General features: G+C 33.5%; 2 protein-coding genes across 3 annotated transcripts; one reads left to right on the forward strand and one right to left on the reverse strand.

Annotated features, from left to right (window-relative positions):
* The first annotated feature begins 21,913 nt into the window (after positions 1-21,913).
* Positions 21,914-30,581, forward strand: LOC139868428 (uncharacterized). The gene is made up of 11 exons (XM_071856760.1): positions 21,914-22,088; positions 22,721-22,821; positions 22,982-23,068; positions 23,166-23,304; positions 23,420-23,683; positions 23,784-24,061; positions 24,137-24,224; positions 24,297-24,357; positions 24,508-24,618; positions 24,703-24,805; positions 30,279-30,581. Exons 1-11 carry the CDS (start codon positions 21,942-21,944, stop codon positions 30,307-30,309), a joined length of 1,410 nt encoding a protein of 469 aa, XP_071712861.1. The 5' UTR covers positions 21,914-21,941; the 3' UTR covers positions 30,310-30,581.
* Positions 30,582-31,020: 439 nt separating this feature from the next.
* LOC139866349 (uncharacterized) lies at positions 31,021-34,190 on the reverse strand. Of its 2 annotated transcripts, XM_071854570.1 has the most exons (10): positions 34,162-34,190; positions 33,795-34,073; positions 33,070-33,116; positions 32,853-32,955; positions 32,667-32,753; positions 32,072-32,155; positions 31,667-31,720; positions 31,430-31,510; positions 31,308-31,353; positions 31,021-31,212 (listed from the first exon to the last, which is right to left on the reverse strand). In XM_071854570.1, the coding sequence occupies exons 2-10, from the start codon at positions 34,062-34,064 to the stop codon at positions 31,154-31,156; spliced, it is 831 nt and encodes a 276-aa protein (XP_071710671.1). In that variant the 5' UTR covers positions 34,065-34,073; positions 34,162-34,190; the 3' UTR covers positions 31,021-31,153. The 2 variants fall into 2 exon arrangements, with proteins under 2 accessions (XP_071710671.1, XP_071710670.1); XM_071854569.1 differs by lacking the exon at positions 34,162-34,190 and having other exon boundaries at positions 33,795-34,146.
* Positions 34,191-72,089: the final 37,899 nt, after the last annotated feature.

Genomic DNA, 72,089 nt, shown 5'->3' on the forward strand with positions numbered 1-72,089 from the left:
ATATTATTATTATTATTATTATTATTATTATTATTATTATTATTATTATTATTATTAAGATTAATATTATTATTAATCTTATTATTATTAATATTATTAATTAGTATTATACATAAAATACTACGACGAGGTTATGAGCGTGTCACTTTCAAAATGGTTTTCAAGCGAGATAGAGCTAAGGAAATTATGGGTTATTGCCAAGGAGGTTATGGGTAATGTTCGGGGGTATATTTGTGAATCAAACCTAGTGTTTATCATCTCCGTTACGTCTACGTACTTTCCTACAATATTGAATCTCAATACTGATACATAAGCACTCATATTTTATATTTTATATATTAATTGTGTATCCATGTCTAGTGCTCGAGTATATATATTTATACATGTTTGTATGCTAAATTTCATCGCTAAACAGTTTATAATGAATCACGAATTAAATACATATATTACTGGTAAAAAGTATATGATATACATGTTTTTGGAAAGCTGGCGAAAAATCAATGACTTTTCATTTAGACATCGAATAGTTTCGATGAACGGATTAAAAGATATGATCAACTGAATTATAATTGACGTTAATTGGAATTGCTTATGAATTTGCAATTAAGATTTAAATAACTTGTTTACAAGATTGATAAAATGGATTTTTAAATATTACCAGCCGAGTAAATGAATCCTTATATAAGGTACGTCTCGTTTGTTGAATTATTGTCAAAATTGACTTTTTGAAACAACATTGGATAACTTTTGTATGTCGATATCGAGCATTAGGATTGTGATACACTATGACCTGACCTAGCTTGATAGACATTTATTGACCAACATATGTTCTTTAGGTTGAGATCTACGATTATTTGATATTCTGAGTTTCGGTCACATTATGATGAACAACTTTATGTGCTGCTAAGGTGAGTTTCATTTGCTCCATTTTTAATTGCTTTTGCAATCTATATTTTTGGGCTGAGAATACATGCACTTTATTTTAAACGCAATGGACACAAGTACATACTAAATTCTACACCGAGTTTGAACCAAAAATCCCTTAGCTTTGGTAACTAGTAACTGCCGGTTATAAGAACTGGTGGGCGCGAGTAGTTATATATGGATCCATAGGGCTTGATATCCCCGTCCGAGCTAGAGCACTAGCCTTTTAACGGACGTATGCTATTTGAGAAGCGTACACGTTGGTTTGCGTGTATTATTAAAATGATTATACAAAGGGTACAAATTATATATACGTTAAGTTTAGTTACCAGGGTGCTCAATTTCGTAGAATATTTTGATAAACGTTTCTGGATGAAACAACTGAAATCTCGTGATCCACCTTTATGTATAGATTATGCAAAACATTAAAACTATGAACTCACCAACCTTTGTGTTGACACTTGTTAGCATGTTTATTCTCAGGTTCCCTAGAAGTCTTCTGCTGTTTGCTTATGTGTTAGACAAACTATGTGCATGGAGTCTTACATGACATATTTTTCAAGGAAACATTGCATTCACCAAATCATCACCATGTATCTTATTTTGACTGCATTGTCAACGGAAGTATTATTGTAAACTATTATTTACGGTGATTGTCTATATGTAGAAATCATCAGATGTCGAAAACCTTTGATTTAAATATTCATTTATGGTGTGCCTTTTTAAAAGAATGCAATGTTTACAAAACGTATCATATAGAGGTCAAATACCTCGCAATGAAATCGATGAATGACGTGTTCATCCATATGGATTTGGAGCGATCGTCACAATTTGTGTTGATTTAAAGTTTGGCTCGACACTTAGGAATTTCCAGCAATTCAGCAGGTCAGCTAATCTGGACGCTGTCCAAACCCTTGGACGCCGTCCTGCCCTTCACATCTGGACGCCGTCCAGGCCTTTTGGACGACGTCCAGATGAACTACAGATTTCTGTTTTGTTTGATCGTTTACCGTTTAATTCTAACTAAGCTACGCACCTCCAATTAACATGTAACTTATTCTAACATGCTTATATATCAATAATTAGCTCAGAAAAATAGTTCGGGACCCGACCCGAACGTGTTGACTTTGACTTGACCAAAGTTGAATTTTGTCCAAACTTAACCAATACTTGTTTAAACTGTTCTAATCTTCTTGCATACTTGATTCTTGCATGAAACTTTACAATTTGATTCACATGCTATATTAATCGAGTTGTAACGAGCCATATGACTAATTGAACAACTTTGACCAACCGTGTTTACCGTTATTGATACAACCTACTTGTTTAGGTCAAGACTAGCAATTGTCCTTGCACACGTTTACTTGTGAGGTACTTTATTACTCGTGCACTCAAGGTGAGATCATAGTCCCACTTTTACTCTTTTAAACTTACATTTGGGATGAGAAAAACATAAACGTTTCGATTAACAAAGTGAACACAAGTACGAAAACAAACATTCTACGTACGAGTTAGAACAAAAATGCCTCAATTCGTTTATCATTAGTTACACTTGTCAGGTGTAAGCGAGAACTTATGTTGTATGGCCATATGGGTTTGACAAACCCTCATTCGGACGGTTCGCTACCGTTATGCGGATGAAATATATTTTAGAGAAACAGTGTATGTTCTAACACTATTTATGATGGGGTAACGTTAGTTAAGCATTGATAATTGGGTGCTCGTGATAACAACTTTTAGAATGTTCTTACTATTACTTCAACGTTATAAATCTTGTGGTTCAACTTACTTACGTACTCACTTACGTACTCACTTACTAAACCTATGATTTAACCAACGTTTTTGTTGACAGAATTTCTATGTTTTTCTCAGGTCCTTGAACGATACGTGTTATATGTTTCCGCTCACTATTTTGATACTTGATTGGATGTCGAGTATACATGCATACATGGAGAATCTTTTAACTTTACATTTAAACTGTGTCGCATAGATTTCATTTGTACGTAAAACGTTGTAACGTCACTAGTTGTTGAACTACTTTTGTAAACTTGAAACATCTTTACAATTGAAATGAATGCGACATATTTTGGTCAAACGTCATTTTAAAGACTTATGATCACGTAATGGGACCTAAGTAGACGGCGCCGTCAATGACGATTTTGTCGGGTCGCTACAATTAGCGCTGGTTGGTTGTTGCTTGCCTATGTAGTTCATGCCTTTCCTGTAGTCATGTCTATTCGGGTGGACTCGATGTTGTTGCCGACGTGTGTCAACTTAGTTGACCTCAGAAAATTGATGTTTGCTGAAGTGTTCTCTAGGGGTCTTTTTTTCGCTCGAACGGGGTTTAGATCTGATTCGACAGGTTTGTGTCGGGTACGAGAGGTTATTTTGGTTTGCAGGCCTCGGGTTAGGTGCTGCTGGAGTGCCCGGTGTTCTATTTAGTTGTGCGGCTTTTGATTAGCTGCGATTACGGTGTTAGATACGAGTTAGGTTTTATGTATATTTTAGATTTAGGTTTGGTGGTTCGTTCGTTTGTACTGTATCATTTTAGATTTCATTTTCAATGTGTTTACTCTCATCCAATGATATCGTCAATAGTTTGTAAGACGATCAGAGCGAGACCTTTCAATTAATATTAATATGAATACTTATATACTAAATGTGGTGAGAATGTGTGTAGTTTCAGTTATATCGGATTGTAGTTTTGAGTTTGCGTTCACATTACAACCGGTCCCTCAACTCCGGCTATATTTACACAACGACCCCTCAAGTTTACATTTTTTCAGGGGTTAAAAGTGTGAATATATAATTTTATTAAAATAAAAGAAACTAATTCTACCCGAATTTATAACGGGCCCTATCTTCTCGCTCGGTGCGAGTTAAATTTTTTCGAGACCACCGTTCAATTCGGAAAAATCTTACGAACCCAACGAGACTAACTATACGCGAAACGGACAATTTAAAAAAAAACACTAAATACAATGACAACCCGCATCTTCCCGCTCACCACGAGTTAAATTTTTTCGATGGAAGCGTCAGACTCGAAATAATTTTATGACCAAAATGAAACTAACCACGATAAAGTATGCAAGCTTCTAAAATCCATTTATGGATTAAAGCAAGCATCCAGGAGCTAGAATCTTAAGTTTAATGAGAAAATCAAAGTGTTTAATTTTTCTCAAAACCAAGATAAGCCCTGAGTTTACATTAGAGCAAGTGGGAGCAAAGTAGTCTTCTTGATCTTATATGTTGATGACATATTACTTATTAGAAATAACATTCCAACTTGCAAGATGTCAAGTTTTGGCTTGGAGAATGTATTTCCATAAAGGATCTTGATGAAGCTACTTATATTATTGGAATGAGGATCTATACAATAGATCCAATTGGCTTATTGGTTTGAATCAAAGTACATACATTATCTTGCAGAGATTTAGCATGCAAAACTCCAAGCATGGAGCTTTGCCAATGCAAAAGGGCATAACCGTGAGAAAGTCTCAAAAGTCCCATCACAGCAGATGAGATGAGACAAATGAAATGTATCACATATGCTTCGGCTATATGATCCATTATGTATGCCATGATATGTACTATACTCGATGTTTCATTAGTTTTGAGTTTGACGAGTCATTGTCAACATAATCCAGGTGAAGTACATTGGATTGTTGTTATGAATATTCTTTAGTATTTGCAGAGTACTAATGATATGTTCTTGGTTTACGGTGGTTTAGAAGAAGAGTTAAGTATTAAGTTTTATACTGATTCTAGTTTCCAAACTGATCAAGATGATTCTCGATCCAGTCACGTTGTTTCTTTGTCATGATGGGCAAGACAGTTGATTGGAAGAGCTCTAGGCAGAGCACTATTGAACAATCTACAACAAAAGCAGAATACATTATTGACTGAGAAGCTGCTCAGAAAGTTTTCTGGATAAGGAAGTTTGTTGTTATACTCAGAGTATTACACAACATTTAATCTTCTATAATATGTACTGTGATAGTTCGAGTGTTAATATACTTTTGAAAGAATCACATGTACATAAAAGTATCTGGCACATTCTTCAAAAGTTTGACTACATTCACTAAGTCATTAAGAGGAATGATATTAGTATTCTTAAAGGTTCATACAAATGATAATGTGGCTGACCCGTGTAGCGACCCCGACAAATCGTCAAGTGACGGCGTCGACTACGTGGGTCCCATTACCTGGTCATAAGTCTTTATGACAATGTTTGGCCAAAATATGTCACCCTCATTTCAAAATAAAGATTGTTTTCAGAGTTTATAAGAATTGTTCAACCAAAAGTTAAGTTACAAGGTTATAAGTACATTTGAAATCTAGGCGACACGGTTTAAAGTAAAGTCAAAAGACGCTCCAAGTAATGCATGTATACTCGACATCCAATGCAAGTATCAAATAATGAGCGGAAGCATTTTTCACATAACGTGCAAAACCTGAGAAAAACATAGAAATCTGTCAACGAAAACGTTGGTGAAATCATAGGTTTAAGTAAGTATGTGAGTAAAAGTAAAGTAAGTCGAACCACAAGGTTTGCAAAGTTGAAATAATAGTAATACATTCTAAAAGTTAATATTCACGAGCACCCAATTATCAAAGCTTAACATTCCAATTGTATACCCCATCCATAGTGCTAGAACAAACACTGATTCTCGAAAATATATTTCATCCGTAGACGGTAGCGAACCGTCAAAGATGAGGGTTGTCAAACCCATATGGCCATATAACATAAGTTCTCGCTTACACCCGTCAAGTGTAACTAATGATAATCGAATTGAGGCTTTTTGTTCTAAACTCGTATGTAGAATGTTTGTTTTCCCGTTCTTGTGTTCACTTAGTTCAAAAGAATCGTTTATGTTTTCTCATCCCAAAAGTAAGTTCAAAAGAGTAGAAACTGGGACTATGATCTCACCTTGAGTGCAAGAGTTAATAAAGTACTTCAACAAGTAGACGCGTGCAAAGACAAAGCTAGTCTTGACCTAAACATATAGGTTGTATCAATAACGGTAAACACAAACGGTCAAAGATGTTCAATTAGTCCTATGGCTCGTTACGACTCGATTAATATAGCATGTGAATCAATTTGTCAAGTTTCATGCACGATACAAGTAGTTAAGTATGTTAGAACGATTGTATAATCGTTTGGTTAAGTTTGACTAAAAGTCAAACTTGGTCAAAGTCAAAGTCAACGGGGTCGGGTCGGGTATCCGACAATTTTCCCATGATGAGAAATCATTTATGAGCAGAATGGCCAAGTTTCATGTTAATCGGAGTTACGGTTAAGCGGGAAACATTTTGTGAAAAGAAAAATAAAAACAAAAATGAGCTGGGCATATGCGCGGCGCGCTATGGGTTGCGCGACGCGCACCCTAGTGTAAATCCGGGTCAGAACTCAACTAAAGGGGGCAAATATCTGGGATTTCTGTTTTGCGCGGCGCGCGGGTATATGCGCGGCGCGCAATACCTGGGAAACATGCAGTTTGCAGAAAAATGGTCCAAGTCACGAACCAAAATACAATATAACACATTTCATGCACCGAAAACACTTAAAACGCATAACCTATATCATTAGAAAGGTAATTTGACAAGGAAAACAACTAAGCACATTTCATCAAGCAATTCATCAATTTCAATAACCGATTTTCCGTCAAGTGATCATTAAGAATCCATTTTCAAAGTTTCAAGCTCATCAAATGCATTTTAAGTTTCGGGAATCCAATTCACACATGTGATATGCCGTTTTGAAGGTAATCAAACACACATTGCAACTAAACACTTATCAACAACAATTCATAGCATTTGATGCACCAAAAGTTCATATAAAGCTTATCAAACCCTAATCCAAAATCACCAAAATCACTAATCAAGTTTATGAAGTTTTACAAATCAACCTACACATCAAATTGAAGCTAGTGACACTAGGAACACATCTAATACTTGCACTTTAACATATTAACAACATTTAAGCATCCAAATCATAAATCAAACACACCAAACTTTCAAGTTCATGCTAGTTATCAAAAATAACGAAATCGAACATATAAATCATATATTCATGTTAGACTTGAGCCATAGACACTAATTAACAACTTTATAAGTTAAAAACATCAAGAACACAAAAATCTAGTGATTTTAGAAAGTTACCCAAACGAGATGAGGTTGGTATGAAATCGAAGAGGAAGATGCAAGGATTCCAAATATGTAATTTGTTTGGATTGAAGCTTGATCGATTTAAAATGGATGATGATTTCTTGTTTGAAGATTTGAGAGAATTCTTGAAAGTGTTAAAAGAAAATGAAAATGAAAATGGAAGGGAATGGGGAGGTGGGTGTTGACTAGTCAAAAGCTAGTCACATCTTTGCTCCCTTGGCGAAACTAGTCCCTCGAGTTTGTTGTCGGGTGCGGGAATTAACCAAACGAATTATTTTAAATTACACGGAAGTACGGGAGATATTAAAAATCCGATAACGAGAATATTTAAAATGTTACTTAACAAAGGATACGAATCTAGATATGAAGGGTATTATTTAAAAAGAAGAAGACGGGCGTTAAAATAATTTAACGGAAAAATGCGGGATGTTACATTATCCACACCTCAAAAGAAATTTCGTCCCGAAATTTAGTTGGAAATAATAATCGATGCCTCTCACTCAAGACCGGAGATGTCAATGCTATGAATAAGTGAAGGTACGTCCTTGAGTGTTCTCATGAATTTGGATTTTTTTACGATCCCCGGTTTCAACTGGTTTTCCTATGAAGAGAAGTTTGTCTTCAATAGTTGGTGCATTTAGAAGAAATTGCACGTTCCTGTTCCGCAGGACACGTTTCTATGTTTGTTACACGAAATGTAAGGTAAACGGAAACTTAATTGAGTCGGAAGTTCTAAACGGTAGGAAGCGGTTCCAATACGCCCCAAGGTTTCAAGAGGGTTAACGTGTCGCGAGTTTAACTTTCCCTGATTCCCGAAACGGATTACACCTTTCCAAGGTGCGGGTTCTCAATATTACACTGTTACAGGGATTTTGTGAGGTTTTCATCTAAGTTTGGTATAACTCTTTTGGTGACTATGGGTTGTCTCGAGCCCTTCTCGGACTTGAATGATCTCAATTGTTGTTTCTTGATTGAGTTCGGATTCTGTGTTTTGTTTGCCACATGCGTTGGTTAAATGAACAGGGGTACGACATTAGCGGTCATATAGGGTTTCGGAAAGTGCGGGTGAACACACGAGTGGTAACTACTGTTGTACGAGTGATCTACTAAAGGTGACAATACGAGTTTGTGACATGTCTTTCCAAGACGTAAATCGTTCGTTTGCTCGGTTCATCGGTTTGTGGGTGGTACGTGGTACTCATGTCTAAGCGGGTCTCCAGGGTTTCTTGTAAAACTAGAAGTGAAACGAGTATTTCGATACGGGATAATTGACAAGGATACACCGTGTTGGAATAGAATCTCTTAAGATATGTTTGAACAAGTTAGTTAGGGTTCAAAAAAAAAAAATGTTCGTTAGGACTATTCACCCTCGTGGCGAATACTAATGTAATGTGAGGAGTTTCTCTATCCATGGAGAAATGTTACAAAGAGTTTCCTTAAACGGAAATGCGAGCGATAAAGATAGGAGTGAAATGAGGACTTAGAATAGGATGAGCTTACATCTCGAGGTTGCCATAACGTGCCTCTAGTTGTCAAAAAAAAAATGAAGTCTGAAAGAGAAACGAGATAGTACACGTAATTGTATAGTTCGGGGTTGAATAATGGTTGGACGATTATCAGCAACGCAAGGGCGTTAAGTCAAAGAAGAGTGAAGTATCGTTGGATTGTGTGTTATCTTAAATTACAGTAATATCAGACGGTAACGGTGAAATAACATAGGTATGTAGTGTGGTACGTGATGACGAGAAAGTTGATCGGATCTACAGTTTAGTATTCGAATTCTTCGTGCAAAATAACGAATTTTAGTTACGTTAATTTTGAGTGGAGAGAGTATGCCTTTCGGCGTTCATATAGAAATATTTCCATGTTTGAGTTCCATCTGTTGCTATACGATTTTAACTAGAAATGTTGGTGTGAAGAATCACGCTCAAGGTTCGAACACGGAGAGGTTTAAAGTTTTCCCTTAGTGAGTTAACGAGTTTAAAAGTCGGGTAACACGAGAAAAGTCAGAAATGAATCTTCGGTGATAACAGGCGAGATCTAAGATTTTACGAATACAAGTCTGAGTTGAGAGAGTTTCATGATTACGTGTGGCTTGATTTCGAGATTGATTGTAATGCCTTGACCATTAACATCATGGTCTAGAAAATTTGACTTCGTTTAACAGAAATTCTCACTTGGAGAATTTGGTATAGAGTTGCTCTTTTCTCAAAAGTTCGAGCTTAAGATGGTGATGTTGTTCGTTTTCCTTCTTTACTTGAATAAGTTAAGATGTCATCTATAAATACGATAACAGAATAGTCTATATGAATTTGCATACGCGGTTCAAGAGGTTTATGGATACGGGCGAGCCCTCAATAAATCAAACGGTACTAAGAGAGATTTACAACTAACGTTGCGAGTTCGGAAAGTGGCTTAGGAGACATCGTCTCACTTAACCCCCAATTGATGATAACCGGAACGGAGGTCGATTTGGAACATACGAGATTCGTGCAAATAATCATGAGGTCATGGATGCGAGGGAGAGGGTATCGGTTTCCAACCGAAAATTTCTTAGTTCACAATAATCTATACATAAATGTAGGGCAACAATTTCTCCTTAATGTATAGGTTTTGAGTTCCTTAGTTCTATTGGTGTCGAGTTCAATTTCTTAACGTATATCCTCCGATAATATTTATAGGCACACAATATTTTTCCGTTGGTCGCTTAAATCGCCTAAATAGTATCTAGGGGAAAAGATGGAAGGTAATGAGTACAAGTCAAGGTCTTGGTTGTAAAACGTCTAGCGGTAATCGAATAGAACAAGTATGAAATATACGGTTTGTTGTGAAGAAACGTACCCGTGACTAGTCCATCATCGTCTCCGGCATCCTAGGTGTCGATGGCGCACGTTGGTTTTTGCTTTATTCTTTGGGCATTCATTCCTAAAATGACCCGATTGGCCACATTTGTAGCAAATACTCGGCTTTGGTGTGTCGGGCCCCTTTTGAGTGACGGGGGCGGTACTTCCACAATACTTGGCAATATGACCACTACCTTGGCACCGATGGCAAATTAGCTTGCCACATTCCCCAAAATGATGCTTGTGGCATTTGTTGCAAAAAGGTCGTGTCCCGGCATAACTTTTCTTGCCGACGGGGGTGAGAGGTTCCTTTGCAAAGTTGTTGTTGTAGTTGCTCGATTGGGGGGCTTCCCATTTTCTTTTGTTGTTACCCGGTTGGTTCTCGACCATTCGTACCGGTGCTTCCATTTCATTCACCGTTTCTAAAGTTTGGTGGGCCTTTGTTAAAGCCTCTTGTAGGTTAGTGGGTTGGGATGCCATTACCCCGTGTTGAATGCTCTTAGGGAGGCCATCCATGTAAAGTTCGAATCTTAGGGATTTGGGAGTCATGACATTTGGACACATTGAGACTAGTTCGGTAAACCGTTGATTATAAGCTCCGAGGTCATTCCCGACCGTTCTTAAATTCCTTAGCCCTTGCTCGAGCCTTCGAGTCTCATCGCGCGGGAAGTATTCGGTGATCATTCTTTCTCTTAATTCGGTCCAAGAGAGTGTAAGGGCTTCATCGATACCCACTGATTGTACATACGTGTTCCACCATGAGAGAGCGATACCGGTAAGAGTGAGGGTGGAAAACTTGACCTTATCTTGGTCCTGACAACCGCTTATGCTAAAAACGGATTCTGTTTGTTCAAACCATCGGGTGAGAGTAACCGGTCCCCCGGTTCCATCGAAAGTGGGAGGATTGTACTTCATGAAGTTCTTGTAGGAGCAACCTTCGCTTGAATTACCGGCTCCACGATTGTTGTTGTTAGAAAAGTGATTGGCCACGGCCGTACCCACGGCGGTGGTTATCATTCGTTGAAGAGCTTGTTCTAGAGTTTCGAGAGGAGTGTTGTGTTGACCTTGGTGAGCCATTGTTCCTTCATGAGACAAGAATATCGTTGGTTAGTATTTTCAACAATACTAACCGGAGTATGGAAATAGGATAGAGAGGAAATTTTTCCTTGACTCGCCTTAAATTCTTTTCGTCATAATGTCGGAACGTCCATGTGAATCACCGTAATATAATCCCGGAAATTATATTACCCTGATTCTCATGTGCATTTAACATTACTTCATAAAGTCAAGGTGGCGCATCAACAAAATTTATCAACGTAAGATCAAGATCGAATACGAGTTAGATATGATAGAAGAGTTCGAGTATAAATGCACAATTAGTCATATAATTCCTACTTCAGTCTATATGCCGGTTGTAGTCTAGATTCACCTATGTACCCTATGACTCGGGGTGGACACAAATGAACTCTAAATCCCTACAACCAATGCTCTGATACCACTTGTAGCGACCCCTACAAATCGTCAAGTGACGGCGTCGACTACGTGGGTCCCATTACCTGGTCATAAGTCTTTATGACAATGTTTGGCCAAAATATGTCACCCTCATTTCAAAATAAAGATTGTTTTCAGAGTTTATAAGAATTGTTCAACCAAAAGTTAAGTTACAAGGTTATAAGTACATTTGAAATCTAGGCGACACGGTTTAAAGTAAAGTCAAAAGACGCTCCAAGTAATGCATGTATACTCGACATCCAATGCAAGTATCAAATAATGAGCGGAAGCATTTTTCACATAACGTGCAAAACCTGAGAAAAACATAGAAATCTGTCAACGAAAACGTTGGTGAAATCATAGGTTTAAGTAAGTATGTGAGTAAAAGTAAAGTAAGTCGAACCACAAGGTTTGCAAAGTTGAAATAATAGTAATACATTCTAAAAGTTAATATTCACGAGCACCCAATTATCAAAGCTTAACATTCCAATTGTATACCCCATCCATAGTGCTAGAACAAACACTGATTCTCGAAAATATATTTCATCCGTAGACGGTAGCGAACCGTCAAAGATGAGGGTTGTCAAACCCATATGGCCATATAACATAAGTTCTCGCTTACACCCGTCAAGTGTAACTAATGATAATCGAATTGAGGCTTTTTGTTCTAAACTCGTATGTAGAATGTTTGTTTTCCCGTTCTTGTGTTCACTTAGTTCAAAAGAATCGTTTATGTTTTCTCATCCCAAAAGTAAGTTCAAAAGAGTAGAAAGTGGGACTATGATCTCACCTTGAGTGCAAGAGTTAATAAAGTACTTCAACAAGTAGACGCGTGCAAAGACAAAGCTAGTCTTGACCTAAACATATAGGTTGTATCAATAACGGTAAACACAAACGGTCAAAGATGTTCAATTAGTCCTATGGCTCGTTACGACTCGATTAATATAGCATGTGAATCAATTTGTCAAGTTTCATGCACGATACAAGTAGTTAAGTATGTTAGAACGATTGTATAATCGTTTGGTTAAGTTTGACTAAAAGTCAAACTTGGTCAAAGTCAAAGTCAACGGGGTCGGGTCGGGTATCCGACAATTTTCCCATGATGATAAATCATTTATGAGCAGAATGGCCAAGTTTCATGTTAATCGGAGTTACGGTTAAGCGGGAAACATTTTGTGAAAAGAAAAATAAAAACAAAAATGAGCTGGGCATATGCGCGGCGCGCTATGGGTTGCGCGGCGCGCACCCTAGTGTAAATCCGGGTCAGAACTCAACTAAAGGGGGCAAATATCTGGGATTTCTGTTTTGCGCGGCGCGCGGGTATATGCGCGGCGCGCAATACCTGGGAAACATGCAGTTTGCAGAAAAATGGTCCAAGTCACGAACCAAAATACAATATAACACATTTCATGCACCGAAAACACTTAAAACGCATAACCTATATCATTAGAAAGGTAATTTGACAAGGAAAACAACTAAGCACATTTCATCAAGCAATTCATCAATTTCAATAACCGATTTTCCGTCAAGTGATCATTAAGAATCCATTTTCAAAGTTTCAAGCTCATCAAATGCATTTTAAGTTTCGGGAATCCAATTCACACATGTGATATGCCGTTTTGAAGGTAATCAAACACACATTGCAACTAAACACTTATCAACAACAATTCATAGCATTTGATGCACCAAAAGTTCATATAAAGCTTATCAAACCCTAATCCAAAATCACCAAAATCACTAATCAAGTTTATGAAGTTTTACAAATCAACCTACACATCAAATTGAAGCTAGTGACACTAGGAACACATCTAATACTTGCACTTTAACATATTAACAACATTTAAGCATCCAAATCATAAATCAAACACACCAAACTTTCAAGTTCATGCTAGTTATCAAAAATAACGAAATCGAACATATAAATCATATATTCATGTTAGACTTGAGCCATAGACACTAATTAACAACTTTATAAGTTAAAAACATCAAGAACACAAAAATCTAGTGATTTTAGAAAGTTACCCAAACGAGATGAGGTTGGTATGAAATCGAAGAGGAAGATGCAAGGATTCCAAATATGTAATTTGTTTGGATTGAAGCTTGATCGATTTAAAATGGATGATGATTTCTTGTTTGAAGATTTGAGAGAATTCTTGAAAGTGTTAAAAGAAAATGAAAATGAAAATGGAAGGGAATGGGGAGGTGGGTGTTGACTAGTCAAAAGCTAGTCACATCTTTGCTCCCTTGGCGAAACTAGTCCCTCGAGTTTGTTGTCGGGTGCGGGAATTAACCAAACGAATTATTTTAAATTACACGGAAGTACGGGAGATATTAAAAATCCGATAACGAGAATATTTAAAATGTTACTTAATAAAGGATACGAATCTAGATATGAAGGGTATTATTTAAAAAGAAGAAGACGGGCGTTAAAATAATTTAACGGAAAAATGCGGGATGTTACATTATCCACACCTCAAAAGAAATTTCGTCCCGAAATTTAGTTGGAAATAATAATCGATGCCTCTCACTCAAGACCGGAGATGTCAATGCTATGAATAAGTGAAGGTACGTCCTTGAGTGTTCTCATGAATTTGGATTTTTTTACGATCCCCGGTTTCAACTGGTTTTCCTATGAAGAGAAGTTTGTCTTCAATAGTTGGTGCATTTAGAAGAAATTGCACGTTCCTGTTCCGCAGGACACGTTTCTATGTTTGTTACACGAAATGTAAGGTAAACGGAAACTTAATTGAGTCGGAAGTTCTAAACGGTAGGAAGCGGTTCCAATACGCCCCAAGGTTTCAAGAGGGTTAACGTGTCGCGAGTTTAACTTTCCCTGATTCCCGAAACGGATTACACCTTTCCAAGGTGCGGGTTCTCAATATTACACTGTTACAGGGATTTTGTGAGGTTTTCATCTAAGTTTGGTATAACTCTTTTGGTGACTATGGGTTGTCTCGAGCCCTTCTCGGACTTGAATGATCTCAATTGTTGTTTCTTGATTGAGTTCGGATTCTGTGTTTTGTTTGCCACATGCGTTGGTTAAATGAACAGGGGTACGACATTAGCGGTCATATAGGGTTTCGGAAAGTGCGGGTGAACACACGAGTGGTAACTACTGTTGTACGAGTGATCTACTAAAGGTGACAATACGAGTTTGTGACATGTCTTTCCAAGACGTAAATCGTTCGTTTGCTCGGTTCATCGGTTTGTGGGTGGTACGTGGTACTCATGTCTAAGCGGGTCTCCAGGGTTTCTTGTAAAACTAGAAGTGAAACGAGTATTTCGATACGGGATAATTGACAAGGATACACCGTGTTGGAATAGAATCTCTTAAGATATGTTTGAACAAGTTAGTTAGGGTTCAAAAAAAAAAAAATGTTCGTTAGGACTATTCACCCTCGTGGCGAATACTAATGTAATGTGAGGAGTTTCTCTATCCATGGAGAAATGTTACAAAGAGTTTCCTTAAACGGAAATGCGAGCGATAAAGATAGGAGTGAAATGAGGACTTAGAATAGGATGAGCTTACATCTCGAGGTTGCCATAACGTGCCTCTAGTTGTCAAAAAAAAAATGAAGTCTGAAAGAGAAACGAGATAGTACACGTAATTGTATAGTTCGGGGTTGAATAATGGTTGGACGATTATCAGCAACGCAAGGGCGTTAAGTCAAAGAAGAGTGAAGTATCGTTGGATTGTGTGTTATCTTAAATTCCAGTAATATCAGACGGTAACGGTGAAATAACATAGGTATGTAGTGTGGTACGTGATGACGAGAAAGTTGATCGGATCTACAGTTTAGTATTCGAATTCTTCGTGCAAAATAACGAATTTTAGTTACGTTAATTTTGAGTCGAGAGAGTATGCCTTTCGGCGTTCATGTAGAAATATTTCCATGTTTGAGTTCCATCTGTTGCTATACGATTTTAACTAGAAATGTTGGTGTGAAGAATCACGCTCAAGGTTCGAACACGGAGAGGTTTAAAGTTTTCCCTTAGTGAGTTAACGAGTTTAAAAGTCGGGTAACACGAGAAAAGTCAGAAATGAATCTTCGGTGATAACAGGCGAGATCTAAGATTTTACGAATACAAGTCTGAGTTGAGAGAGTTTCATGATTACGTGTGGCTTGATTTCGAGATTGATTGTAATGCCTTGACCATTAACATCATGGTCTAGAAAATTTGACTTCGTTTAACAGAAATTCTCACTTGGAGAATTTGGTATAGAGTTGCTCTTTTCTCAAAAGTTCGAGCTTAAGATGGTGATGTTGTTCGAGAAACTACCCTCACGTGAATTTGGGGACAATGACGTGTTGCTAGACGCTTACCATTATTTGTATAGTTATTTGGTGTTGTGCCATGCACAAGTGGGAGTCTGTAGGATTAATGTGCAATGTACAACATATAACTATATGACCAACTTCATTTGAGCCTTCGGGGTCACACACATATACACCGAGACGTCAAATAAAAAATATATATGATGTATATATATTACTCAAGTAAACAAAATAGTAAATCGAAATTAATTTATTTACTATTCATATGTTTCTTAGTTTTTGACAGACAAAAACACAAAGCAATCTCAATTGCTTTGATTCCCTTTTTGCAAATTAAAAACCATATACGGAGTAATATATATTCAAAAGGAAGGAGTATTATTGGTTGTATTAATATAATTCGGTTATATTAATACGTTACTTGAGTCTGGACTATAGCATCCATTGACGGTTGTTTGAAGTGTAGTGTGGACTATCATAAGAGACGGTCATATTTTTGATCGTAGGTTTCTCTCCTTCAATTAGTTTCTTCAAGAAAGGTATATCGTTTACTCACTTTGTGAATTACATATTTTGACAATTATTAGTGGTGTAACTGGATCTTTGGGATCGTTAATCATGTGCATGTTTTATTAAATTTAAATATATGAATATTTAATTTTGTAAATGGTTTATAAAATAATAATTGACTATTATTTTAACTATCCGCTGCGTTAATCTGATTTAAAAGTACACACGATTTTCCAACATAAAATGATAATGCTCCGTATGTGATTTTGATCCTTTTAAAGAACCAAATATAAATGTGTGGTTACTTTGGTATAAGTGTAGAAACAAAAGGCACTAGTTTTTTTTCTATATTTTCTTATTTAACCACGACCAAAAATCCCTTTACATACTGGCATGTTTTATTTTTTTCAACAAACCATAAATGTCTTTGTCTAAACAAAGTTGAAAGTTGAAATAATATATCTAACTTTCAAAACTTAACTAACTTTCAAAGTTGAAATATTACAATTAATTATAGTTAATTCATTTCTCAATTAATTAATTAATTAATTCATTCATAATTAACTAATTAACTAGGTTCGTTACTTGAGTAATATATATACATCATATAGATATTTCATTTGGCGTCTAAGTGTATATATGTGTGACCCCGAAAACTCAGATGAATTTAGCCATATAGTTATATATTGTACCTTGCACATTAATCCTACACTTTCTTCATCTAGGTACAAATTAGTCTAGTGATCTAAAGGCGTGCTCATAAATCATGTTCTCCATTAGTGAAATAAAATGAGGGTCAGCAATTGAGAAAAAACTAGTTTATTTAAATATTTTTAGAGTTGAACACTTTCGCATAGTTGTCTATTTAGTTACATCAAATTTTTGCTATAAAGTAATCAGGGCTGTAAACGAGCCCAGCCGAGCCCGAGTTTGATAGTTTTCGAGCTCAGCTCGTTTAGATTTTGGAAAGCTCGAGCTCGGCTCGTTGATTGGTAGTTTTCGAGCTCAGCTCGTTTAGATTTTGGAAAGCTCGAGCTCGGCTCGTTGATTGGTAGTTTTCGAGCTCAGCTCGTTTAGATTTTGGAAAGCTCGAGCTCGACTTGATTCGAGCCTTAACTTTTTAGCTCGAGCTCGGCTCGTTGATTATGTAAAAAGCTCGAGCTTGGGTCGAGAAAATCACGTTTTCATTTTCTTGAAAGACTTCAAATAAACTAGCAAAGAATCGAACTCGAGAGCACTAGAATCCCTTCAACACTCTTTTACCACCAATCCACAAGATATTTTTATTTTTGTTTGGGTATCTTTTAAATTTATCAAGATCAATCATCCTATTTTGAGAACAACAGTAACTTCAATGTTTTTTAAATGATACGAGTATACAATATATAATTGATATATATAATATATATAGGGCTAATATTTTTTGCTCTAACGACGTTTTAAATCAAATATCGTTCATATAGTTGACAATTAGAAACCAACTTCAAATGTTTGTGATAGTGATCTTTGAGAAGATGAACAAAGTAGAAGATAATAATTATAGATATCTTGAAACTTAAAATGGATTTCTTGGAAATTAGTGGACGCAAATTTCGAAAAGTGAAATACATATGAATGTTTCATCCGGTATTAAATGGAATACGGTCACTATTTCGTATATCTTATTAATAATTTGTAATTAATTTAAATTTATATATATATATATATATATATATATATATATATATATATATATATATATATATATATATATATATATATATATATATATATATATATATAGTGGTAGGATCAAGAGGGAAGTAACCATTCGGGGGGAAGCGGGGGGAAGCAAAAACTTTTTTTTTTGTTTTTTGAAAAAACTTTGTTCACGAACATTATATATGAGATGAAAATATGAACATTTAGTAGAGACACTTTGTGATAAATGTTTTTATTTTGTCGGGAAAATGCTCGAAAAGTAATATATAACAATTATCGTATTTTTCGAGCGTATTTTGAGGTTTTAGCTATTGGGGTTTAGATATTAGGGTTTAGATATTAGGGTTTATAGGGTTTAGATATTAGGGTTTAGAAATTTAGGGTTTAGGGTTTAGATTTTGGGTTAAGATTTAGAATTTAGATTGAGTTTTTAACACGAACGGTTTAGAGTTTAGGGTTTAGGTTTTAGGGTTTGGTGTTTTGGGTTTATGGAATAAACCCTAAACCCCAAACCCTAAACCCTAAACCCTAAACTCTAAATCGGGCTAAATTTTACTTCACAAAACATGAAGAAAAAAAACGTTCATATTCTTCACGAACAATATTATATTGAATGTTATTTTTGTCGATCGTTTTTCCGCCTAAATAATAACATTCATCACGAAGTGTCTCTTCTAAATGTTCATATTTTCGTGTGATCTTGATGCCGGAAAAAAAATTCCAAAAAAACGAAAAAAAATAAAATAATTTTGTTTCCCCCCGCTTCCCCCGATTGGTTACTTCCCCATTGATCCTGCCCCTATATATATATATATATATATATATATATATATATATATATATATATATATATATATATATATATATGGAGAGGATCTAGTGAAAAAATTTTTAGTGTGAGAACTCTAGGAATTCAAAAATACACTGAAATTCGAGCAAAAAAGGTGGCGGACGAGCAAAAAAAGGGGAATTCGAGCAAAAATACAAAACACGGACGAACAAAAATTTCATAGTCGAGCAAATTTTTTTATTTTTCGAAAAAAAATGTAGAACACATTTTTGTTCGAATATCAAAATTTTTGTTCGACTACCTGTGTTCTACATTTTTGCGTTCGAATTTCAAAAATGTAGAACACATTTTTGTTCGAATATCACAATTTTTGTTCGAATATCAAATTTTTGTTCGACTTTCTCCATTTTTGCTCGACTATCATGTTTTTTGCTCGTCCGTGTCCTATTTTTGCTCGAATATGGAGTTTTTTGCTCGAATTTCCCATTTTTGCTCGAATTTCAGTGTATTTTTGAGTTCTCAGGGTTCTCACACCAAAAAAATTCTCATTTGATCCCTCTAATAATATATATATATATATATATATATATATATATATATATATATATATATATATATATATATATATATATATATATATATATATATATAAAAGCTCGTTTAGGCTAGCGAGCTTAAACGAACTCGATATCTAAAGCTCGAGCTCGAGCTCGTTTATTAAACGAGCTTTAACTTAAGCTCGAGCTCGGGCTCGAGCATGTTTAAGCTCGGCTCAAATCGAGTTTTTATCGATCATTGGAAGATAGAAGAGAATTTTATGACTATGTTAAAGGACTTGCAATTTCAAGGGTTGATGCAACATAATCCATTTGAACACCTCGAATCTTTCAACCATATTTGTGATTTGTATAAGCATAAGTGAAGACGCATACAAGTTAAGGGCATTCCCCTTTTCACTTTTTGGAGACGCCAAGATTTGGTTGAAGAATTTGCCTTCAATGTCAATCAATACATTCCAAGATTTAAGTAAGGTGTTTCTCAATCACCTGTTTCCACCATTGAAGGCGGAAAATTTTAAGATGGAGATCAATACGTTTAGTCAAAGGCATGATGAGTCATTACATGAAGCATGGTCTCGTTTTAAGAAATTTGAAGCTTTCTTGTTGAATCACCAAAAATCGCCACACCGTCAAACACACCCCTTTTTCTAATTTTTCAACTTTTGAGAAAAATGGAGTTGCTATCCCAAATTTATTAAAAAGGTATTTAACCCATATTTACACCTTTAACCCTGCCTAACATACGGTCTTGTACCCAATGTCCTTTCAACACAAGTCCTTTTTCTAACAAATTAACATTAACCAACAACATCAATAATAAAATAACACCTTCTAAAAAAATGTAGAATGGTACAAAGTGATAGATAAAAAGTAAGGGGTAAACTAGAAAGTGAATAAAAAAATTGCGCAAAATATACAATGATATATTTTAAACGGTGTATTTTATATTTGATTTGTTATTTTAGTTTTCATTTGATTTTGTTTGATGTTGAAGTTGATGAAAATGAGATGTGAAGATGAAACTGATGAAAACGGGAGGTGAAAGGGAGGGAATAGTGGCGACTTTAGGTGAAGCGAAGCGGGGTCCCGTGACACTACTAGTTTTTCGAAATTTATCATAAATTTTTTATTTTTTTACGTTTAGGACACCACTAAATATAATAATAGGACCCCATAAATTTTTAGAGATTATAGTTTAATAGTTTGAACTACTAAAGTGTTTGAAATTAACCCACTTATGATATGATTTTTATAGTATGGGCCATTGAATATATTAGATATAAAAATAAACAAACTTTTGTCCAATTCCAATTCTAATTCTTTTTGACTTCTTTCTACATCACATTTTTTACGGTTATATCTTTAATCATTCATCCTAGGTATGTCAATGGATAGGATATGGATCGGGTGAGGGCGTGAAGCCATATTCATATCCATTTAGTTTTTGTTTATCCATATCTATATCCATTTAAATTTAGTTCATCAATATATATCCATATTTAGTGGATTAAGCGGATTAATGGATATTCATTAGATATTTAAGAAATCTTACAATATTTTCAAATATATAATGAAAATAAAAGTGTAATATAACATGACATAATTTATAATTCTTCCACCAGAATGTGTAATGTTTGTTTAAGAATGAACAATATTTGTTAAATTTACTATCAAACATATATTATGACATATTACGTGTAATATTTATGTTGAGATATACATGTTTTATTGTGAATACTCATGGTGAATGCATTATATGGTTGCAACTAAGATATATGTGTAACGGTATATATATTTGTAATAGTTATTGTATATTAGTCCTTCAATCTCATCACTCATAACTACCTAACTTATTCTTTTTAAAAAAGTAAGGAGAAACTGCAATTTTAGAGCTAATGTAAATGTTATGCGATTCATATTGATAATAGGTTATAAAATTGCAATTTAAAATTCCTACTGTATAGGTCATTGCCTAAAATAATATTTTAAAATTGCTACTCTATAGGCCATTATTACTTTAAAATTGATACTGCATGTGCCATTAATTGCTAAACAACCTTATATTTTGCGAGTATTATTCAATTTTATGTGTGTGTTTTGGGCGCGACCCGACCCGGCCCGATTTGAATTGACACATTCAATATTTTGTGCAAGAAATTTATCAAATAAAATTTTGGAACCCCATTGAGTTTTGATCCTAGAATCGTTATTGGGAGGGAATGATAATAAATGAAAATACCCTCATATGTTACACACATGATCGTACTTAAGGCACACATCCCAAAAACCCAATAAAGTGTAGGGAAATCCCTACACTCTATAGGTCCAGGGGAGGGGACATATGCACCACAAAAAAATGGGACCCTTTAGTAGCAAGTTTGAGTAATAACTTGCCCAATCATTACTCTATTGAGTTTTTATTGAGTTTTTGGGATGCGTGACTTAAGTACTTTTTTTAACCATTGTTATAGTCGGGTGCCATTCGCGCAAAATATTAGAGTCTTCAGTATCAAAAAATGAACTTCAAGTTCATTCCTGAAATTTTGAACCAATTTTAGCCACAAACAACGTACAGTAATTTTTTCAATTTTAATAGTTGCCGCCTGCCCCCAAATTCTAAAAACGTCTCAAAATTTTCCATTAAAGAATATCACATCAAAATCAATCCATCCAAACCATGACAATTGCTACAAGTCCTAATTCCGCTGCTGGCGTATCTATAGACAACAAGATGAACAAAATGATCAATAATAATGATGAGATCGAGCCGGAGATGAAACCGGATTTGCAACCGCAGAAACTGAGTGGAACTACTTGCCATCATGTATGTTTGATCTATGATATTTACTTATATTATACTGTATTTATTATTAAGGTGTTAGGTTTTTATGGTTGATGTTAGGATTTGGTATGTTTGATACCATAATATTAGGTTACTGATTCTAATGGTAATGGTTATTGACGTATGAGGCCAATATCACAAAATGCGGTTTAGGTCAAAGTTTATTTTTTTTTTTTTGGGCAAAGGAAGAATATATTAATTACACAAAAATAGAACATACATGGCAGGGCATACCCATAACCAACCAAGAACAATACATCAAGAAAACCACCAAAAAACCCACTGTTAGTAGGGTCAAAGTTTAGGTCAAACCTAAAATGTCAAAGCTTCTATCTCTTTCAGTTGATTTTAAGAAAGGGAGTACTTTTATTCATAGCTGTTAAGATTAATTATTGTTAGTAGGGTGTTAGTGTAGTCTTATATTGGGTTCAAGTTTGTAGTATAAGTTTAGCTTCATGTTTACATTTGTAGTTTTCTTTTAGAAAACCGAGTTACAATTGTGACCTTTCTTCCATTGTTAGTTAATATTGATGGTTTGTTTCATTTTACATTCTGTTTGATCTGTCATACTAGCATAGATCTGCCCACTGCTAATAAGTTATTTTTTTTAAAAGTGCCGGCAACATAAGGCGTCTGTCATGTACGCGAGCTGCAAGAATCACGCAAGGAGTAAGCCATGTCCCCTCAAGTATTGCAGCATATGCCTCTTAAACAGGTTAGCTTTGGCATGTTGTGTTTTATGTTCCTGTAGAAGTATACACTGGTTAACGTGATTTAAACTTATTTAAAAAAAAAAAAAAAAAAAAAAAATGCTTAAAGAGGTCAAATTGTTCCTAAATGAGAACTCTATTTTCATATGCTATATTTGGAGTTAGGTATGGGGAAAACACAGAAGATGTGATGTTGTTAAATGAATGGAGCTGTCCTAGGTGTAGAGGTGTTTGTAATTGCAGCATCTGTATGTAAGTTTTTCAAGTGTTAATCTTTTTATTAATTTCTTTTTATTTTTGTTGAAATTAAATCTGACAATCTGTGAGCCTATTTTTTAATAAAATATAGGAAAAAGCGAGGTCAAAAGCCCACTGGTAATGTTGTGAAAATGGCAAAGGCAGGTGGATTTAACTCTGTATCAGACTTGATTGATGCTGAAGGTGCTCACAACTTAAGTAATTACAAGAGATCGAAAGAAACAACTGAGGTGTAATTGCGTTCTTCTCTCCTTTGATTCTTTATTTATTTATATGTATGTAAATATATAATCTGTAATATAATATATAGAGGTGAAACAGTACTTATGAATTAATGATGATCAGAATCAGGAAATGAAACAACATCTGGAGAAACCAAAGCGAAAAAGAGTTGAAGTTATAGCAGACACCACTGGGTTTAATGACAAAAAACAAAAGAAGGTCAAGTCAAATGGGTCAAAAGAAATTAGTGTTACACATAATAATCAAAATGCAAGCCAGCATTTGCTGACTGGACGTGAGTTGGTGACCGTAGCTGGAGTTGACCTTCCAAAAGAGGACGCTGGTAATGCATTACAATTCTTAGAATTCTGTTCTACCTTCCGAAAGGTAACCTTTTTCATTTTCACCTCATTTCATATTCATATATAAATAAATAAAAACGACCATATTTATATTTATATAATTCTTTTATCCAATGATGATGCAGATTCTAGGTGTGAAAAAAGGGCAGGCAGAAACGGTTCTGAGAGACGTAATGAATAGGCGAAGTGCACGTTGCGGGAAAATTACGTCAGTAATACGGTTTCATGTTCAGTTGCTGTCTGTTATACTTAAGGAATCAGAATCTGAATCTGAATCGGAATATGAATCAGAGTTGAAGGACAAAGAACGTATAGATGCAACAGCTAGGGTATATAGTGATTTAGACTCATCAATGAAACTTAGGCTCTTGATTTATCTATGTGATGAAGTTCTTGGAGTGGAGTAAGTTTGTTGTTGTACACAAGTTGTGAATTTAAAGTTTGATAATTATATTAATGTGAATCGTTTATTTGACAGGAAAATAAGAAACTGGATGGATGATCAAAATGGCAAGTTTGAAAAGAGAAAGGAAGCAAGGGATAAACTATGTGCTGCAAAAGATAAGGTATTGTGTGCGGTTGTTTATTCAGAAAATATTGGTTCTCTTTTTTATTTTTATTTTCTTATGAATTTGCAGGAGAAAACTTTGAAGCAGGAACCTGCTGAGATGCTTGATTGTAAATCAATGGTCTCTGCAGGTACATGTTTTTATTTATGTGATTTATAGATAAAAAAAGTTAGAATCAATATTTTGTCCTATATTTTTCTTTTAAACTTTGCTCTACATAGACTTTTATAACTGTACCAAGTTGCCAACAGGTTTTTTTTTTCAAATTAATTTCTTGTAGATAAAGAATGGCCTAATGCTGTGAGAACTGACCCAATTTTCAAAGACGACAAAGGACATCTATACTGGAGATTGAAAGGCTGTTCTGACAAACCTGGAATTCTTCTTCAAGGTCTGGCTTTTTTTTTTTTTTTTCTTTTTTTTTTTTTTTTTTTAATATGTGATGTCATTGCTTACCACAAATAGTCACATACAGATGTAGGAACTGGGGATGATGATAGAGTTGAAATGGTTGACAAATGGTTTGAATATGATGATGAACAGAAGGATTTGATTGAGACGCACATAAATGTCTTAAGGTAAACACAAGATACTTTGGTTTAAATGTTAGCAGCTACTAAGTTAAGGTTAAATTCATGTTCAGTAATTGTTGAAAGTTTCCAGCCTACAATCCAATCTAGAAGCTCACCTTCTAGATGTTCAAAGTAGCCTTTTTTGAACACCATGTAGAAGAAGCAAAGATGAACACGATGACGGTCGCCTACCATCTCCGTTCACACGACACCTTCCTCGTTTACACCATTCCACCGCCACCAAAGTTTTAGTATAAATAGAGGTTGAAACCTCAATTGTAAATCATCCCAAATCACTCAGAGAAGTGTAATCACAACCTTGAGAGTGTGTGTGAGTTTGAGATTTTTTTTAGAGTTTTGTAATACTCTGTAAATCTATTCTTGTGAGTAATAGAGTTATTTTTCTCTCAAATTTGTATCTCTCAACGTCCAGGCGATCCTCTCTTCCTAACAAGTGGTATCAAGAGCTTGGTTAGAGACGTTGGTTGAGTTTTTGGGTCTTCTGAAGTTTTCTCAAAATTCAATTTTGAGTGTACCATTGGATTCGTCTCGTCGAACCGAGTCCAACGCAAAATACGGCGACATAAACGGAGTTATAACGAGCCCAGAAAACGCGGTCAAAGTTTGGTCAACTTGACGGAATCTCGCCGGAGAAGACGACCGGTGCCAGAATTTTCGCCGGAGAAGGCGATCATTGTAGCAGTCATGTAGCAGCTGGCGGCAATGTAGCAAGTTCCTGTAGCAGTACTGTAGCAGTATTGTATCAATTCTGAAATTTTACAATTTGGTCCCTGAAATTTTCAGAAATTCATTCTTGGTCCCTGAAAGTTTAGAAAATTATAATTTTGCCCCATAAGTGGAATTTAAGCCGCGAAGTGTCTATTCCACCATTTTCAACCGTTCCGGACGTAACGGTGATCTCTGTTTTCTACAATTCAACCCCGTTTGTGTTGAAAAATTATTTGTAAGGTGATAATGTCCACAGAAGAGTCAACATCATCTTCCGGAGCTATGATTATGCTCACAGCCACAAACTACACGCTGTAGAAACCTCGGATAGAAGATCTCCTCAGCTGTAAGGATTTGTTCGATCCTATTGAATTGAAGGGTATAAACCCTGATTCTGCCAAAGAGAAAGAGTGGAAGAAATCAAACCGAAAAACTATTGGTCAGATCCGTCAATGGATTGATCATAGTGTCTTCCACCATGTTGCACAAGAGACAGACGCATATGTCCTCTGGAAAAAGTTGGAGGACATGTACCAGGCCAAGACTGCTCGGAATAAAGCCCTGCTGATGAGGCGTTTAGTCAACATGAAGCTCAAAAGTGGAACTTCAGTTGCCGAGCATACCAGTGAGTTCCAGAACTTGGTTAACCAGTTATCGTCTGTAGAGATGCCGCTTGGCGATGAAGTTCAGGCGCTACTGCTACTTAGTTCCCTTCCCGATAGTTGGGAAACGCTGGTAGTAACACTCAGCAACTCAGCCCCGAATGGCAAACTTACCATGTCAATGGTCAAGGATGCCCTATTCAGTGAAGAGGCAAGGAGAAAAGACATGGGCACAGATCAGACCCATGCCTTTGTCACAGAGAATCGGGGGAGACAGCGAATGAGTAGCAAAAATAAATGGAGAGGCAGAAGCAAGAGCAGGGGCAGGTCAGCTGATGGCAGAAAACCAACATATAAATGCCATCATTGTGGATTAGAGGGACATATGAAGAAGAACTACTATAGATTGAAAGAGGAACAAGGTCAAAGCAGTTCACAGCCGAAGAATAAGGGTGGAGAAACATTAGTGACTATCTCTGGTGATGTAGTTTATTGTTCAACCCATGATGAGACATGCCTTCACGTCTCACGAGAAGACACGGAATGGGTGGTAGATACTGCAGCTTCCTACCACGTGACTCCATATAAGGAATACTTCACAACATACAAAGCTGGTGACTTTGGAGCTGTGAAGATGGGAAATTCTAGTTCCGCTGAGATTGTCGGAATTGGTGATGTCAAGATAAAGACAAGTTCCGGGAGCACAATCACTCTGAAGGATGTCCGCCATGTGCCAGATCTTCGGCTGAATTTGCTTTCCGGAGTAGCTCTCGACAAACAGGGCTATGATAGTCATTTTAGTAAAGGCACATGGAAATTGTCAAGAGGCGCTATGATAGTCGCTCGGGGACACATTTGTGGCACACTGTACAAGACTCATGTGAAGATCTGCACAGACAGCATTAATGTTGCAGAAAAGGAGGCTTCACAAAATTTATGGCACCAGAGACTCGGTCACATGAGTGAGAAAGGGTTGTCTACCCTAATAAAGAAGGAGCTTATCAATGTAGACAAGGATGCTGTGCTAGATCCTTGCAATCATTGTCTGTTTGGTAAGCAGCATAGAGTCTCGTTTAATTCATCTTCAACGAGAAAATCAGAGTTACTCAGTCTGGTACACTCTGATGTTTGCGGTCCCTTAGAGGTTGAATCAATTGGCGGCAATCGATACTTTCTGACGTTTATCGATGATACTTCTCGAAAGGTGTGGGTATATTTCTTGCGGACGAAGGACCAGGTGTTCGATTACTTCAAACAGTTCCATGTCACGGTAGAACGTGAGACAGGAAAGAAGTTAAAGTGTCTTCGATCCGACAACGGCGGTGAATACTCTTCCAGGCAGTTCGATGCCTATTGCAGATCATATGGCATCCGACATGAGAAGACGGTCCCACGTACTCATCAACATAATGGTATAGCAGAAAGAATGAACCGAACAATCATGGAACGTGTTCGGAGCATGCTCAGTATGGCTAAGCTACCAAAGCCATTCTGGGGAGAAGCAGTCAGAGCCGCATGTTACTTGATCAACCGATCTCCATCAGTACTACTGAATTTTGAAGTTCCGGAGAAACTTTGGTCTGGAAAGGATCTATCATACTCTTACTTAAGAGTATTTGGATGTTTGGCGTACGCACATGTATCCAAGGAGCTCAGGCAGAAGCTGGATGCAAGGACCACTCCATGCATATTCATAGGCTATGGAGATGAAGAATTTGGATACAAATTATGGGATCCAAAGGAGAAAAAGGTGATCAGAAGTAGGGACGTAGTGTTCCATGAAAGCCAGACAATAGAAGCTATTGAAAAGCCCACAATATCTCAGAAATCAAATGTTGCTGCTCAGGTGCCAGAGGCAACAACGGAATCATTCATGAGAAATGAATATACAGTGCAAGATGAAATACCAGAAGTAGAAGATAATGAGGAAAATGACGGTGTTGAGCAGGGGGAGCCACAACCCCATCTGCCAGACGTTCCACGACCATCACAAGGCGAAGATGATGGTGGATCTCCTCAGTATATTCCAGAAGTTCGAAGATCTGAACGAGGTCGGATTCCATCGAGTAGATATCCGGAATCCGAATACCTTCTACTTACCGAAGATGGAGAACCAGAGAGTTTTCATGAAGCAGTAACTCATAAGGATAAAGAAAAATGGTTGCTCGCAATGCAGGATGAGATGGATTATCTGCATAAAAATCAAACTTATGAGATTGTAGAACTTTCACGCGGGAAGAAGGCACTGAAAAACAAATGGGTGTTCAAGCTGAAAAAGGATGGTAGTGGAAAAGTGGTGAAATACAAAGCACGGTTTGTAGTCAAAGGATTCCAACAGAAGAAAGGGATTGATTTTGACGAGATATTTTCACCAGTAGTCAAGATGACTTCAATTAGAGTCATACTTGGATTGGTCGCAAGTATGAACTTGGAGCTTGAACAGATGGATGTAAAGACAGCTTTTCTTCATGGAGATTTACATGAAGAAATTTACATGGAGCAGCCGGAAGGTTTTGAGGTTTCAGGAGATAACCTCGTATGCAAGCTGAAGAAAAGTTTGTATGGTTTGAAGCAGACACCTAGGCAGTGGTACAAGAAGTTTGACTCGTGCATGGTGAGTCAAAGGTACAAGAAAACTGCAGCAGATGAGTGTGTCTACATTCAGAAGTTTTTTGGAGGAGATTTCGTTGCCCTTTTACTATATGTAGACGATATTTTGATCGTAGGGAAAGATGCAACGAAGATCAACGAGCTGAAGAAGGAACTCTCTAAGTCTTTTGACATGAAAGACTTAGGACAGGCTCAACAGATTTTGGGAATGCAGATAACCCGAGACAGGAAGAATAAAAGGTTATGGCTATCTCAGGAGAAGTATATTGAACGAGTGCTTTCACGTTTCAATATGAACAATGCCAAACCTGTTAGCATTCCATTAGCCAACCATTTCAAGTTAAGCAAGAGTTCTTGTCCCTCATTCAAGGAAGAGATCGGGGAGATGTCTTCAATACCATATTCTTCAGCAGTTGGAAGTTTGATGTATGCGATGGTGTGTACAAGGCCCGATATTGCTCATGCAGTGGGAACGGTGAGTCATTTTCTCTCCAACTCCGGGAAAGAGCATTGGAATGCGGTAAAATGGATTCTCAGATATCTTAAAGGTACAATGAATCTATGTCTTTGTTACGGGGGAGCTGATCCAATCTTGGAAGGCTATACAGATGCGGATATGGCCGGAGATCCTGTTAGTAGGAAATCTACTTCAGGATTCATTTACACTTTTGCAGGAGGAGCTGTTTCATGGCAGTCAAGACTACAGAAGTGTGTTGCATTATCCACAACCGAAGCAGAATATATTGCTGCCGCAGAAGCTGGAAAAGAAATGTTGTGGTTAAAGCGTTATCTCCAAGAATTTGGAATCAAGCAAAAGGAGTACAGGGTACATTGTGACAGTCAGAGTGCTCTAGATTTGAGCAAGAACTCCATGTACCATTCCCGTACAAAACATATTGATATTCGCTATCATTGGATACGCGAGGTAATTGATCGACAACTGTTGATACTAGTGAAGATCCATACAAAGGAGAATCCTGCGGATATGTTAACAAAGGTGGTGACTCGTGAGAAGTTGGAGTTATGCAGAGACATAACTGGAATGTTCGTGAATTCGGCTGGAGGGGGAGAATTGAAAGTTTCCAGCCTACAATCTAGAAGCTCACCTTCTAGATGTTCAAAGTAGCCTTCTTTGAACACCATGTAGAAGAAGCAAAGATGAACACGATGACGGCCGCCTACCATCTCCGTTCGCACGACACCTTCCTCGTTCACACCATTCTACCGCCACCAAAGTTTTAGTATAAATAGAGGTTGAAACCTCAATTGTAAATCATCCCAAATCACTCAGAGAAGTGTAATCACAACCTTGAGAGTGTGTGTGAGTTTGAGAGTTTTTTGTAAAAGTTTTGTAATACTCTGTAAATCGATTCTTGTGAGTAATAGAGTTATTTTTCTCTCAAATTGGTATCTCCCAACGTCCAGGCGATCCTCTCTTCCTAACAATTGTCAATTACCATGTTTAGCCAAGTTTGAGGACCAAGTAAATTTATCTATTCTGTCACAAATCTAACCATTTTTTATGTGTTATAATGTAGGTCAAGGTTTAAGAAACACTGTAATAACTAGTTTTGATGTGCTTGGCTCAAATGGTTGCAGTAAGCTGGTAGCAAGTCTATGATTTTGTAGTTTACTGGGTTAGGCTATGTTTACTGGCTTCAAATGTTTTGCTACCACTATATGGCTATGACCATTTTCAGGATCAATCACATGTTTCTACATGCAAACTGATTGTGTTTTTTTTGGGTTTGTATTCAGTGATCCAAAATGTTAAAACAGTTGCATTTGCTGTGATTTTCTGATGAACTTGTACTATGAGTTTGCTTAATTGAAGTGTTACTTTTTCAAAAGTTAGTGAAATTTGAAGTCTAACCGTGCTTAATTTTACTACATAAACAAACACCGGACAAAAACTCTTGTACTTAATTTTCATTCATATTTCTAATAAAATATTGAAGAAATGGATTTTTCCCAAGTTTAATGTTAAGAGTGATTAGTCAACAATTTTATGTTTGGATGCGATAACAAAATGCTATTTGTAAGTTTGTAACAAGTAATTTTATTGGTTGGATAATTGGTCACATTTTATTCATGAAATGAATTGGATTGTTTTTAATCATTGGGTTTTCACATTATTTTGGTGCTTCTTAATCCTTTCAAAATGGTAGTAACATACCCATTTCCATTATCACTCCAACATAAAACCATACTCGGTCACGTAAAGTTGTATTGATACCTAAAGGCTAAAGCAGTGAACCAAATACCTACATGCCAAGCAGCTAGGAAGAAATGTTTCTTTATGGTGCTTTTTTTCATTCTTCTATATAACAATGATACAATGTTTATCCAGGCTATGGAATCTAGTGGAACTCTTTCCACAAAGATACAAAGTAGAATGCAAGTATGTGAACAATTACAGTGTTGTGTTCGAAATAAGTCGGACATCGTACATATTATCTTCTTCACCTTTCCCTGCACCCACAATAATAATAATCTCTAATTATATTTAGTTGAGAAAATGTTTGATGAATTGGTATTAAAAAAATCTTAACACAACATAAACTCACCGACTTCGGCTGTGATTCCTGGGCCAAAAAACGAAGCAAACTTTCCCTGTTAAACATGATTTTAAATGTGTTAGTCAAGAAATCAGACATCTAAGGAGTATAATGTTGGAGGTCAAACAGACCTGTCTCTTCTCAAAATCAGCCAACTCAAGTGCTTTTGCCTCAAACACCAACACTAAGCAGTATTTACCATCTTCCGTGACCTGAATTAAAAAATCCAAAGTTAATTGGATGCCACAAAAAAATACAAATTAATGAATATCAACCTAAAACTTGCAATATTTGGACTGATGACACACTGATATTGATCAATCATCAATCAATTAAACAATATGTTTGACGAAAGTCAAGAGGCTTACTTCTTCACGGATTTTTTGTAAGACTGGAGCGTTTCTTCTTGCCACACCTCCACCCTAAACCAAACAATGAAATATACCAATATCATAAAAGCATTCATTGACCAATTGGAATAATAATATTTATATTTCATATGAACAACAAGGTTGCAATAATCGCTACTCCGGGAGTAATCGGTCGAGGAGTGAGTACTCGGATGTTGACCAGTTTGAACGATTTTGACCGAGTTTTGACCAACAGTATATAAAAGTGTACATTGAGAAGTTTATATATGTCAACAAGAACTAGATTGTTGGTTGTCCAATGTTATAAATTTTCGTTACTCTATTATTGTGGTAATTAGCAATAGTTGCATCTGATAAGCACCTGCATAATAAGATGTGTATATAAGAGGATGATGATCTTACCAGACCATACTGGAATATACGTTTCAAAGCCTCGTCCAAATGTTGCTCATCCCCGTAACGGTATCTGATGACATCATTTCTGACCTAATTCAAAAAGGCAGTTTAATCGGTAAACAATAGAGGGAAAAGGGGGTGTACGACATAGTCAACAAATTGATCTTCCTCAACATAGACGAATGACATCTGTTTTATAACTATATGCTCTTCTTGTTTGAGACTACAAATGTCTTACAACAATAAGCATCTTAACCAATTGTAAAATGAAAAATTTTTTGTCCCAAACAAGTGAAAATCTCAGATAACATAACTTGGCACTTCATGAGTGAGGCAACTTATTGACTAAATATATACAAGGTGAATTTGATATACAAGACTGTAGTCAAATTAAAGAGCATAACACTGGACATAGTATCTACATAGTACTTAAGGGAATACAATTGCTTGAAATGGCAACACGTGACCAGTAATTTACTTAATTAATTTGAATTACAACTATAATAGTACGTTAGATCACCCTGACACGTTCTCAAGTATCGACCATTGTACCATACCTATATATTGTTAAACAAATTGCAAAACTAAAAAAATTTATAACCTGCTTAAGGATAGGAGTTGCACATTTTTCTCTGAGAACCTGAGCATCAGAGTAAGTCAAACATGGGACTGGTTTGAGTTCTGCATACTGCAAATTTATAAATGGTATATTTGTTAACTCACAACTGAATGTTACTTATCAACAGCCATGAGCATTACATACAATATATCATTTTTGTTAGTGTACCTTAAGAGCCATCCCAATAATTGACAGAGGAAATCCGTATGTCAACATCAATGCAGACCATTCAGATCCAGGGAGAATATTAAAATATGCTCCAAAACCGTAACTGGATAGCTCATGCAACATCATGTTAGAAAAAAGTACAAGAGCAAGATATTTTGCAGTACATTTGAAATGTAATATAAAAGCCGAAATGTGATCATTACGGTAGGGTACTTACGATAGGAGTGCTACTCCAAGACCTAGTCCAATAACACCAAATGAGACCTGCATAAAACAGGCACTGCAAATAAACTTGAGAAATTTAAGAATGCCTACTTAGCACATATACTACAAAGCAAGGTTGCAAAAGACGTGAGACGGGGTCGAGACGGTAGGGTCCTGAAAAGGTCGAGACGGACGTTGACCAAAGTTGACTTTTAAAAATATATAAAGTATATAAATGTATATATGTATACATATTTTAAAGCCAAAAACTTTGATTGATTAATTTGTACTCATAATCGCTATTATCGTTAATTTAATACAAAAAATTTACACTAAAATACGACAAATTTACCGACTTTCTGGCTTTTCAGAATTTTGACCGACTTTGACACTATGTTTTTCAACTTTGACCCGGATTTTGACCGTTGATTGTCATATTAGACGGTTTTCTTCGGGAGGAGACGGACTAGTCACTAAACCGTCGCAACGGCTCGAGAGGGGGTCTTTTGCAACAGTGCTACAAAGTACAAGCCACAAACTTCTACCAATTTCCTTTAAAGGCATAATGCACTGACCAAAAATGATTAGGAACATAATACTATTAGGCGAACAAATAATCATCATCTAATTATCATTCAACAATTACTTTACTATTAAAAATAAAACAAATAACATAATCAACGCATATTTTCATATTCAATCTCAATAACTACACACTGTATGCATATATTTGGATACCTTTGCGAGTGTAAACTCATCATCTTCAACTATCGACTTGCCGCCGGCAACGGCTGCTGGAACCGACGCCCGAGAAGACTCAGCGGCTCTAGCAATAACAAACTTAAACCTAACGTAATTTTTAGGGGTTTGAATGAAATGATCCTGATTACTCAAGCGATTCAACGGCGAACACTGATTAAATGAGATTAATTGACGGTTGCCGCAGAAATTTAATCTTTGAGAACAGAGGATGTTACCTCCACCGCCGATTGATGTTTTTATTGACATTGTAAGTAGCTGAAAACACACAGAGAGAAAGAAATGATAAGATATCGTTAGTTTGTTACAGAAAGGAGGAGGAGATGGATGAAGTTTCTCTTACTACCGTCTAATTTATGATGACGTGGCATTATGCTAACTACATAACTTTTTTAATATTTGTATTTATATTTATATATCCAAAAATGTCTCGAAGTCTCAACTGAGGACTAAATTTCCAGTCTTAGTTAAATCGCTCATTTCGTACGACTATAGTCTAATTATTATACACAAATTATAATTCTTAAAACACAAGAAGATCTTAACTAAAAAACAAAAACATAACTTAAAGCTCACATTTCTAAAACAAATCAAGAAACTAAACAAGAATAATACTACAATGATAACAACAAAGAGGACAACCAATCAAATTACGAATGAAAAATTAGAAGTCATATGCGACTCGAAAGTTCGAGAACAAAGTGTACCAACGAGATCAAAATCAAATATCCTTTGAATTACTTCAATTATGCTCCTTGAACCGGTCTCATCTTTCTTTGTTTTTAGATTTTAGTCAGGACTTTGAGCGGATCACCAGAATTAATAAGAATAGCGTCGATCTTTTCGACTCCGATGTAGAGACCCATCCTAATCCATCCGGACGAAGTCCATATCGATTATAAACGATTCACAACAGTTGATTACATCGCGAGGTACTTGACCTCTATATGATACATTTTACAAATATTGCATTTGTTTTTGAAAAGACAATCTTTCATTACATCGAAAGTTGACAACATGCATACCATTTCGTAATATATCTTACTATAATTGACTTAATAATAATCTTGATGAACTCAACGACTTGAATGCAACGTCTTTTGAAATATGTCATGAATGACTCCAAGTAATATCCCTAAAATGAGCAAATGCACAGCGGAAGATTTCTTTCATACCTGAGAATAAACATGCTTTAAAGTGTCAACCAAAAGGTTGGTGAGTTCATTAGTTTAACATAAATAATCATTTCCATCATTTTAATAGACCACAAGATTTTCATTTCTCATAAATATACGTCCCATGCATAGAGACAAAAATATCATTCATATAGATTGAACACCTGGTAATCGACATTAACAAGATGCATATAAGAATATCCCCTATCATTCCGGGATCCTCCTTCGGACATGATATAAATTTCGAAGTACTAAAGCATCCGGTACTTTGGATGGGGTTTGTTAGGCCCAATAGATCTATCTTTAGGATTCGCGTCAATTAGGGTGTCTGTTCCCTAATTATTAGATTACCAGACTTAATAAAAAGGGGCATATTCGATTTCAATAATTCAACCATAGAATGTAGTTTCACGTACTTGTGTCTATTTTGTAAATCATTTATAAAACCTGCATGTATTCTCAGCCCAAAAATATATATTACAAAAGTATTTAAAAATGGAGCAAATGAAACTCACCATACTGTATTTTGTAGTAAAAATACATATGACGACATTGAACAAGTGTAGGGTTGACCTTGAATTCACGAACCTATATCATTTATATATCTATTAACACATATAATGGAAATCACATAATTTCATTTATTACTATATATTATTTATGTATTTGTAGTTATATAGAATTTATACTAAATTCCATTTAAAAACGTATACTTATATTATATCTTAAATTATGTGTTATATATATTTATTTTGTATATATATATATATATATATATATATATATATATATATATATATATATTTAAAAATGATTTTAATAATACTAATAAGTACATAATGATACTAATACTAATATTAATAATAATAATAATAATAATAGTTTATGTTATTTTGATAATAATAATCCTAATCATAATAATAGTAATAATACATATATTAGTAATAATGATAATGATAAAAATTATAATTTTAGTAACAATAACAATAATAATAATAATAATAATAATAATAATTTTGGTAATGAAATCTACCTTCAAAAGCCTTTCTAAAAAAAAATGTCCCGAACCAGATTTGAACCCGAGACCTCTCGCTCACTCACAAACACCCTTAACCATTCTGCCATTCATGTCTTTCTTATTTAGTATGCAACCCAAATATATATATATATCTATTATCTATTTCAACTTGACTCATCTTCTTCATCTTCTACCTTAAATCCATTCAACCATGGAACTTCAAAAATCAAAATAACGAATTCGGGTTTTCATTTATGACTTGTAAACAACATGAAACAAAGAAATAAAAGTGTTTTTGTAATTAAGAAAATTCAAAAAAAACTGAAAAAGAGCCTACTGCTGAAGCTAGTAGCTTCAAAAAAAAAAAAAAATGTTTTCAGTTTTGAGTTCGTTTTGGACAATCTTTACAACATGAAATATGTTTCAAATCATTCCTAAAAACTATTGGAATCGTCAATTGAACTTAAAACATCAAAACAAGCTCTAATTTCTCGTTGAACAAATTAGTTGACTTTTGACAAAATAACTTTGACTCGCAAATTCGAATTCGTTATTAAGAATTGGAACTTGAGATTTTACAGAAAGTTTAAGTAAATGATTCCTAACAACTCTGCATTTTTAGTTTTTGAAATTTGTTTCGAGTTCAAGTTTTTGTATATCACTGTCAAGAACCCATGAACTCAAAAGTTGATTTTTAGATTAAGACGGTTATAGATTATGATTACAACATGAATTGTGTTGCAAATCATCCCTATAATCTTTATGGATTATCAAATTAACTGGAAACATCAAAACAAATTCGAATTTGATTCAAGAACACCCAGTTGACTTTTAAAACCAAAATTTTGACTCCAAAATTAGAATTCAATAGAAAGAATTGAGGATTGAAAACTTACAGATAGTTTAGAAGTGATCATTCCTAACAGAATTGCAATATTACTTTTTGTAATTATATTCGAATTAATGGGTTTGGTATTTTGACTCAAGAACAGGGTGTTTTGGTGCAGGGCTTTTTAATTTATCCTTTATTAACGAATTTTAGTAATAAATTTAGATAAAGGATGGGTACACAAAGGATACTGTAACAAGAATTGATTGGTGTTGTAATTTAGTGATCAACTTGGTCAACAATTGATCAATCAGAGAAAATAGCAGAAGAAGAAAACAAAGAAGAAAAAATGAAACTACAGCAATTTCTTATTGGATTAGTACAATCAAAGATTTTAATGTCGGATAGAAATTTAGTCGTGATCTTTACAGAATTTAACCCTATATATTAGCTATTAATAAATAACTAAGTATATTAATAGTAATATTAAAACTAATAAAAATTATATAAATAATAATAATAATTCATAATACTAATAATTCTTAATGGTAATGGTAATAATAATATGTAATGATAATACTAATAATACTAATAATAATTGATAATATTCAAATTACAATTATAATATATGCACAAAACTAATATTGATGTTAGTATTTATATCCATACTAATATTGACAATATAACAACTAAAATTAAACTTGCAACATCATTTGATATATTAATCTTACATTTCATTAATTATGTAATACTTATAATATATTCGAATATTTAATATTTATGTATATATTTATATATAGATTCATTTTAAAATATCAACTTTATTATATCGTTTACTATTATACAAATAAATCATATGTCATCCTATATTTTCCATATATATATTTATATATATTTATATTTATAAAAGTATCTGTTTACAATTAGTTGTTCGTGAATCGTCGAGGACAGTCAAAGGTCAATTGAATATATGAACATCGTTTCAAAATTTTCTAGACTCAACATTACATACTATGCTTATCGTATCGAAATCATATAAAGATTAAGTTTAAATTTGGTCGGAAGTTCCCGGGTAGTCACAGTACCTACCCGTTAAAGAAATTTCGTCCCAAAATTTGAGTGTGGTCGTCATGGCTAACAATAAAAATGTTTTCATGACGAATATGAGTCCATAATTAAAGTTTTATCACCATCAGGTGATTTGAATAAAACAACTCAATTATTCGAAGCGTACGAGTGAAATTATCACAAAAGGTTGAAATAGGATAAGTAAAGATTCGTCGTAACTTTTGACAGAGTCAGAGTTGAATTTTGAAAGTAAGATACATCTTAACTTTTGATGTAGTCACGATTGAATTTAGAAAACAGGATGCGTCTTAACTTTTGACGTTGTTTTGGTTGAATTCTGGAATTTAAGGGATTTGAAGAAAATCTTCGAAATCTAAAAGATTTGATTCTCCTGCGAATAAGGAAATTTAGATTTCTTTAATTAAATGCGGTGATCTGCCTCGATTCCTCTGTATGATATTTTCACTATAAATTTTACCTTTTCCGTTCCATTAATTTTCACCACTTCAATACTAAATTCCTAAATTCAAAAGATCGTGAAAATGCTTAATCCAGTTCTGATCCTTGTCCTTATCCTGATTATCGCAACAATCATTCTCCTTTTCCAACTTCCACCGGAGGAATCCGTTTATTTCTACTATGCTTTAGGGATTATTGTATTTATAATCCTCCTATGTCTTTATATTGCTATACGCACTGATATCCACGGTTTGTAATTTCGGTGTTGTTGTTGGGCTTTATATTTTCTCTTATATTTTGGAGCTCTTTGCCTTTTTGTTATCCTCCCGACCTCTAGTAAAGCGAGTAACGATCTAGAATTCGTAAGTATGGAATTTCGAATAAACATCGTGTTCTAAATAAGAACTAATGTATTAGCACGATTTGATTTATCAAATTACCAGAATCACTGAGAATAGAACTATCAAGAATATACTTTCTTGATATGTTCAGAAGTTAAGCATAATGAAAGAGTTATGTTACATGGCACGTGATGACGTTAGGATTTGTGAATCATCACGTCCCATTTGAAACTCAGCATGACTTACTGTAATATAATCACGTTGATCAAGTGTCATTATATTATACTAACCCATGCGTCAGTTCCCAACATTACTTTAATAACATTCATATTTTTAGCTCGAAAGTTTACAGAATATAGAAACTAACAGTTTCTATATGATGTAATACTGATAGCACGAAGAGATTAATGATTTCAGATAAGAATAGTTATAAAAATATCTCCAGAAATATGGAGGATATTTATAATGAAAGATACGATAATATCTCGGAATATCTAAGATCAGCGGATGATAGAAACTATTGTCTGCAAGGGTTTAGAGTAAGGAGCAAGATATTCACTAAAGACTTTAGCAGACATTGAATCATTTGGATTCTTTGAAGTCAAACTTATTCTTTGTGATTTGTCCACGACTCTCTTCATAGTTTCGCATAATCTGCTTTTCGGTACTAAATTTTCTCTTGAATGTTTCCAATATAATGATACACAGGAAGCACGAAGAGGTATATAATTTCGGACGAGAATATTTATGAAAATATCCTCAGAAATATCGAAGATATTGATGATGATATTTTGGAATTTCTAAGTTCGATGGTTAATGGAGAAAGATTTTCCGCAAGATTTTAACATGACTTCGGAGCAAGATATTCTCTAAAGATTTCAACGGATCCAGAATTACCTGAATCCTTTGAATATAGGGTTTGGTCCTTGTATTTGTCCTTGGTCTCCTTCATGGGTAGCTCAATCTGTTTTTCAATACCCAATCTTCTATCGAGCGTTCCTAACACTCCTTTCTTTATCATCAAACTTTTGGTCGTTTAGACCATCTACCATTTTTCTGTTTCCTCTGCATTTAATGCTATGATATCTGAATCATCGGTTATTAATCCGAGGTGGTTTCAGGAAAATTGTGTTTTTAGATGATTAAACGTTGATGGTAATATGGTGGAATATAAAAGGTTCTCCGGTAACAATAAAAGAGTTCGCATATATATCAAAGTTATAATAAAGTTGTTTCGAATGAAAAGTCGAAGTTGTCTTGCTGGAGCTGTGACAAAATTGGTTATTTTGTAAAAGAACTGTAGAGTTATTTTGGGTAATAATAACACTAAAGGAATTGGCACAACTACGTGTTAAACGTTTACTCAGTTTCCGAGAGTTTTTCAGATGTATAACTATATGCATCAATCTTTTCTCCAGTAAATGAAGTGCGGTTGGTTCATCCTCTCGATTGAGGTATTTTCAAGAATCATGAAAGGTTTGAACGCAGAATGTAATCGTGAAGATACAAATGATGTTTAAGACGAAATCAAGTGGTAACTTGAAGAATTGTTTAGTTTCATATGTTATAATCAATATTTTAATTCATTTTAATTGTCCAATGTTATTAGTCCACAGTCGATAGTCCACAGTTGCAGTCTAATAATTCATATATAGTTTAATATATAATATTCGAATTAATTAATACATGTCGTGACCCGTATACGTCTCAGACTCGATCACAACTCAAATTATATATATTATTATAGAATCAACCTCAACCCTGTATAGAGAACTCGATCATTACTGCATATAGAGTGTCTATGGTTATTCCAAATAATATATATAAATGCATCGATATGATATGTCAAAACCATGTATACGTGTCCCGATATTTAAAGTGCGTAAAATAAATAACATAAATTAAATAACAATAAATAAAGTGCGTAAAGTAAATAACAGAAATTAAATAACGATAAATAAAATTGCGAGAATGTAAATTGCGATAATTAAAATGCGATAAATAAATTGCGATAAATAAATTGCGATAAATAAATGTAATCAGTTAGCTAGGAACAGTTAGCTGGAACAGTTAGCGTGGATTCTTAACAAAGTTTTTCGTAGTTAATTTGTTTATTTCTATCATATTTTTATTTCGTCAAATGTTTTCTTCATTATGCCACTTGTTGGATTCTGATAGGTCAAAATCCAAATATGAAATTGAGTGAAAATGGTTATTCTGCGAGGAACGGATACGTATGTCGGTGGTTGTAAGTAGGATAGTAAATGACTGTTGAATCAGATTCGAAGAATGTACATTGTATCTTATTAATGTGAAATCTAAATATTTCTCGGGTATTACCTACCCATTAAAATATTTTCACCATTAATTGTTTGTACAAAAGAATTTTTAATTACAATCTTTATGAAAATATACTTACATACATATTCTATTCAGATGTAATCATGGATTTAATGAGTTAATATGATATTAATCTCATTTGCTTTTCGGTTTGAGCTAGAATAAATAATCTCTAAGACTTTAGAGATTACATAACTGCCATGAAGAACGAAGATAACTGATGTAGAACGATACGTAGATTGTTGATTATAATCGATGTACAGAATGAGATGTTGAGGCGTGTTTTATTGATGGTACGGTTGCTGTTACTGATGGTACTGTTGGTGTAAGTGATGTTGCTGGAGCTTGTATGTTTTGCACCATATTTTTCCAAGGCTACAACTAGTGTACGAAGTTCGTTGACTTCTTATATTATTCCGGGATGATTGTCGGTCAGAACGAGCGGATGAATAAAGTTTTGAATTCGAGTTATGATATAGCCGTGGTGAGATACTCTGTGAGAGAAATTGGTGTTTTGAACAGGTTCGTCGGTAAGTGTTTCAGGTTCTTCACCAAAAGGTGAATTCGATTAGTGGAAGGGATCGCCTTCTGCGCGTCTCCATTGATTAAGTCAACTACGAGTCCATCAGGTGAATTGAGGATGGATGATTGATTGATTCATTCTGGTGACGCTGCCTTCGGAGCTGGAGTGGGACTCCATATCGGAATTCGAGGGACTCGAACTAGTTGAAGGATTCATCTCGTATGATCATATGAAGGATTTTCGATAAGAAATAGATTATAGGATGTAGATTAGTATCCTGCAATACATAATTTACATATGCATATATAATACTAAAATCTCGTAATTTACAGAGGAATCTACGGAAGCTGTCAGGCAAAGATAACAATAACAGATACGCTAAGATATGAATTAGCAGATACGCTAAGATATGAATTTTGTCTATACACTATTCATGCATTCAATGCAATAAGATGTGTCTAGACTAAGAATGATAAGCAGATGATTTCCGACTAGAAATGATAAGCAAAACTTTTGACATGCAGACACGGTCGAAGTCCAGACTCACCAATGCATCCTAACGACTACTAGTTAGACACACTAATGCAAGACCTGGTTCGCTACGACCACCGCTCTGATACCAACTGTAGAGACCCATCCTAATCCATCCGGACGAAGTCCATATCGATTATAAACGATTCAAAACAGTTGATTACATCGCGAGGTACTTGACCTCTATATGATACATTTTACAAATATTGCATTTGTTTTTGAAAAGACAATCTTTCATTACATCGAAAGTTGACAACATGCATACCATTTCGTAATATATCTTACTATAATTGACTTAATAATAATCTTGATGAACTCAACGACTCGAATGCAACGTCTTTTGAAATATGTCATGAATGACTCCAAGTAATATCCCTAAAATGAGCAAATGAACAGCGGAAGATTTCTTTCATACCTGAGAATAAACATGCTTTAAAGTGTCAACCAAAAGGTTGGTGAGTTCATTAGTTTAACATAAATAATCATTTCCATCATTTTAATAGACCACAAGATTTTCATTTCTCATAAATATACGTCCCATGCATAGAGACAAAAATATCATTCATATAGATTGAACACCTGGTAATCGACATTAACAAGATGCATATAAGAATATCCCCTATCATTCCGGGATCCTCCTTCGGACATGATATAAATTTCGAAGTACTAAAGCATCCGGTACTTTGGATGGGGTTTGTTAGGCCCAATAGATCTATCTTTAGGATTCGCGTCAATTAGGGTTCTGTTCCCTAATTATTAGATTACCAGACTTAATAAAAAGGGGCATATTCGATTTCAATAATTCAACCATAGAATGTAGTTTCACGTACTTGTGTCTATTTTGTAAATCATTTATAAAACCTGCATGTATTCTCAGCCCAAAAATATATATTGCAAAAGTATTTAAAAAGGGAGCAAATGAAACTCACCATACTGTATTTTGTAGTAAAAATACATATGACGACATTGAACAAGTGTAGGGTTGACCTTGGATTCACGAACCTATATCATTTATATATCTATTAACACATATAATGGAAATCACATAATTTCATTTATTACTATATATTATTTATGTATTTGTAGTTATATAGAATTTATACTAAATTCCATTTAAAAACGTATACTTATATTATATCTTAAATTATGTGTTATATATATTTATTTTGTATATATATATATATATATATATATATATATATATATATATATATATATATTTAAAAATGATTTTAATAATACTAATAAGTACATAATGATACTAATACTAATATTAATAATAATAATAATAATAATAATAGTTTATGTTATTTTGATAATAATAATCCTAATCATAATAATAGTAATAATACATATATTAGTAATAATGATAATGATAAAAATTATAATTTTAGTAACAATAACAATAATAATAATAATAATAATTTTGGTAATGAAATCTACCTTCAAAAGCCTTTCTAAAAAAAAATGTCCCGAACCAGATTTGAACCCGAGACCTCTCGCTCACTCACAAACACCCTTAACCATTCTGCCATTCATGTCTTTCTTATTTAGTATGCAACCCAAATATATATATCTATTATCTATTTCAACTTGACTCATCTTCTTCATCTTCTACCTTAAATCCATTCAACCATGGAACTTCAAAAATCAAAATAACGAATTCGGGTTTTCATTTATGACTTGTAAACAACATGAAACAAAGAAATAAAAGTGTTTTTGTAATTAAGAAAATTCAAAAAAAACTGAAAAAGAGCCTACTGCTGAAGCTCGTAGCTTAAAAAAAAAATGTTTTCAGTTTTGAGTTCGTTTTGGACAATCTTTACAACATGAAATATGTTTCAAATCATTCCTAAAAACTATTGGAATCGTCAATTGAACTTAAAACATCAAAATAAGCTCTAATTTCTCGTTGAACAAATTAGTTGACTTTTGACAAAATAACTTTGACTCGCAAATTCGAATTCGTTATTAAGAATTGGAACTTGAGATTTTACAGAAAGTTTAAGTAAATGATTCCTAACAACTCTGCATTTTTAGTTTTTGAAATTTGTTTCGAGTTCAAGTTTTTGTATATCACTGTCAAGAACCCATGAACTCAAAAGTTGATTTTTAGATTAAGACTGTTATAGATTATGATTACAACATGAATTGTGTTGCAAATCATCCCTATAATATTTATGGATTATCAAATTAACTGGAAACATCAAAACAAATTCGAATTTGATTCAAGAACACCCAGTTGACTTTTAAAACCAAAATTTTGACTCCAAAATTAGAATTCAATAGAAAGAATTGAGGATTGAAAACTTACAGATAGTTTAGAAGTGATCATTCCTAACAGAATTGCAATATTACTTTTTGTAATTATATTCGAATTCATGGGTTTGGTATTTTGACTCAAGAACAGGGTGTTTTGGTGCAGGGCTTTTTAATTTATCCTTTATTAACGAATTTTAGTAATAAATTTAGATAAAGGATGGGTACACAAAGGATACTGTAACAAGAATTGATTGGTGTTGTAATTTAGTGATCAACTTGGTCAACAATTGATCAATCAGAGAAAATAGCAGAAGAAGAAAACAAAGAAGAAAAAATGAAACTACAGCAATTTCTTATTGGATTAGTACAATCAAAGATTTTAATGTCGGATAGAAATTTAGTCGTGATCTTTACAGAATTTAACCCTATATATTAGCTATTAATAAATAACTAAGTATATTAATAGTAATATTAAAACTAATAAAAATTATATAAATAATAATAATAATTCATAATACTAATAATTCTTAATGGTAATGGTAATAATAATATGTAATGATAATACTAATAATACTAATAATAATTGATAATATTCAAATTACAATTATAATATATGCACAAAACTAATATTGATGTTAGTATTTATATCCATACTAATATTGACAATATAACAACTAAAATTAAACTTGCAACATCATTTGATATATTAATCTTACATTTCATTAATTATGTAATACTTATAATATATTCGAATATTTAATATTTATGTATATATTTATATATAGATTCATTTTAAAATATCAACTTTATTATATCGTTTACTATTCTACAAATAAATCATATGTCATCCTATATTTTCCATATATATATTTATATATATTTATATTTATAAAAGTATCTGTTTACAATTAGTTGTTCGTGAATCGTCGAGGACAGTCAAAGGTCAATTGAATATATGAACATCGTTTCAAAATTTTCTAGACTCAACATTACATACTATGCTTATCGTATCGAAATCATATAAAGATTAAGTTTAAATTTGGTCGGAAGTTCCCGGGTAGTCACATCCGATGCTTTTCATCACTTCATCAAATGAAGTCAACGAGAATCCGAATTGAGATTTTAATCTGACAAACCAACCAGAGTCTTCGATAATAGGTTTCTTGCCATTGAATTTATTCAACTTAGAAGCAACAGAAGAAAAATCATTTGGGCTCTTTTACCATCACAAAAGTTCACAGAATTCGCTTCATGCGAAGCAGAATCACCTAAACACGGAATCGATGAGGAACCTTTATACGCGTTTCTGTTTGTTTCGACTTCAGATCCATTTACATCGACTAAAAGGTTAACTGATTCTAACTTCGAAAATGAAAATGGCACGTTCCGAACAAGCATATCATTGTATTATGGTCTCAAAGCTGAAGGATCCAAAGAAGAGACATTCGAAACCAAAGTGGCAGAATATTTAGCCAACCTGACCCACATTTAACCATTCAACTCGAACCACATGGACAAATCAGGACACAAACTGACACATATATTACCCACATCAGATTGTATATCACCACTCACTACAAATATAACTAGATCCAAATCGGCCCGCGCGATGCGGCGGGGCCTTCCGGATTAAATATTCATATTTAACGTAGCGTTTATATTTATAGAATTAAAAATGTGTTGCAGCGGGTGTGTTTGGATACATGTGGTTAGTACTTAATATATCTAATGGCTTGCAAGTTTTTAACGCAGAAAATTGCGTAATTTGGGTTGTTTATTATACGTGTATGTGTATGTATAAAAGATAGACCGAAATATTTAGGGGATTTTTAAAGCATCCGTTTCGCGTATAGTTAGTTGCATTGTGTTCGTAAAATTATTTCGAGTTGAACGGTGGTGTCAGAAAAATTTAACGTGTGGCGAGCGGGTACATATGGGTCGTTAAAAATTTGGGTGAAATTTGTTTAAGTTTCTTTAATAAAATAATAGTTTTATACTTTTTATTCCAGAAAAATTGACAAATCTAATATTGTTTGAGGACCAGATGTGTAAATTTGTCGTTGTCGTCGTTTCAAAAGCCTAAGGAGGCTTAAACGACTAAAAACTGCACCTCATTTAGTAATATAAGATTAATTACATCTAGTGGTATACAATTAGTGTCGCAAAAACATCAATAAGTGCCACTGCATGTCAGCTAGGGAATCAACAACAACAACAACAACAACAACAAAACCCAATACCACATGAGCGGTGTGAAATGTCCCGTTCATATCGATTTATAAACGTTCCATATTAATTGATTTCGTTGCGAGGTTTTGACCTCTATATGAGACGTTTTTCAAAGACTGCATTCGATTTTAAAACAAACCATAACCTTTATTTTATCGATAAAGGTTTAAAAATATTACGACGATTATCAAATAATGATAATCTAAAATATAGCGTTTTCAAACAATTATTACATAATGGTTTACAATAATATTACAATCAATTTAAGTCTTCGAATGCAGTTTTTAAACAATATTATACAAGCATGCTGACTCCAACTCTTGTCCATAAATTAGCATGCAACAGCGGAAGCTCTTAATAATCACCTGAGAATAAACATGCTTTAAACGTCAACAAAAATGTTGGTGAATAGGTTTAACATATATATTTATCAAATCGTAATAATAGACCACAAGATTTCATATTTCCATTTCTCATAAACAACATGCAATCTGCATAAAAATCATTCATATGATGAACACCTGGTAACCGACCTTAACAGGATGCATATAGAATATCCCCATCATTCCGGGACTCTCATCGGACATGATAAATCGAAGTACTAAAGCATCCGTAACTCGGATGAGGCTTGTTGAGCCAAATAGATCTATCTTTAGGATTCGCGTCAATTGGTGGCAATTATAATAAACACCAATTCTTAGGCTACCAAGCTAAAAAGGGGCATATTCGGTTCGATAATTCAACATAGAATGTAATTTTGATCACTTGTGTCTATTTTATAAAACATTTATAAAACTGCATGTATTCTCATCCCAAAAATAATAGATTTTAAAAGTGGGACTATAACTCACTTTCACAGATTTTTTCTTTGTTGAAAATAAGACTTGGCCACTGGTCGATTCACGAACCTATAACATATATGTACATATATATCAAAGTATGATTTAAATATATTCACAACATTTTTTATTACGTTTTTATGATTTAAGTTTGTTAAGTTAGCAGTCCTCGTTAGTAACCTACAACTAGTTGTCCACAGTTAGATGTGCTGAAATAAATCAATATATATTATCTCGAATCAATCCACGACCCAGTGTATACAAGTCTCAGGCTAGATTACAACTTAAAGTATATATAATATTTTGGAATCAACCTCAACCCTGTATAGCTAACTCAAACATTACCGCATATAGAGTGTCTATGGTTGTTCCGAAATATATATATAGATGGGTCGATATGATATGTCAAAACATTGCATACGTGTCTATGGTATCCCAAGATTACATAATATGTATAATACAATATAAATTAGTTAGGATATGTTTAGTCTAGATTTGTTACAAAATTTTCGTAGCTAAAACTAGCAAATTTATCCAATTTTGTTTTACCCGTCATTTTCTTCGTTTCAAATCCGTTTTGAGTGATTAAAGTTGCTATGGTTTCATAATGAACTGAAATTTATGAAACTAAACAGAAAAAGTATAAGTTTATGGTCGGAAATACAGGTTACAAGTCATTTTTTAAAGAGGTAGTCATTTCCGTCGAAAGAACGACATCTTGATGACCATTTTGAAAAACATACTTCCACTTTGTGTTTAACTATGATTTTTGGATATAGTATCATGTTCATATGTAATATCATTTTTCCATAAAATAAACTTCCAATTCAAAGATTAAGATAGTTTTTATTTTTCTAACCCAAAACAGCCCCCGGTTTCACTACGACGGCGTATGTTCGGTTTTACGATGTTCTTCGTGTTTCCAGGTTTTAAATCATTAAGTTAGCATATCATATAGATATAGAACATGTGTTTAGTTGATTTTAAAAGTCAAGTTAGAAGGATTAACTTTGTTTGCGAACAAGTTTAGAATTAACTAAACTATGTTCTAGTGATTACAAGTTTAAATCTTTGAATAAAATAGCTTTATATGTATGAATTGAATGATGTTATGAACATCAGTACTACCTCAAGTTTTGTGGATAAACCTACTGGAAAAGAGAAAAATAGATCTAGCTTCAAAGGATCCTTGGATGGCTTGAAAGTTCTTGAAGTAGAATCATGACACGAAAACAAGTTCAAGTAAGATTTCCACTCGAAATAAGATTGTTCTAGTTATAGAAATTGAATCAAAGTTTGAGTATGAGTATTACGTTGAAGTAAAAAGATATCTTACTGTAAATAAGAAAGATTTCTTGAGATTGGATGATCACTTGAAATGGATTTGCAAGATTGGATGTAAGCTAGCAAGTTTGAAAGATTTCTTGAAGTGTTCTTGAATGGTTGTTTTTATGATGATTAAAGCTTGTAATTGAAGCTAAAAGATGGTGAAAATGCTTGGAGATGATCAAGTATGATGTTAGGAGGATTTTTGAGAGAGAATTTGGAATGTAAGTATGAGAAAATGGAATGGAAAAATGGGGTGAAATCATAAAAATGGGATTACTTGTTATAAAGAAAAAAAAAGATCCTTAAGTTTGTTTTTAGCTCATTAGCCATACAAGTTGTTAAATAATGGTTCGACATGTTTTTGAGTCTAATATGGCTGCTAATAATGAATGATTAAAGGTGTATATACCAATAGTAAATACATCTAGAAGCTGTGTATTGTACGAGTACGAATACGGGTACATACGAGTAGAATTGTTGATGAAAATGAATGAGAATGTAATTGTGAGCATTTTTGCTAAGTAGAAGTACTTTGATATGTGTCTTGAAGTCTTTCAAAAGTGTACTAATACATATTAATGCATTACATGTATATATATTTTAACTGAGTCGTTAAGTCACCGTTAGTCGTTACATGTAATTGTTGTTTTGAAACCTTTAAGTTAACGATCTTGTTAAATGTAATTAATCCATTGTTATAATACTTAAATAAGATGTTAAATTGTTATGTTAACATGATAACATGGTGTATGAATATATCTTAACATCATATATATGTTAAAATACTATTACAACGATAATCGTTACATATATATATATATATATATATATATATATATATATATATATATTGTTTCGAATTCCTTAAGTTAGTAGTCTCATCTTACTTGTATAGTTCATTGTTAATACACTTAATGATATACTTAATTATCATTTTATCATGTTAAATATAGTATATCAATATCTTAATACAATACATATGTATTTAGTAAGACGTTGCTATAACGATAATCGTTATGTATCTCGTTTCGAGCTTCATAATTCAATATTCTCATTTTTTATGTATATCACACATTGTTAATATACTTAGTGAGATACTTACTTATCATAATCTCATGTTAACCATATATATGTCCATATATCTATCATCATGTCATTTTTACAAGTTTTAACTTTCGTGAATCGCCGGTCAACTTGGGTGGTCAATTGTCTACATGAACTCATTTCAAATAATCAAGTCTTAACAAGTTTGATTGCTTAACATGTTGGAAACATTTAATCATGCAAATATAGTTTTCATTTAATAAATAATCATGGAAAAGTTCGGGTCACTACAGTACCCACCCGTTAAATAAATTTCGTCCCGAAATTTTAAGCGGTTGAAGGTGTTGACGCATCTTCTGGAAATAAGTGCGGGTAGTCCTTCTTTATATGGTCTTCACGTTCCCAGGTGAACTCGGATTCTCTAGAGCATTCCATCGAAACTTAACAATTGGTATCTTGTTTTGCTTAAGCCTTTTAACCTCACGATCCATTATTTCGACGGGTTCTTCGATGAATTGAAGTTTTTCATTGATTTGGATTTCGTCTAGCTGAATAGTAAGATCTTCTTTAGCAAAACATTTCTTCAAATTCGAGACGTGGAAAGTGTTATGTACAGCCGCGAGGTGTTGAGGTAACTCAAGTCGATAAGCTACTGGTCCGAACGATCTATAATCTTAAATGGTCCAATGTACCTTGGATTTAGTTTCCCCCGTTTACCACATCGAACAACGCCTTTCCAAGGTGAAACCTTAAGCATGACCATCTCTCCAACTTCAAATTCTATGTCTTTTTTTTAATGTCCGCGTAACTCTTTTATCGACTTTGGGCGGTTTTCAACCGTTGTTGAATTTGAATGATCTTCTCGGTAGTTTCTTGAATTATCTTTGGACCCGTAATCTGTCTATCCCCCACTTCATTTCAACAAATCGGAGACCTGCACTTTCTACCATTGAGTGCTTCAAACGGCGCCATCTCACTACTCGAATAGTAACTGTTGTTGTAGAAAAATTCTGCTAACGGTAGGTGTCAATCCCAGCTGTTTCTAAAGTCAATAACACATGCTCGTAGCATGTCTTCAAGAGTATGTATAGTCCTCTCACTTTGTCCATCGGTTTGTCAATGATAGACAGTACTCATGTCTAGACTGTGATGACCCGAAAATTTTCGACCAAATTTAAACTTAATCTTTATATTATTTCTACACGATAAACAAAGTCTGTTAGATTGAGTCTCAAAAAAATATTGAACTGTTTCCTTGCATTCATTTGACCTTTGAATATTTTCGACGATTCACGAATAACTCTTTGTAAATAAATATGTATATATATGTAAGTATATTTAATAAATTGAAACTATAAAAATATAAATTTAACATTTGAATTAAATATTTAAAATAGGATACAAGATAAGTAAGTGTAATTAAAAATGAATCTATATATATATAATATAAGTTATAGGTATAATTATTATTATATGTATATCATGATATATAAAATTTAAAAATTATAAATATTCAATAAAAGTTATTATATAATATATTGTAGGATTATTAAATATTACATAGTTAATAATATATAAACTACAAATTTAGATATAATATTATATAAATATTATTATTATTACCCTCACTATTATTTATATTAATATTAATATTATTATTTCTACTAATATAATATATATGATATAGATATGAAGTTTGAAATATATGAATTGCAATAGCCTTATTATTACTATCAATAATAATATTAGTATTATTATAATCAGTATTATTATTATTAATATTATGGTTATAAATTTTATAGTTATTATTATTATTATCATTAATAATAATATTATTATTACTAGGATATTATTAAAGAAATTTTATTTTATTATTTATAATATTAAGAGTAATATTATTATTGTTATTAAGTAATTATTATTATCATAAGTATTATTATTATAATTATGTCACCATCTGTTCTTTTATTCATTTATCTGTCTCTTGCCCTCTGCTCGTGACTCTATAGTCGATCCTCACCATCACATTATAAGACAATCGATCTTATCAGGTTATTAATATTAAATCATTAAATTCTTGTTTGCTACTTTATTTATTCGATTGCAAATCATTTATTTTGGCTGCTAAATTTTTCTCACAATTATTCCATGTTGCTTTTGCTTTTATTTTTTCGTTACACTGAATTATCTATCTATCCTATCTATTGCATTATTTCTATTTATCTATCCTATTATATATGTACACGTACATGCATTTTGATTATAAAAACCACAAACTCTTTTCTTCTTCCTTCTACTACTCAACACCCAAACAACGAGCATCTTTTCTCTTCGATCAACCACCACCGGAACACCATTCAACAAAATACAACAAACCACCATCATCGTGCTTCATCAAACCGTCACCGCTCTATTTCAACAAACCTTATGTACATGAAGCTGGGAAAGCCGCTGGTATTTTACTTTAATCGATCTAGGTATCTTTCTACTTTGCTTACAGCTATAACAACCCTTGTTTCTATATTTATTTGAAATCATCACGGTACTGTTGCTATATCTTTTTCTTTTTCGATCACCATCTTATACTCGCCACTCTCACTAACCACCACGACCATCATCACATTCATCACCCTCACTGTTTTCAAATTAAACCCATTTAGAACAGTATGCTATTCGAAACAAAGATACTATTTTATAGCTACCGTTACAGCTTTGTTTACGTCCCGAGTGTGATCAAACTATAACAGTCTTGAACAACCAAATCGAACACCACCCTTCTCATTCGAACCATCATCACAATTTTCATAATATTACTATTGAAACCATCTGTTGGAGAGCCTAAAATCCAACAAATAACACCACCATTGAATGTCTCTTAAATTTGCTGCTGCTACGCTATATTTCTTCTGTTTTCCTGTACAAGCACCAACACAACTTATAATTGTTATTTTTCTGTTTCCTTAAATTAAGAAACGAAAGAAATATAAAATAATGAAAGATGATGATTAAAGAGAGGTATAATGATGAGCTGTAAAGATGTATTTGTTGTTCCTTTTATCAGGCGAACCCTACCACCATTCATTGCAGCAGTTTCCTTTTACTTTTGACCGACATCTTTCGTTACTTTTGGATAAATTCTCTTCATGGTAGGCCAAAGGAGTGCACCCTTTTCATTTCTTTTGTGATATCGACTTGCAAGTGGTAAGGAAGAAGCCAATCAAATACCTAATTGTAGGGTCTAGTGGGTATATTATGTTCGGTTATTATATTGAGTATTTGTTTTCCTTTTTGAAACCTGCCACACAAAAGATACCGCAGAAGAAATTTCATAATTGTACTTGGGTTTAGTTAGTTATCGGGCTCAGTGTATGTGATGGGCCATAATTCTTTTTGATGTAATTTGGGCCAACAATCCTTTATCACTCAAGTGGGCCGATATGTCCATGTTGATGGACTAGGTGTAGTGACCCGAACTTTTCCATGTTTATATATATTAATTGAGATTGATATTTATATGATTAAATGTTTCCAACATGTTAAGCAATCAAACTTGTTAAGACTTGATTAATTGAAATATGTTTCATATAGACAATTGACCACCCAAGTTGACCGGTGATTCACGAACGTTAAAACTTGTAAATAACTATATGATGACATATATATGGATATATATATAGTTAACATGATACTATGATAAGTAAACATATCATTAAGTATATTAACAATGAACTACATATGTAAAAACAAGACTACTAACTTAATGATTTTTAAACGAGACATATATGTAACGATTATCGTTGTAAAGACATTTAATGTATATATATATCATATTAAGAGATATTCATACATGATAATATCATGATAATATAATAATTTAAAATCTCATTTGATATTATAAATATTGGGTTAACAACATTTAACAAGATCGTTAACCTAAAGGTTTCAAAACAACACTTACATGTAACGACTAACGATGACTTAACGACTCAGTTAAAATGTATATACATGTAGTGTTTTAATATGTATTTATACACTTTTGAAAGACTTCAATACACTTATCAAAATACTTCTACTTAACAAAAATGCTTACAATTACATCCTCGTTCAGTTTCATCAACAATTCTACTCGTATGCACCCGTATTCGTACTCATACAATACACAGCTTTTAGATGTATGTACTATGGGTATATACACTCCAATGATCAACTCTTAGCAGCCCATGCGAGTCACCTAACACATGTGGGAACCATCATTTGGCAACTAGCATGAAATATCTCATAAAATTACAAAAATATGAGTAATCATTCATGACTTATTTACATGAAAACAAAATTACATATCCTTTATATCTAATCCATACACCAACGACCAAAAACACCTAAAAACACTTTCATTCTTTAATTTTCTTCATCTAATTGATCTCTCTCAAGTTCTATCTTCATGTTCTAAGTGTTCTTTATAAATTCCAAAAGTTCTAGTTTCATAAAATCAAGAATACTTCCAAGATTGCAAGTTTACTTCCAAGTTTTCTAAATCCATTCCAAGTAATCATCCAAGATCAAGAAACCTTTGTTACTTACAGTAGGTTATCTTTCTAATACAAGGTAATAATCATATTCAAACTTTAATTCAATTTCTATAACTATAACAATCTTATTTCGAGTGAAAATCTTACTTGAAATTGTTTTCGTGTCATGATTCTGCTTCAAGAACTTTCAAGCCATCCAAGGATCCTTTGAAGCTAGATCTACTTTTCTCATTTCCAGTAGGTTTATACAAGGAACTTGAGGTAGTAATGATGTTCATAACATCATTCGATTCATACATATAAAGCTATCTTATTCGAAGGTTTAAACTTGTAATCACTAGAACATAGTTTAGTTAATTCTAAACTTGTTCGCAAATAAAAGTTAATCCTTCTAAATTGACTTTTAAAATCAACTAAACACATGTTCTATATCTATATGATATGCTAACTTAATGATTTAAAACCCGGAAACACGAAAAACACCGTAAAACCGGATTTACGCCGTCGTAGTAACACCGCGGGCTGTTTTGGGTTAGTTAATTAAAAACTATGATAAACTTTGATTTAAAAGTTGTTATTCTGGGAAAATGATTTTTATTATGAACATGAAACTATATCCAAAAATTATGGTTAAACTCAAAGTGGAAGTATGTTTTCTAAAATGGTCATCTAGACGTCGTTCTTTCGACTGAAATGACTACCTTTACAAAAACGACTTGTAACTTATTTTTCCGACTATAAACCTATACTTTTTCTGTTTAGATTCATAAAATAGAGTTCAATATGAAACCATAGCAATTTGATTCACTCAAAACGGATTTAAAATGAAGAAGTTATGGGTAAAACAAGATTGGATAATTTTTCTCATTTTAGCTACGTGAAAATTGGTAACAAATCTATTCCAACCATAACTTAATCAACTTGTATTGTATATTATGTAATCTTGAGATACCATAGACACGTATACAATGTTTAGACCTATCATGTCGACACATCTATATATATTTCGGAACAACCATAGACACTCTATATGTGAATGTTGGAGTTAGCTATACAGGGTTGAGGTTGATTCCAAAATATATATAGTTTGAGTTGTGATCAATACTGAGATACGTATACACTGGGTCGTGGATTGATTCAAGATAATATTTATCGATTTATTTCTGTACATCTAACTGTGGACAACTAGTTGTAGGTTACTAACGAGGACAGCTGACTTAATAAACTTAAAACATCAAAATATATTAAAAGTGTTGTAAATATATTTTGAACATACTTTGATATATATGTATATATTGTTATAGGTTCGTGAATCAACCAGTGGCCAAGTCTTACTTCCCGACAAAGTAAAAATCTGTGAAAGTGAGTTATAGTCCCACTTTTAAAATCTAATATTTTTGGGATGAGAATACATGCAGGTTTTATAAATGATTTACAAAATAGACACAAGTACGTGAAACTACATTCTATGGTTGAATTATCGAAATCGAATATGCCCCTTTTTATTAAGTCTGGTAATCTAAGAATTAGGGAACAGACACCTTAATTGACGCGAATCCTAAAGATAGATCTATTGGGCCTAACAAACCCCATCCAAAGTACCGGATGCTTTAGTACTTCGAAATTTATATCATATCCGAAGGGTGTCCCGGAATGATGGGGATATTCTTATATATGCATCTTGTTAATGTCGGTTACCAGGTGTTCACCATATGAATGATTTTTATCTCTATGTATGGGATGTGTATTGAAATATGAAATCTTGTGGTCTATTATTATGATTTGATATATATAGGTTAAACCTATAACTCACCAACATTTTTGTTGACGTTTTAAGCATGTTTATTCTCAGGTGATTATTAAGAGCTTCCGCTGTTGCATACTTAAATAAGGACGAGATTTGGAGTCCATGCTTGTATGATATTGTGTAAAAACTGCATTCAAGAAACTTATTTTGTTGTAACATATTTGTATTGTAAACCATTATGTAATGGTCGTGTGTAAACAAGATATTTTAGATTATCATTATTTGATAATCTACGTAAAGCTTTTTAAACCTTTATTGATGAAATAAAGGTTATGGTTTGTTTTAAAATGAATGCAGTCTTTGAAAAACGTCTCATATAGAGGTCAAAACCTCGCAACGAAATCAATTAATATGGAACGTTTTTAATCAATAAGAACGGGACATTTCACTAGGATCCATACCGATTAGGAAAAACGTTACCATCTATTTGTTAGGACTAAAACGCGAACCAAGATGATGATTCACCTAGGAAATTGAGGATGAAGTTAACCGAGATATAGCATCTTGATGGAAGACGTATGGTAACAATAATGACAAATAAAATGATGTTAAAAAAAAAAAATTAAATTAGGATAGATGATGAAATGATACATGAGGTTGATAATTGATAATAATGAATGTTGAAGATCATGTTAAAATGATGGGGTTATGTGATTATGATAATGATAAATGGTTATGATTACGAACGAATAATGATGCGGGTTAGAATGACTGGTGATCATACGATGATGATGCTCGACGATATTAATAATACATAATAACAATACAACAAATAATAAATGATGATATGTTATAATAAGGATGCAAAATGCAAATGATACATGATGGTATGAAGATGATGATGATTAGCACATACATGATACTTGATGGTATAACTATTTTCACTCTAACTAGTATTATTATTAGTTATGTTATTATCATTATCTAGTTATTATTATTATTATTATTATTATTATTATTATTATTATTATTATTATTATTATTATTATTATTATTATTATTATTATTATTATTATTATTATTATTATAATATTATTAATTGAACAATGTAAATATATTGAAAAAATATAACTATAATGATATGAAGTTATAATTAAAGCATTATGAGATAATTATGATTAAGATGATATATAAATAAAAGTTATGAATAATATTTATAATTAGGTCATGATTAAATGAATTATCGTTATTTTATTATCACATTATTACTACTACAAATAAAATAACTAATGTTATTATTAAAATTGTGATTATTATTTATCAATATTATTATTAAATCTAATTATTAGTATTATTATCATTATTTTAGTATTATCACAATTATTATTTTAACAAACAAAAGATATTTATATAAAAATATAATTATTACATATCTTAAGTATATCTAATTTACTATTTTTAAAATAGGAACTATATTCTATAATTAATATAGAAACCTGGAGGAATACCATTATGTGTTCATTATATGTTTTAATTTATATAACTGTTATAGGTTCGTGAATCCGAGGCCAACCTTACAATGTTCAGTATCGTCGTATGAATATTTTTACTACAAAATATTGAACTGTGAGTTTCATTTGCCTTTTTACCCTTTATATTTTTGGGCTGAGAATACATGCGAAATTTTTATAAATGTTTTACGAAATAGATACAAGTAATTGAAACTAAATTATATGGGTGAATGATCGAAGCCGAATATGTCCCTTTTGCTTGGTAGCCTAAGAATTAGTAAACCGATCTACTAATTGACGCGAATCCTAAAGATAGATCTATTGGGCCTAACAAACCCCATCCAAAGTACCGGATGCTTTAGTACTTCGATTTCATTTTTATCATGTCCGAAGGATTTCCCGGAATGATAGGGGATATTCTTATATGCATCTTGTTAATGTCGGTTACCAGGTGTTCACCATATGAATGATTTTTGTCTCTATGCATGGGACGTATATTTATGAGAAATGGAAATGAAATTCTTGTGGTCTATTAAAATGATGAAAATGATCGATTATGATAAACTAATGAACTCACCAACCTTTTGGTTGACACTTGAAAGCATGTTTATTCTCAGGTATTAAAGAAATCTTTCGCTGTGCATAAGCTCATTTTAAAGATATTACTTGGAATCATTCATGGCATATTTCAAAAGACGTTGCATTCAAGTCGTTGAGTTCAGTTAAGATTATGATTAAGTAAATGATAGATTAGATCATTTATAGATGGATATTACGAAATGGTATGCATGCCTGTCAACTTTCGATGTAATGAAAGTTTGTCTTTTAAAACGAATGCAATGTTTGTAAATGTATCATATAGAGGTCAAATACCTCGCGATGTAATCATATGTTATTGTATTCGTTCTTATGGATTAGGACGGGTCCTTACATATGGTATCCGAGCGGTGGTCTTAACGAACCAGGTCTGCATTAGTGTGTCTAACTTATAGTCGTTAGGATGCATTAGTAAGTCTGGACTTCGACCGTGTCTGCATGTCAAAAGTTTTGCTTATCATTTCTAGTTAGAAATCATCTACTTATCATCCGTAGGAAATTACCTGCTTATCATTCTTAAGTCTAGACACGCCTTGCTGCATTGATTGCATGAATAATGTATAGAAAAAATTCATATCTTAGCGTATCTGCTAAATCATATCTTATCGTATCTATTCCTGTAAACTTTGCCTGACATATTCCGTAAATTCCTCCGTAATCTACGAAATCTTTTGTTCTATATATGGATATTCTATGTAATTAGAATACCACCCGATAGCCGGAAAAATTATTTCGTATCGAGAAATCCTTTATCAAATCGTACGAAATGGAATTCGTCATCAGTTCAAGTCACTCGGATTCCGAAATGGAATCCCACTCAAGCTCCAAAAGCAGTGTGACTGGAATGGATCAACCAATCAGCCATCATCTATTCTGGATAAATTGAGGATGGGTTCGTAGCCTCCTCAATCATTGGAGAAAAGAAGAAGGCGATCCTTTCCATCCACCACATTGCCCTCTTGACGAAGAACCTGAAGCACTTACCGACGAACCTGTCCGAAACACCGTTTTCTCTCTCATTTCCAGAGTATCTCGTCATTATTATATATTACATCAAATTTTAGATTTTATTTATTCGCTCATCCGAACCGACAATCACCCCGGTGTAATAGAAGAAGTCAACGAGCTTCGCGCTCGGGTAGTGGCTTTGGAGAATATGGTGCAGAGATTACAAACACCAGCAGCAGCACCAGTACCACCATCATCAACGCCAACACTACCATTACCACCTCCAACCACAACCGCGTCGTAAACCTCAACTTCACAATCTGCCCCACGAGCATCAACGTCATACGCACCATAGATACCAAGGAGTACCAACAACAATAACTGACGAAGTATTAATTCATAACTTCATTGAAGAAACATTCCGCGACGAATATGTAATCTCTAAAGTCTTAGAGATTATCTAATCTAGCCCTAACCATAAATCAGTTAAGCGAACCAAAATGATAGAAGGAAGAGTAGAAACCCTGACAAAAATGGTGTGTGATTAACAAGCTAAACTTGCTTTACCAACAGCATCAACAGTACCGTCAGCGTCACCAGCATCGTCAGTACAGTCAACAACATAATCAACAACACCTATAACAACACAAACTCCGTCAGTTCAAGAATCACTGTAGACATCATTACGAATCAATAACGCGTAAATTGTATCAACGAGTTATGAAGAATTAACTCATTCCCTCTAAAGAAATTATATGTATATTTTATATATATATATTTTGAAATAAATCTTTCCGTGCTAAGCTATTGTGTGTGAATCTTAACTACTCGGTTAATTCATATTACAAATATGCAATAATGTACGTCCTTCGGCAGCAATTTAACCAGCGTTAACTACAATCTCTGTCGCAATTCAACAAATTCCAATTCATAATAAATCAAGTATGTATTTGATTTTACACTTTCATCATCGATGTACCCGAAACTTTTCAGATAACATCATTCGTACTTTACGAAGTTCACAAGAATTTAACGAAAACCAACATCACATCTCAACAAATAACGAAGTATTGATTCATAATTTCAATATTATTGAAGAAATACTTATGTAATCTCTAAAGTCTTCAAGGGATTATTCAATTCTGGTTTCAACCATAAATCGAATGAGTTTAATTTAGTATTGACTCATTGAAATCTTTGTTACATCTGAAGAGAATATATACATATATATTTTCATAAACACTGTAATAAAATTCTTTTGTACAAAATATTAATTGTGAAATTTTTTTAACGGGTAGGTAATACCCGAGATATATATATATATATATATATATATATATATATATATATATATATATATATATATATATATATATATATATATATATATATATATTCGCAATTAGTATGTTACATTCTTCGAATCTGATTAAGCAAATTATCAACTGTAATTCCTAATTTCTCAATAATATACATTCTTTCATAGCAATCAAAACAACAATACTCATTCCAACCCAATTACATATTCTGATTTTTGAAACCTCAGAATTCAATACGAAATATAACTAGTACCATCACTTTTAGATTCTTACATCTTTCAAAGCTATACTTTGACTTCAAAACTATGTTAGAACATCAAATGTATATTAACGATTACAATCTGTGTTCAAACCCTTCGAAAAATTTCTGAAGACACTTCAAATAATGAGCAATCAAGATGATGATTCAACCACATATTACCCACAGTTATGTACTTAAAAAGCTCTCGAAACCAAAGTCATAATTCAACACAGATATGTGTCAGATCCTTTGGCATTTATTAGCAAAAATAACTTTGCAATTCCTTTGCAAAGTAGCAAATTATATCACGGCTCCTGCAAGACAACTTCGATTTTTTCATTCGGAGTAGCCTTATCATAATCTTGATATATATGATTACCCTTTTGTTACCGGAGAACTTTTCATATTCCACCACATTAGCAATAAACTTACCAACAACTTCACTAATCTTTGGCATTCCGAAGAATCAGTATATTTATCGAAACCTCATCATTTACTCATTCGCATCTTGTAACGAGAATTGCTATACGAATCATCGGGAGTTAGCAATCAGTATTTTGAAATCTCGCAGCATGTCTACGCCAACAGTTATATCTGGACATATAACATCTATCTCCTGGACTTACATACTTGAATGTGAAGTTTCTGAAAAACACCCTGAACTGCGGAATAGTTCTCGAAATGTTGATGAAGCAGCAAAAAAAAACTATAAAACGACCTTAACAGTAAAAAGTTTGATGATAATGAATAGTGTGCTGGCAAAGCGCAGAAAAAGAGAAGTTTTGGAACTGGAAAACGGATTGAGCAAAGTATGAAAGAGGCTGTGGACAAATCACAAAGATTGAACCTGCCTTTAAAGAATCTAAATGATTCAGTATCTGCTGAAGTCATTAACAAATACCTTGCTCCTGACTCTAAACCCCTGCGGACAAAATTCTTCATCATCCTCTAATATTAGAAATTCTAAGATATCATCGTATCTTTCATTATAAATATCCTCCATAGTTCTGAAGATATTTCCATAATTATTCTTATCTGAAATCATTTATCTCCTCGCGTTATCTGTGTTACATCATAAAAGAAACTATTTTAGTTTCTAAATTCTGAAAACTTCGAGTTTAAAATAAGAATATTTTTGAAGTAGTGTTGAGAACTGAAGCATGAATTAGTATAATATAATTACACTTGATCAACGTGATTATATTACAGTAATTCATGCTGAGTTCTAAATGGAAGGTGATGATTCACAGACCATACCATCATCATGTGTCATGTTACACGACTCTTGTACTTTACTTATTCTCTAAAATATCAAGAAAATATTTCTTGATGATTCGGCTTTTTCTGAGGTATTCTGGTAATATGACAAGTCAAGATCGTGCCATTACAATTTTCTTTCTAGAACATTAACAATGTTCATTCCGAAATTCATATCTGTGAATTCTGTACCATTACAAGCGGTGCTTAATCGCAAGAAGAAGAAACGAAGGGACAAATATTCGAAACAGAAATTGGGGTATAAATTGCAGCAAATAAAAGAAAGCATTAACTGAAGATGACAATGATTATGGGAAACAGAAGCAGGGACATCAAAATATAAGAGAAGATATAAAACCCAACAACCACCCAGAAATTTTAAACCGTATATATCAATACATATAGCAATAAAGACACGGGAGAACTAAAAACACTATAAAACCAAGTGTATAGTAGAAGTAAATAGATTCTTCTGGCGGTAGATGAAAAAGAAGAATGACCGATATGAAGGTTAGGAATATATCAAGAAGCAGAACTGGATGGAGCATATTGATGAATGCTTTAAAATATGAGTTAGAAATAATGGAAGGTGTGAGTTAAAAGGAAACAAAGGAGGTGGATTTATAGTAAAATATCCGACAAAGAAATGATCGCATTTAAAGCAGATCCAAATTCCCTTGATTATCGAAGAATCAAATCCTAATACGAAGATTTTCTCCAAATCTTTTGAACTTGGAAATCAATCCTATCTACGTCAAAAGATATGACGAATCTATACCTACTCATTTCACTCTTTTGTGATAGCTTCACTCGTACGCTTCACATAATCGGATCGTTTTATCTATATTATTCAATGATGATAAAACTCTAATTATCAACTCATATTCGTCATGAAAACATTCTTATTGTTAGCTATGACGACCTCGATCAAATTTCAGGGACGAAATTTCTTTAACGGGTAGGTACTGTGACGACCCGGAAATTTCCGACCAAATTTAAACTTAATCTTTATATTATTTCGACACGATAAACAAAGTCTGTTAGATTGAGTCTCAAAAAAATATTGAACTGTTTCCTTGCATTCATTTGACCTTTGACTATTTCCGACGATTCACGAACAACTATTTGTAAATAAATATGTATATGTATGTAAGTATATTTAATAAATTGAAACTATAAAAATATAAATTTAACATTTGAATTAAATATTTAAAATAGGATACAAGATAAGTAAGTGTAATTAAAAATGAATCTATATATATATAATATAAGTTATAGGTATAATTATTATTATATATATATATCTTGATATATAAAATTTAAAAATTATAAATATTCAATAAAAGTTATTATATAATATATTGTAGGATTATTAAATATTACATAGTTAATAATATATAAACTAAAAATTTAGATATAATATTATATTAATATTATTATTATTATTACCCTCACTATTATTTATATTAATATTAATATTATTATTTGTACTAATATAATATATATGATATAGATATGAAGTTTGAAATATATGAATTGCAATAGCCTTATTATTACTATCAATAATAATATTAGTATTATTATAATCAGTATTATTATTATTAATATTATGGTTATAAATTTTATAGTTATTACTATTATTATCATTAATAATAATAGTATTATTACTAGGATATTATTAAAGAAATTTTATTATTTATAATATTAAGAGTAATATTATTATTGTTATTAAGTAATTATTATTGTTATTAAGTAATTATTATTATCATAAGTATTATTATTATAATTATGTCACCATCTGTTCTTTTATTCATTTATCTGTCTCTTGCCCTCTGCTAGTGACTTATAGTCGATCCCTACCATCACATTATAAGACAATCGATCTTATCAAGTTATTAATATTAAATCATTAAATTCTTGTTTGCTACTTTATTTATTCGATTGCAAATCATTTATTTTGGCTGCTAAATTTTTCTCACAATTATTCCATGTTGCTTTTGCTTTTATTTTTTCGTTACACTGAGTTATCTATCTATCCTATCTATTGCATTATTTCTATCTATCTATCTATCCTATTATATATGTACACGTACATGCATTTTGATTATAAAAACCACAAACTCTTTTCTTCTTCCTTCTACTACTCAACACCCAAACAACGAGCATATTTTCTCTTCGATCAACCACCACCGGAACACCATTCGATAAAATACAACAAACCACCATCATCATGCTTCATCAAACTGTCACCGCTCTATTTTAACAAACCTTATGTACATGAAGCTGGGAAAGCCGCTGGTATTTTACTTTAATCGATCTAGGTATCTTTCTACTTTGCTTACAGCTATAACAACCCTTGTTTCTATATTTATTTGAAATCATCACGGTACTGTTGCTATATCTTTTTCTTTTTCGATCACCATCTTATACTCGCCACTCTCACTAACCACCACGGCCATCATCACATTCATCACCCTCGCTGTTTTCAAATTAAACCCATTTAGAACAGGCTGCTATTCGAAACAAAGATACTATTTTACAGCTACCGTTACAGCTTTGTTTACGTCCCGAGTGTGATCAAACTATAACAGTCTTGAACAACCAAATCGAACACCACCCTTCTCATTCGAACCATCATCACAATTTTCGTAATATTACTATTGAAACCATCTGTTGGAGAGCCTAAAATCCAACAAATAACACCACCATCGAACGTCTCTTAAATTTGCTGCTGCTATGCTATATTTCTTCTATTTTCCTGTACAAGCACCAACACAACTTACAATTGTTATTTTTCTGTTTCCTTAAATTAAGAAACGAAAGAAATATAAGATAATGAAAGATGATGATTAAAGAGAGGTATAATGATGAGCTGTAAAGATGTATTCGTTGTTCCTTTTATCAGGCGAACCCTACCACCATTCATTGCATTAGTTTCCTTTTACTTTTGACCAACATCTTTCGTTACTTTTGGACAAATTCTCTTCGTGGTAGGCCAAAGGAGTGCACCCTTTTCATTTCATTTGTGATATCGACTTGCAAGTGGCAAGGAAGAAGCCAATCAAATAGCTAATTGTAGGGTCTAGTGGGTATATTATGTTCGGTTATTATATTGAGTATTTGTTTTCCTTTTCGAAACCCACCACACAAAAGATACCGCAGAAGAAATTTCATAATTGTACTTGGGTTTAGTTAGTTATCGGGCTCAGTGTATGTGATGGGCCATAATTCTTTTTGATGTAATTTGGGCCAACAATCCTTTATCACTCAAGTGGGCCGATATGTCCATGTTGATGGACTAGGATCCATACCGATTAGGAAAAACATTACCATCTATTTGTTAGGACTAAAACGCGAACCAAGATGATGAATCGGCTAGGAAATTGAGGATGAAGTTAACCGAGATATAGCATCTTGATGGAAGACGTATGGTAACGATAATGACAAATAAAATGATGTTAAAAAAAAAATTAAATTAGGATAGATGATGAAATGATACATGAGGTTGATAATTGATAATAATGAATGTTGAAGATCATGTTAAAATGATGGGGTTATGTGATTATGATAATGATAAATGGTTATGATTATGAACAGATAAGGATACGGGTTAGAATGACTGGTGATCATACGATGATGATGCTCGACGGTATTAATAATACATAATAACAATACAACAAATAATAAATAATGATATGTTATAATAAGGATGCAAATGATACATGATGGTATGAAGATGATGATGATTAGCACATACATGATACTTGATGGTATAACTATTTTAACTCTAACTAGTATTATTATTAGTTTTGTTATTATCATTATCTAGTTATTATTATTATTATTATTATTATTATTATTATTATTATTATTATTATTATTATTATTATTATTATTATTATTATTATTATTATTATTATTATTATTAGTATTATAATATTATTAATTGAACATGATAAATATATTGATAAAATATAACTATAATGATATGAAGTTATAATTAAAGCATTATGAGATAATTATGATTAAGATGATATATAAATAAAAGTTATGAATAATATTTATAATTAGGTCATGATTTAATGAATTATCGTTATTTTATTATCACATTATTACTACTACAAATAAAATAACTAATGTTATTATAAAAATTGTGATTATTATTTATCAATATTATTATTAAATCTAATTATTAGTATTATTATCATTATTTTAGTATTATCACAATTATTATTTTAACAAACAAAAGATATTTATATAAAAATATAATTATTACATATCTTAAGTATATCTAATTTACTATTTTTAAAATAGGAACTATATTATATAATTAATACAGAAACCTGGAGGAATACCATTATGTGTTCATTATATGTTTTAATTTATATAACTGTTATAGGTTCGTGAATCCGAGGCCAACCCTACAATGTTCAGTATCGTCGTATGAATATTTTTACTACAAAATATTGGACTGTGAGTTTCATTTGCCTTTTTACCCTTTATTTTTTTGGGCTGAGAATACATGCGAAATTTTTATAAATGTTTTACAAAATAGACACAAGTAATTGAAACTACATTATATGGGTGAATGATCGAAGCCGAATATGTCCCTTTTGCTTGGTAGCCTAAGAATTAGTAAACCGATCTACTAATTGACGCGAATCCTAAAGATAGATCTATTGGGCCTAACAAACCTCATCCAAAGTACCGGATGCTTTAGTACTTCGATTTCGTTTTTATCATGTCCGAAGGATTTCCCGGAATGATAGGGGATATTCTTATATGCATCTTATTAATGTCGGTTACCAAGTGTTCACCATATGAATGATTTTTGTCTCTATGCATGGGATGTATATTTATGAGAAATGGAAATGAAATTCTTGTGTTCTATTAAAATGATGAAAATGATCGATTATGATAAACTAATGAACTCACCAACCTTTTGGTTGACACTTTAAAGCATGTTTATTCTCAGGTATTAAAGAAATCTTCCGCTGTGCATAAGCTCATTTTAAAGATATTACTTGGAATCATTCATGGCATATTTCAAAAGACGTTGCATTCAAGTCGTTGAGTTCAGTAAAGATTATGATTAAGTAAATGATAGATTAGATCATTTATAGATGGATATTACGAAATGGTATTCATGCCTGTCAACTTTCGATGTAATGAAAGTTTGTCTTTTAAAACGAATGCAATGTTTGTAAATGTATCATATAAAGGTCAAATACCTCGTGATGTAATCATATGTTATTGTATTCGTTCTTATGGATTAGGACGGGTCTTTACATAGACGAGTTCCTAATGCTTGCTGTAATGACTGCCAAAACCTTGAAACAAATCTGCCATCCCTATCAGAGATAATAGAGATTGGTATTCCATGTCTGGAGACAACTTCTTTCAAGTACAATCGCGCCAACTTCTCCATTTTGTCATCTTCTCTCATTGGCAGAAAATGTACTGATTTGGTAAGACGATCGACTATTACCCAAATAGTATCATAACCACTTGCAGTCCTTGGCAATTTAGTAATGAAATCCATAGTAATGTTTTCCCATTTCCATTCCGTGATTTCGGGTTGTTGAAGTAGACCTGATGATTTCTAATGTTCAGCTTTGACCTTAGAACACGTCAAACATTCTCCTACGTATCTAGCAATATCGGCTTTCATACCCGGCCACCAAAAGTATTTCTTGAGATCTTTGTACATCTTACCCGCTCCGGGATGTATTGAATATCTGGTTTTATGTGCTTCCTTAAGTACCTTTTCTCTCACATCTCCAAACCTTGGTACCCAACTTCTTTCAGCTCTATATCGAGTTTCGTCTTCCCGAATATTAAGGTGTTTCTCCGACCCTTTGGGTATTTCATTTTTCAAATTCCCTTTTTTTACAACTCCCTGTTGCGCCTCCTTTATTTGAGTAGTAAGGTTAGTATGAATAATTATATTCATAGCTTTTACCCGTATAGGTTCTCCGTCCTTTCTACTCAAAGCATCGGCTACCACATTCACTTCCCCGGGTGGTAATGAATCTCGAAATCGTAATCATTCAATAACTCAATCCATCTACGCTGCCTCATGTTCAGTTGTTTCTGATTAAATATGTGTTGAAGACTTTTGTGGTCGGTATATATAATACTTTTGACCCCATATAAATAGTGCCTCCAAGTCTTTAATGCAAAAATAACCGCGCCTAATTCCAAATCATGCGTCGTATAATTCTGCTCGTGAATCTTCAATTATCTAGATGCATAAGCAATTACCTTCGTTCGTTGCATTAATACACAACTGAGACCTTGCTTTGAGGCGTCACAATATATCACAAAATCATCATTCCCTTCAGGCAATGACAATATAGGTGCCGTAGTTAACTTTTTCTTCAAGAATTGAAACGCTTTCTCCTGCTCATCCTTCCATTCGAATTTCTTCCCTTTATGCGTTAATGCAGTTAAGGGTTTTGCTATTTTGGAAAAATCTTGGATGAGTCTTCTGTAGTAACCAGCTAGTCCTAAAAATTGGCGTATATATTTCGGAGTTTTTGGGGTTTTCCATTTTTCAACAGTTTCAATCTTTGCCGGATCCACCTGCATACCTTCTTTGTTCACTATGTGACCGAGGAATTGAACTTCTTCCAACCAAAATGCACACTTTGAAAATTTAGCGTACAGTTTTTCTTTCCTCAACCACTCTAGCACTTTCTCAAATGTTCTTCGTGCTCTTGATCATTCTTTGAGTAAATAAGTATGTCATCGATGAAAACAATGACAAACTTATCAAGGTATGGTCCACACACTCGGTTCATGAGGTCCATGAACACAGATGGTGTGTTAGTCAACCCAAACGGCATAACCATAAACTCGTAATGACCGTAACGCGTTCTGAAAGCAGTCTTCGGAATATCATCCTCCTTCACCCGCATTTGATGATACCCATAACGTAAATCAATCTTCGAATAAACTGACGAGCCTTGTAGTTGATCAAATAAGTCGTCGATTCTCGGTAGTGGATAACGGTTCTTGATGGTAAGTTTGTTCAACTCTCGGTAGTCGATACACAACCTGAATGTACCATCCTTCTTTTTGACAAACAAAACAGGAGCTCCCCACGATGATGTGCTTGGTCGAATGAAACCACGCTCTAAAAGTCCTTGTAATTGACTTTGGAGTTCCTTCATTTTGCTGGGTGCGAGTCTGTATGGAGCACGAGCTATTGGTGCAGCTCCTAGTACAAGATCTATTTGAAATTCAACAGATCGGTGTGGAGGTAGTCACGGTAATTCTTTCGGAAATACATCGGGAAATTCTTTTGCAACGGGAACATCATGGATGTTCTTTTCTTCAGTTTGTACTTTCTCGACATGTGCTAGCACAGCATAGCAACATTTTCTTATTAGCTTTTGCGCCTTCAAATTACTAATAAGATTTAGCTTCGCGTTGCTCTTTTCTCCGTATACCATTAAGGGTTTTCCTTCTTTTCGTACAATGCGAATTGTATTTTTGTAACATACGATCTCTGCTTTCTCCTTTTTCAACCAGTCCATGCCAATTATTACATCAAAACTCCCTAACTCTACTCGTATCAAATCAATCTTAAACGTTTCACTAACCAGCTTAATTTCTCGATTCCGACATATTTTATCTGCCGAAATTAATTCTACCGTTTGCTAATTCGAGTAAAAATTTATTATTCATAGGCGTCAATGGACCACTTAATTTAGCACAAAAATCTCTACTCATATAGTTTCTATACGCACCCGAATCAAATAAAACATAAGCAGGTTTTTCATTGATAAGAAACGTACCCGTAACAAGCTCCGGGTCTTCCTGCGCTTCTTTCGCATTAATGTTAAAAACTCTCCCATGGCTTTGCCCATTATTATTTCCCTGGTTTGGGCACGTAGTTTTGTAGTGGTCCTTCTTTCCGCATCCGAAACAAATAATGTGGGCAGTATTTGTTCTTTTAGTCACTGGTCCGAATGCTTCACACTTCGTTGCAGCATGACCCTTCCTATTACATTTGGTACATACTACTTCACAAAATTTACCCGGATGATATCCTTCACACCTATAGCATGGAATTTTCTGATTGTTGTTGTCATTGTTGTTATTGAGATTGCTATTGGGATTGATGTGGTTGTTATTGTTATTGGGACATTTGGTGAAGTTATTGTTGTTGGGACGCTTGTTGTAGTTGTTGTTGGGATTGCGATTGTTCCTGTTGCGATTGATGTTGCGGTTGTTGGGATAGTTGTTGCGATTGTGGTTGTGATTGTTGTTGTTGTTGTTGTATTGGTAACTCTTGTCACTGTTTTCCTCCTACTTTCTCTTGACTTGTTTCGTGTTGGCCTCTTCGGCCGCCTGTTCTTTAATCCTTCCCTCAATCTGATTTTTGAGTTTGTGAACCATTTGACTTACCTTTTGTATGGAGGCGGGCTCGTGTGAACTCACATCTTCTTGAATCCTTTCTGGTAACACTTTTACAAATGCGTCAATCTTCTCCTCTTCATCTTCGAACGCTCTTGGACACAATAGGCTCAACTCTGTGAATCGTTGTTCATACGTGGTGATGTCGAAACCTTGCGTTCGTAATCCTCTAAGTTCTACCTTAAGCTTATTGACCTCGTTTCTGGGACGATACTGCTCGTTCATCAAGTGCTTGAATGCTGACCACGGTAGTGCGTAAGCAGCATCTTGTCCCACCTGCTCGAGATAGGTGTTCCACCATGTTAACGCAGTACATATGAAGGTATGCGTAGCTTACTTTACTTTGTCTTCTTCAGTACATTTACTTATGGCAAACACCGATTCAACCTTTTCGGTCCACCATTTTAATCCGATTGGACCCCCGGTTCCATCAAATTCCAAAGGTTTACAGGCAGTGAATTCTTTGTAGGAGCATCCTACCCGATTTCTTGTGGAATTAGTTCCACTGTTAGAACCAGAGTTATTGTTGTTATTTTTCATTGCGGCCTGCACTGCGGCTATGTTCGCAGCAAGGAAAACACGGAAGTCTTCCTCACTCATGTTCAAGTTCTGACGAGCCGTCGGTGCCATTTCCTTCAAAAATAGCCAAAAGAATTGAGTTAATCATATAGAATTTAAGAGTAGTCAATAGTATTTCGTAGCATAATATGAACTATTTTATAAAAGCTTTTTCTTCATATTAGCGTTTTATAAGTTTTAATTCGGGTAATACCTACCCGTTAAGTTCATACTTAGTAGCTACTATACAATTCAACTACTACGATTCTATATGAAAAACTAAATACAATAATATTTTGCGTTCAAACTTTTATACAATATTTTTACAAATTTACAATACCGCTATAGCATGAAATATAGCACACAATAACTTTGATACAAAACAGTTGTGACAACAATCCTAGTTAATAGGCAAGTCCTTCAGCAAAAGCAATAAAAACACGTAATTCATAAATCCAGAAACAAGTCATGCATTCTGGTTTTACTAAGACCACTTCCCATCCTTGGTCTTGTGGAACATAACCGTTGTGGCCGTTGACAAGACAGCATGTTGTAATGTCGTCAAAGGGACGAGGGTTTCGTAATGCCCTACACCCCAGTAACAATCTAAAAACCTTGTTTCTTACCCCAACTACTGAATCTGTCACTTGTGGGAAGGTTTTATTTAAAAGTTGAAATCCCATGTTCTTTTTCTCACTTTGGTGAGAAGCGAACATCACTAACCCGTAAGCATAACATGCTTCTTTATGTTGCATATTAGCAGCTCTTTCTAAAGTTTGAAGTCCTATGTTGGGATATGTTGAGTCAAAATAGGTTTTTAACCCGTAGCGTAAAATTGCATTTGAGTTCCCCGCATTTAACACTTTAAAGAAAACACGGCGTAACTTACGGTCTCCCCAATGTGATATACCCCATCTTTCAAATGAAATCCTTTTATAAACTAAGGCATGCCTGGAACATTCTTCAAATGTTCTACAAACTAATTTTGCCATAAATAATTGTGCCGACGAATTCTGACCGACTTTAGACAAGATTTCATCAATCATGTCCCCAGGTAGGTCTTCTAAAATTTTTGGTTGTCTATCCTTAACGTCCATTATGTTTTTATACTATAAAACAGACGAGATTTAGATTCGTAAAAGATAATAATACAATC

The sequence above is a fragment of the Rutidosis leptorrhynchoides genome, chromosome 9 (assembly GCF_046630445.1).
Source record: "Rutidosis leptorrhynchoides isolate AG116_Rl617_1_P2 chromosome 9, CSIRO_AGI_Rlap_v1, whole genome shotgun sequence".
Classification (NCBI taxonomy): Eukaryota; Viridiplantae; Streptophyta; class Magnoliopsida; order Asterales; family Asteraceae; genus Rutidosis; species Rutidosis leptorrhynchoides.

What these genes read in the sequence shown, in the direction of transcription:
- LOC139868428 (XM_071856760.1), top strand. Translation starts at nt 21,942, where the DNA reads ATGACAATTGCTACAAGTCCTAATTCCGCTGCTGGCGTATCTATAGAC. An exon ending in TGTAATTGCAGCATCTGTAT is followed by an intron (nt 23,069 to 23,165) that starts GTAAGTTTTTCA and finishes AATAAAATATAG; the next exon opens with GAAAAAGCGAGGTCAAAAGC. An exon ending in TCTGTTCTACCTTCCGAAAG is followed by an intron (nt 23,684 to 23,783) that starts GTAACCTTTTTC and finishes ATGATGATGCAG; the next exon opens with ATTCTAGGTGTGAAAAAAGG.
- LOC139866349 (XM_071854570.1), bottom strand. Translation starts at nt 34,064, where the DNA reads ATGTCAATAAAAACATCAATCGGCGGTGGAGGTAACATCCTCTGTTCT. An exon ending in CTTGGAGTAGCACTCCTATC is followed by an intron (nt 32,956 to 33,069) that starts GTAAGTACCCTA and finishes TGAGCTATCCAG; the next exon opens with TTACGGTTTTGGAGCATATT. An exon ending in GTATATTCCAGTATGGTCTG is followed by an intron (nt 31,721 to 32,071) that starts GTAAGATCATCA and finishes TGTTTGGTTTAG; the next exon opens with GGTGGAGGTGTGGCAAGAAG.